Source organism: Azolla caroliniana, unplaced genomic scaffold, assembly GCF_043228905.1.
Source record: "Azolla caroliniana isolate FFs.n. ecotype wild unplaced genomic scaffold, voAzoCaro1.0.p SCAF_13, whole genome shotgun sequence".
NCBI classification, from domain to species: Eukaryota; Viridiplantae; Streptophyta; class Polypodiopsida; order Salviniales; family Salviniaceae; genus Azolla; species Azolla caroliniana.
In genome coordinates this window covers 14,675,627-14,747,230 of record NW_028230448.1, presented here as the reverse complement: position 1 = coordinate 14,747,230, position 71,604 = coordinate 14,675,627, and the positions used below count along the sequence as shown (strand labels likewise).

Here is a 71,604-nt window from a genome sequence, read left to right as displayed (position 1 = left end):
AAGTGATAACTCAAGTTTGTTCGACGTTCCTGCCTGCATACACACACAGAAAAGGAAAAAATTAAAATACTAGAAGCTATTGTTTACGTTGATCGAGACATGTGTTTTGCATACTTCAAAATGATCTTTCAGGTCTTTATCAATGGCATTGTCCTTGCTATGTGATAAGGACACCACAGCCTTGTCCAAGCTTGGAGAATTCGTGTTTATAATGTCCATGACAGCATGCTTCTCAGGGAGCCCCAACTGCATTATAACATATAATCAGGTTGAAGTCCTTAAGATAACCCTCACTTCCAAGATAATTATAGGAAACAGACCATCACGAGTTTTAAAGTTTGGAAGCAATAAAAATGAAGCATTCATCTGGGAAACCTAATATAGAAATTAATGACCATACCATTCGACGCCGCCTCCACATGTGAGTCCATAGGTTCATCACTTCATTCAGACGGAGGGGTTTTACAAGGTAATCAACCGCTCCTAACTGTAAGCATTTAGCTACAACAGCCATTTCATGTTGTGCTGACATAACTGAGGCAAAAATGAACCACATTAAACAGATTTTAAAATGACCATTCTCATCTTTAAATAATCAGATCCAGAAAAGGTTTAAAGAAGTGCTTTATCATCTCTAAATACTATCACAAACCGGTCATAAATAATGAATGCTTATCCATCACATACCTACAACTGCAATATGATTGAGCTCATCTCTACGCATCACATGTTTGAGCATTTTGAAGCCTTTCTCCCCAGGTAACTCAACATCAAACAAGATAATATCCACATCCGATTTAGGACATTCCAAAGCCTCTATCACTTTACGTCCACTTTTGACAGCAGTAACTGCATGCCATATTAAAAGGAAAAGGCATTTAGCAGAGAGGAAAGAAAAAAAAGGCATATAAGCATAAAATGAGTTGTCATTTGGAAGAAAAAGTATTTCATTCTCATGACAGAAATGAAAATATTTTAACTGGAATCTGTCAAGTAGATCTCATGACAAATACGATAAATTGTGTACTTAGCTGGACACTGAATCCTTGAGAAAAGCAATATTATTCATTGATGATCCCTCAGTAAACATCTTCTTCATTGCATGTCAGCTTTCCTACTTTACATTCTCTAATCAAAAAGTTGGCTAAAAGACTTTATACTTTACACGCCTAGTTTCTACAAGTAAATGTTGCCTTTGCTGGCTGGAGGTCCAAAGATCGGAATAAAAAGTATATTCATCAATCAAATTTTAGTATGCATTCTCTTAGTTTTTATCATATTTCTTTTTTCATACCTTAGATTATGAATATGCATTGTCTTAGTCTCAGTCATATTTTAGCATTTATACCATAGATTCTCTATTCATGTGATTGGCAAAAACATATCCAAACAATATGTGCCTAGTTTCTGCAAGTGAGAGGACCCTTTATCTGGATACATGTTCACTTGTGGAATCAAGAAAGTGTTTGACGGAAATCTCACCTTTGTAAGCGCATTTCTGTAGAAGAAACAGTGTTTCTGACGCTGACTTGGGATCCTGATCACAAAAAAGGATATGCACGTCCTTGCAATCCATCGGAGGCAAGGTTTCTATATGGAGTTATAGGTTCGCACTTTCTTGGCTATGCAGGCATCTGAGCTACTGAGAAGTCCTAAGATATCATACTATAGTAGCTTAACCATTTTAAAGAGCGAAAATAAACCTCTAATAATACCTGTGAAACATGAAAATCATAAGTCAAGCAGGACATCCCCTCGTCTATGTATACAATGGAAACACAAATATGTGGCTTAAGGAAACACAAATCTCAACATACCTTAGACGAAATCCCAAAAGAACAGATACCAAAAAGAAAACTTGAATAACTCAAAAGAACTGATAAGAATTATATCAGAGCGCACTGATTTCCAAGAGAAGAAGGGAGAGACCTCCCATTAGTTCTCTGCAAAACGCAGATTCATATATTTCAAGCAGGAAACCAAGTAAAAACGTCTATTAAATGAATAGCATCTGACAAATTTCATGCCTTTTGCATGAAGGAAAAAACGGTGGCGTACCTGAGAAGAAATATAGAGAGCAGAATCGAAAGCGCTGTTAGAAAGAGGAGACTTTCACTTGAATTTCTGGCAAGCACGGATTTGTGTGCTGAAGCAGGAAATTCTGGAAATCGTTCGTGTCGTGGCCAAAAATCTGGTGGAATCGAAGGTTTAAATAAAAATATCGTGAAAATTAAGAGACCAGGAGAGCGCAGAGATGAGGCGAGCGAGATGGTGGTGGGGAGAGTATAAACGTTATTGCAGTTTCAGGGAGGAATGGGATAGGCAAGTGAGAGCGAAGGAAAGAAAAGAAGGAAAAGAGTGTGGTTATAACGAAAAGAGTCGGAATACCGAGGTATAGAGAGAGAGAGAGAGAAATTAGGGTTAGGGTTTCCAGGAGAAAGCCTTCTTTGGAGCTATGGCAGAGAAGCATATGATATTTCGGAAGAGGAAGGGAGAAAAAAAAGGAGCAGGCAAAAGGAAGATCGCTTATTTATTTCCAAAAATTATTTTATTTCTCACTAAATATTTTTTTAATCTATTATGTATTTCCACGAAAATATCTGGTGGGGAGACGCGGCGATGATTTCTGGCGCGGCCACGTCGGCATGGGACACGTCGGCACAAAGGCCACGTCGACGGAAGTCAGTGCCACGTCGGCGGTGAACCGCCCACGTGGCGAGGCGCGGCACCAAAAGAAAATATCAGGCCGCGAGATCTTCTTCTTCTTCTTCTTTTTCTTTTCCGCTTTTCTTTTTTCTCCTGTTTATTTTTCAAAAAAATCCATTTCCCTTTTTTGTTTCTTTTTACTTAATTCCTTTTTTTAGTTTTTTTCTTTTTTTCATAAATTGTTTTTCGCCCCTGATTTATTTGGGGTGGGGACAATTCAAATTTTAAGAGAGAGAGAGAAAGAGAGAGAAGAGAAGATATTTTCATTTTCTTTCTTTCTTTATATTTTTTTTTGTGCGGGATATTTTTGTTAGTTGTCGACGTGTACGACAGGAATTTTGCATTATTTGGGTCGCTCTTTTCTTATCCACTCACTGCTCTTCTCCGCCCCCCACCCTTCTGTCTCTTTTCTACATACATACACACATACATACCATACGTATATGCATGCATGCATACATACATATGGCCCCATCACTTTTATTTTCTTTTTGGTTTCCCAACCAAATCTGGTGTCTCCCTCCAATTTTGTACATATGCTTCGTGTGCGTGTGTGTATGCATCTATACACACTCGGACATGTTTGCATACCCCTCTTTGCGCATGTGTGTGTGTATCGAGTGTCTCAATTACTCAATTATGGATGTATTCCTGTAAAGATTCGACATTCTGTATGAGGAGAACAATTGGTAAGATCATGGCAAGATGCACTATTGTTTTTTGAGTGGGCACCATCAAGTGATCGAGATTTTTTTAATTTGTTACAAAATGAATTGCTCGTTTCTTCTCGAGTGTTGCATTGGCATGGAAAAGAGAAGTTGAGATCTCAATTCAACCGTTAATTTCGATTGGGGGTTGTACATTTGGGAGATGTGGTTGATAATGAATCTCAAAGGTTGTCGAAATTTGAAGATGTTAAACGATGGTTATGTATTCCCCCAAATTAGGGATTTATTTGGGAGAAATTACAAGATATACTATTGTTGCATGTATCTTTGCCATTGAAAACAAATGTTGCACCTCGGGTGTATTGGCAGTTACATGATGTTACACGCTTGTTACATGTCACTACAAATATATTGTATCATGATGCAATGGCATCATTATCTTGGCTATCTCCTAAAGTAGAAAAGGTTTGGAATGCATGTAAGTCGAATGCAAGGTGGTCGCAAATATTACAACATGGTTGGCATTCCCATTTGCAATTTCGTGCAAAGGTATTCATATGGAGAGTCATGATTGGTGGGCTCCCATTAGGTTCAACCTTAAAGAGACGAGGACTAGGGCCAGGAACTTGTTTCTTTTGCACCATTCTATTGGAGGATAGTAGACAACGGTTCATTAAATGTCCTATAGCGTGTATAATTTGGAAGTACTTATCGAACATTTGCAAGTTTTAACCCGTTGTTATTTGAGACCTCATCAATGGGTTTTTTCTCAGTATATTATTTGAGGAAATTCCTTGGTCTTCCGCAATTATTTGTTGTGATTCGACAATAGAGAGGTGAGAAAATTGGGATTCAAACCTAAAACATAGTGCTTGTAGTGTAACAAGTTACAACTTAGCAATAGCGTAAACTAATTACGTCATGAGAGAGAGAGAGAGAGCCCAGATGGATGTAGCTCAATGGAGACTAGGTGGTCATGGGTTCAACCCTTACATTCCACATTGGCATCTAATGAAATAAGAGATATCTATGGAGTAATAGAGAGGTGAGAAAATTGGGTTTCGATAATGGCTCGACTCAAGCCTAAACCGGTTTAAACCAGCTTAGCGGTTTGGCTTGGCTTGAGCCTTCCCAAACCAGTTAAGCCATTTATGTGATTTAATAGTTAAATTAGACAGTTAAAAACTTGAGAGAAAGAAAACTGACTCACTGAAAGGAAGCCATTGCCATATGCAACGACTCTTGAATAAGAGACTAGTGTGTCAACTCACGAGTCTCCACATAGAAGAGAGAGAGAGAATTAGAATTAGAATTAGAATTGTTATCGTCCATAAAGAGGCCAATTTTGACCTATGGGACCAGGGTATACATGTGTTCTTGATATATGTCTCCTTCCTAAGAAGGGATATTCATGCGTTGAAGCACAACGTCTCTATGTGTTAGTAAAGCATACACATATGAGCTCAACCTTCTAGGTGGTGTCTTAAGTATGGCACTTAAGTTATCACTCCCTCTTAGTATGTCAGCATATCTTGAACGAATTGCACTATATGTCGAGCATGTGAAGAGCAAGTGACATTCATCCTCTACCATGCCTTCATTGCATACTTTACATGTCTTCAAATTCGTTACATTTTGATACCATAATGCAACTTCAATACCTAACTTGTGAGATCGAGTGCGAAGTAGTGTAAGGGCTCTATGAGCATTACTACTCATATTGGTAATGAGATAAGGTTGGATACGATCAATAGACATTATTGCTTTATATTGAGACCAACATTCAGGGTTGACATTTGCAATGTAGTATTCTAGCTTTGTCCTCTTAGCATCCTCCCACTTCATCCTTAATGATTCCACCAACCTTTCCTCAATCATTACATATTGCATAGCATTGCCCGAAAGCTCTAAAAGATCATCCACGCCCCATCTTCTAAACCATTTCCTTATGTCAACAACCCAACTAGATGAGAGAATCTTACTTTTATGATTCTTTTGTAGCTTACATCCAACATTCCAAGCAAGATGTGGTAATCAATGATTCGGCATATTCTTGACTTTTGTAATGTATTTATATACTCTTTGGAGTGCCAATAGTTCTATGGGTCGAACACCCATTTCCAAGAGCATAACCTAGTAAGAGGTAGTGCATTTAACTCCTAATTGCCTCCTTAAAAACATCTTTTGAATTTTCTCAATCTCGTTCTATGCATTAAGAGAGATGGTCCCACCCCATACTTCTACTCCATAAAGCAATACTTGAGTTACCATGGCATTGAACAACATTAGTTTTACTTCCCATCCACAAGTATCACTATGGTTGCATTGGTTCTCCAAAAGGTAATATGATTTCCAACCGGCTTGGAGTCTAGAATTAAAGCATGCACTCCATTTATTTGTGGCGGGTACATCAACACCAAGATATGTAAAACTTTGAACAAATTGTATATGTTCACCTTTATATGTGAGCATAGGGTAATGATGAGGTTGGGTGGTTTGCACTACCATCATTTTTGTTTTCTCCACATTCACTGCTAGTCCACTACTATGGCAAAATTCTTCTAATACCCCAAGTAAATGTTGCATACTATCAACATCATACAAGAAGAGTACCACATCATTTGCATATAGAAGCAATAAGATAACATGTTGCATCAAATTGGGGCCATTCAATCCTTCTTCTCTTGCAACCTTATTCACCACTTCTTCTAATTTATCAATACATAGGCCAAAGAGTGTGAGTGATAGTGGACATCCTTGTTGTTGGGGACAAGGTCATCAATGCGGAAGTGCAAGCAACATTCGTGATGAAGAAGAACATTGCGCATATGCAAGATAGACACAAAGAGAGAAGGAGAGAGAGGGAGAGATAGGCACAAAAGAATCGTTCTATTCCAATAGCAAGAGTTACAAAGAATGACAGCCAACCTTTTCTAAAGGTTACAAAGTCACTTTATGTAGTCACTGTCCTAGGGCAACTACCCTTTATGCTATTTACAGAAATAGCCCAAACTTGGGCTGTCCAAAGGGATTGTGTGAATATGGCCATTATACACTCGTATTCGACACTTGCTTGACCCCCATGTTACTTAACAAGTGCTTTGAGAATCCACTATCCATTTTTAGTTGGCATTTAACTTGTTCATCTAGGCGTGCAACCGCAACTCAGTACGTTAATGGCATGTCAATGTCCACCATTCTATTCCAAAGCTCACTTCGTGGTACGTTATCAAAAGCTTTCTTGAAATCAACAAAACAACAATAAAGTGTTTTTCCTTGTAGTCGACTCTCTTCCATGGTTACTCTTAATGTGACCAAATGATCCACGATGGAGTGTTTTGGTCTAAATCCGGCTTGCCCAAGTGCTCTTTTGCTTGTACTCTCAACCCATGTGCTTATCTTTTGCTCCATAGCAGTGCTATATAATTTAGCAATAGTTGAGCTCACCATTATTGTACGATAATTTGATACTTGATTCCTATCTCTGGCTTTAAATATTGGTTTAATCCAATTCATAAGCCAATCATTTGGAAATCCTTGCTTTATAGCTTGCTCTAAAATTGTCATTATCCAATGACGAGTGTGTGGCATTGTCCATTTTAAAAGTTCACTTGAGCCATAGGTTGAATCTACTGCTTTCCCACTTGCCATCTTCTTTATTCCCTTATTGACATCATCAATATCGATATATGTAGTGCATGGAGTTTCAATTTTCCCAACCATAGGAGCCACACCTTCATGCATATATAACCTTTGTACATAGTCTAGCATCTCTTCATTTGTAAAGTGACCTTTCACATCTTCTTTCTTACCCTTGAGTTGTCCCCATGCTAATTTTGGTTTGAGCTTAAACAAGTTTTTCTTTTTCATCTCTTGCATTTGGAAATATCTTCTTTTCTTTCTCCTCACTACTTTCTTGTATATGTGTCATGCAACAATCTTTTCATTCCCTCCTTCTATGGACATAAACCATTTGAAATACATCTTACATTCATCGTCGAACCAAGAATTACATGGAAAACTACACACCTTATGCCCACCCACATGTCTCGTAAAGCATTGATATCCAACCTTAAGGATTATATCCTTCAAATGTTGCTAATTTTCTTTAACATCGTTGCTTAGAGAAAAATTTAACAAATGGTTCTCCACCTCTTTTGCATACATCTTAGCTTTTTCGTAGCAAGGTCGGATGATACATCTCTTTTTGTCTTTCACTCCACGACATCTAGTGGAATGTGGAATTGCAAGCTCTAATTACAATGGCTTGTGATCTGAGTCCGGAGATAGAGAACCAACTTTAAACACATTCACCAATGATATATCACATACCAACATTAATGCATAATCAACCACACTTCCTCCACCCGAGGATGGTAAACATGTGAGCACATTTGTCAATGGGAATGCCTTTATACCACTTAGGATAATCAAGTTTGTGCAATTTAGCATATGTATCAAAAGTTTTCCATAATCTGACATGACACAATCCTCTAAGTCACGCACTAGACAATGTTCTACTACATTTTCTTCAAATGTCTCCACATTTTGGAAATTTCCAACTCTTGCATTGAAGTCTCCCATAATTAAAACTTTACCAAGCTTCTCAAATGAAAGTATATCATGGCATAATTCTGTAAAAGGATCATCACAATCTAACCCAAACCTACTATAGTAGTTTGAGTCTTTGTGAGGAATGTAACATGCAACTATATACAACTTCTCTTTCCCCAAATTAACCTCTATCCATATGTATCTCTTATAGTCATCATATTTGCATACTTTGATAGAATTATCTAAGCTCTCATGGTAGATACATGCTATCCCGGCACGCCCAATATTCCCTTTGGAGTGAGGCCATATCAATTTTATGAGGTAACCGTCTATTTTAGGTATATGTTTTGCCTCATGCTCCCATGTTTCAGCCAAAAATATAATATCCATACCTTGAGCTACATCATTGAGTCCTAAACCCTTATTCCATGGATATCCTCTACAATTCCAAAACATTACTTTCAATAAGGAAGCACTTATGGTCCCATAGGTCATTGCTTGTTATGCATTTTGATTTACTTTCCGAGATGCATATGCTTGCCTTCTACGTTCTTGCTCTTGTGGAATTCTATCCTCCGTTACAAAAAAACTTGTCCCTTTTAAGTACACCTTACTACTATCTAGAATCATTGTTCGTCTACGTTCATCGAGGATTGTACAAACAATAGCTCGAGATGTCTTTCCCTCTAGTTGCTTTTTGCCAACCCTATGTGTGGCATATACAATAACATCTCGCATAGCAAAGTGATCTTCAAAGAAATTCGTAATATTTTGTCCAAGAGATAATGCATTCTCTTGCATACCTCTAATGACAATATTATTCTTTCTTCTTTCGATTTCATATTGCTCCTTTGCATCTAACACATCCATGGTATTAGAATGTCTTTGCGTGACTTTTAGTGTTTCTTTCAAGAGAAAATCTTTCCACCTTGTCATGATCACATCTTCCTTCCCTTCAATTGTAGATTTTATTTCGGCATTTGCCTTCACTACAATCTCTTTTTCTGCTTCAAGACTCAACATTTTTCTTTCTATTTCAAACATCCTATTATATTGCATTTGAATAGTCATGTTCTTCATTGCATGTAGTTCTTCACGCAAAGCTTTAATCTCTAACTTTTGCATTTCCACTGTATGTTGAAGAGTTAATTCCCTCTCCTTACAAGCATACATTTTGCTTTGCATATGCATCATTGTCTCTTGCAATGAGATATACATAGTTGCGATCTTTTCCATTGACAAAGTATGCATTTGATTGTTTGGGCTTTCATCATTGGCTTTTACTCCTTTTGGCATATTTATGAGAGAGAGAGGGAGAGGGAGGGAGCATGCATACTACATAGTGGACAACGAGAGAGAGAGAGAGAGAGAGAGAGAGAGAGAGAGAGAGCCTACAACCTACACACCTTCTGACTCATGGCTTCATGGAATCAGTGACATGTTTTAATCACTAAATCGTTGATCCTCTTCCCTACTCCCACCCTTTAAGTTCTTTGATGACGTCAGTTGATCTCTTTCCATGATGATCTTCTTCAATAGTAGCCACTGATGTTTTCCCCCAATTTATCCAGCAATTTATCCCACCCAAATTGCTTCTAAAAGAAAACACTTCTTGAGAGCCAAGAATGTGAAAGATTTATACTTTCCTCTTCTCTAATTATATAATGCAATTGTTGCTTCTTGGGTTGAATCATTGGAGGTTTTTGTATACAATTATTATCAATCGAGAGAACCCCGGAGAACAAGTCATCATATGAGCATAGCATACTCTCTTTTTCTTCTTCTTCTTTAATATAATCATTTTCCTTACTTTTTATGGTTTCCCTTTTTTTATCCGCTACAATGGATTCATTTTCCTTACCTAACATATTAGATTGATTTGTGGGAGGAGGGGAGGAGGGAGGAAAAGAGAGGTTCATAGAGACGAGGCCGAGTGAAGAAAGCTCGGATTAAGGTGGCTATGGTGGCAAGGCCAAGGGCAATCCATGTCCATGTGCTAGCAAGCAAAGTTTCTTGTAGAAGCAGGAAATTTGGCATGTATGTCTCCATAGCCATGATCATATATTTGTATCGGAGATAGTGATGGTGGTCGTGGTGTTGATAATGTTGTTGTTGAGGTTGAGGGAAAGAAGAATAATGGTGAGGTCCACATACCAATTTAGGTCAAACCGATTTAGGAATCGGTTTGGTTCAAGTTGAAGAACCCCAAAACGGTTTAGGCTTAATCGGATTGTCTTGGATAAGGCCAAACTAATTAACCCTAAACCAAACCGTTGTTGATCCCTAGCTAATAGTATAAACGGCTTACCACAGGGTAAGCTAGTTAAGAGAGAGAGAGAGAGAGAGAGAGAGAGAGAGAGAGAGAGAGAGAGAGAGAGACTCAATCTATGTCTAAACATTCAATCATGGATGATCCTGGGCAACTTTCTTGGGATTCATTGGCTATGGAGGTTCTGAAGTTGGGAATGATCCAGGTTTTACTTTCCAATCTGCTCAACATAAACAAACATGGAGTCAGTTAGATAGAATGTATGTGATGCACGATGATTCTTTTTTACTAACATCACTTCGTATGACAGTTCTACAGGATGTAGGAACTTCATATCACTCTCCTATTTGTTGGAGGTTTGGAGTCATGCAATTGACATGTATAAATCCTTACTTGGAAATCCTCCATTACGCTTTAACTCTTCTCTTTTGCTTCAACCTCACTTTGATTCTCTCATGGAGAAAATTTTGGTAAATTTTTCACAAGAAGTGAATCTTAAAGGAGTTAAAGCATGGGATATCACGTTACGAAACATTATGATCATTCATCATATGTATAGAGTAACTAATGCAACAAAGAAGAGGTTTTCTTCAACAATTCTCACAAGATCTCTGCAAGTGTAATGCATTATTGATACATGCACCATTAGATGAGGAGCTTTTGGATATCCAACATCAACTGCAGGTTATTATTTCTCAAATGCAATGCCAAAGTTATCGTCATGCAAAGATGCGTCAACTGAGGGATGGGCTCATAGATAATCAATGTCAATCTCATTTGTTTTTCCAAACGTTACATCCTACTTATGCACGATCTAGTGTGGTACATGTGAAGCAAGGGGATGAATTGATATTGGATCCTACTAAAATAATTGACATATGGGGATGAATTGGTTCAGGTTTAAGACCCACAATTGTTAATGACGAATGAGGTGAGTAGAGCACATCATGAGTTTTATGATGTGCTTGGATGTATTGTGCATGACCTCATTAGTCAAGAATTGGATTTCACTAAGGACGAGGATTTCACGGTTTTAAGGCATCTTCCTAGTGGTAAGAGCCCTGGTTGGATTGGCTTGACAAATGAAATTTTTAAGCAATATTCAAACATTTTAAAGGGGCCCTTAACTTTGATGTTTCAACATTCTTGGGATTCTGGTTGTATGCCTCAAGCTTGGAAGGTTGGTCTAATTAAATTAGTTCCAACGATGGCATCTCCCGAGTCATTTCATCAATGGAGACCTATTTCTTTGATGGGGGGGTTGTATAAGATATCTACAAAGATCTTGGAAAATAGATTACAAAAGTATTTTTCAAAGTTGATACATCCTGCCCAATATGGTTTTATTATATGCATGTAGGAATATATTGCATAATGTGTTGAAAGTTCAAATGGCCATAGATTATGCTCGAAACACTCATCAAGAATTTATTATGGTGCAATTAGATTTGGAGAAAGGTTATGATCATGTTAATTGGTCCTTTGTTTCTGGGTTAATGCATACAATGGGCTTTGGGCCTCGTATGTCTCGCCTCATATTTTTATTAGGACAAGATGCGGTGTCTCGAGTAATGCTTAATGGGGGAGTTACATCAAATATTGCCCTCACAAGATCCATTCGTCAAGGATGCCATCTTAGCCCATTGTTGTTTGCTATTGTTACTTATCCCTTGTTAGTGATGCTATCAAGGCTTGCAACAAATGGTGACATTGTGGGTCTATGTCACATCTAGACTCAAACCTCTAACCTATAACACACCCAATACTTAGTATTAGATAAACCATTTGGAAACCCTTAAGTTACATGTAAATTGTATATGGTTTAATATTGTATAGTCTAGCATATAGTACCTTCAGAATATTCTAGTCTTTAGTATATTCTAGAAATATTCTATGGTATATTCTAGACGGGTATATTTTAGAGATATTCAATCTCAGAACTTGTATAAATATGTGTGTTCACCTAGATTACAATCAAGGTGAACAACACTAGTTACAGATTCTTTCAATTAATCAACTCGTCCCTTTGATTATCTTCTACTCTCTTGTGCATATTTCCTATACCTAACAGTTTGTTCACCTCCTATCCTCATAGCTCTCCCTCTCATTAGCCCTAGCTATGTCCGACCCAACTAGTGACTTAAGCTAGATAATGATAGCCTTACAACAACTCCAACTTGAAAATGAAGCTCTTTGGAATTCTTTACAAGAACTTCAAGTCGGCACCTCCTTATCCTCCCAACCCGCAGAGCCTAGTCTCCCATCGCAACCTAGCCAGAGCCCAATCTTCTACCAACATATGGCCTAGCTTCTTCTCATTTTCTTGAGCTTAAGGTTAGCCTCCCAGAAAAATTTGATGGGATGAGGTCACATTTCCAGGGATTCATCAACCAAATTTGTCTTATCATTCGGCTACAACCTCAACGTTATGCAAATGGTCTTCGACAAGTCGGCCTTGTTGGCACCCTCCTCTCCGATCCGGCCCAAGTTTGGTTTGCACCATTGGTAGAAACTTCTTCACCTCTATTGGAGGACTTTCCCGCCTTCCTCACCGAGTTAGAGGCCACATTTGGAGAGAGGGACCGGCAACGTACAACCCTCACCAAGCTTTATGCACTCGAACAAGGTTCGCGTGTAGCTTCTGTCTATGCTTCAAAATTCCGACAACTAGCATGCGACGTCAACTAGGATGATCAAGCTTTAGTTTATCACTTTCAGCGGGGCCTTCGGAGCAATGTCAAGAATCTTCCATTGAACTTTCCCGAGCCGACCTCGTTTTCACAAGCATTCCATTGTGACAATCGCCTTTTCGAATTGTGTGGGACTTGGGGTTCACCTCATTCACTTCCACGACACGCCCCAGTCGTACAACCCCAGATATCACTCCCGCCGATTGTGTCAGGCTCCCCCACTTTTGCAAATGCTCCAGTCCCAATGGAAATTGATCAAGCCCAATTTCGGCCATTGACTGATGTCGAACGACAATTTCGGCGATGTCACGTTGTTACGCGCGTGCATGGAGAAAGGCGGGACCACGGGGGTCTTGGACTAGGGAGCGACGGAGCGTAGGAAGTCGCACTTCACCGTTTCTGGGGCACCCCTGAAACTCACCGGAAGCCGCCGAGGGGAGAGAGGGAGTGAGAGAGCGTGCTTGACACCGACTCACGCGCGCGCACACACACGCACCCACACACACACACGCACGCACGCACGCACACTCGCCCTCTTGTACAGGAAACGTAGGGAAGGAGGGGAGCACCCAACACCTACAAGACGCCAATATACACAGACAGAGGAAAACGTATATGTATATATATATAAGTAGAATACACTCCCGGCTTCGAGCTAGACCAAGATAGTTTACAACAGTCGTCTGCTGTCAAGCCGCCGTCGGGGAGCTCTCGGGCTCGTCGCGCCGAGCGGGGTCTTGCACAGGAGATAAGCTGCAGCCAACCCTAAACGAACACGAAGGGGAAGAAGAAGAAGCAGAAGAAACCTAACCCTAAACCTACCGGTATACCCTCTAATCCAAAATGGGCAACCCTTTCACAAAGGGCGTTCCCTTCCTTTTATAGAACAAGAAAAGGGATGCGTTACAATGTGGGACAATCCCGCCTTACAAGGGATCGTCTGCCCTGACTTGACTACTCTTCGGCGCCATAAAGGCGCCCTCGATATTCACACTAAATGTACATGGGTGCGTACACACGCTGCACCCCACCGATATAGCCAATGTTTCCCGGTTTTCGCCTATGGCCGAAATTCTTCACGACATCCGCCCCCACCTAACTGTACGTCCACCGGTACGTGCCAATCTAGTTGAAGGGTGAGAGATTTCGGCCGATGAGAAACCGGTCTCCTGTGATCCGCATCTTGGCTCACTGCCGGTTTAATCCGGCGGCTTCAAGTCTTCCTTCGCGCTCGCCTCCCCGTAGGCTCGTTCGACCCGTCGATGGGTCCTCTGCCGCGACCTTCGTAGCACGCGTTCGTCCGTTGGCCCTTGTTCGGCCGTATGGACACCCCGCTTCCCGCCGTGTGCCCGATGTCCTCCACTAGAGGAATGCCCGTGGCAGCCCGCTTGGCCTCCGTTGTCGAATCGTGATGTCCCGATGGTGTTTTGCGTCGCCTTCGTCCTCCCGCCGCCACCTTCGTTCTCCATTGTCTTACATCGCCGCGTCGGCTCGAACCGCCATGGTCTCCGGAACGGTGTGGAAGATCCCTTTCCGGCCTTCTCCGCTCCGGCACCTCCGTGTGCCACCTACCCTCGTCTGTTGTTTGGTACTGCTCGTGTCACACTCCTCGTCGGCCCCTTTCCGGCCTAATCGTGCATCATTGTTCACCCGCATACCGGTGTCCTTTGCATCCGAGGAACACCCCGTAGTAGCCCGCTTGACCCTTCCCGTCTCCATGCTGCTGCAACAGGTCCTGGGTCTTTCGCTTGCCGTCGTCCCCTCGCCCCTACCAGCTTGTCACCCCGGCTTGCCGTGTCAGTCTTTGTTACTTCGACGGAGTTACCGAGATCTACGAAGCGAGTGTGGAGGATCCTCCTCCGGCCTCTCTTGCCGTCCTGGTTCCGACCCTGTGCAGTCCACTAGGCACTTGTCACTTCGTTCTCGGCACCTCCCTTGTGCCGTCTTCCGCTTCCTTCGTTCAGCCCACCCGCGCCGAACCACCGTCCCGTAGTCATGCTTCGATCCGGCCCGTGATGGCCACTTGCGAGACTCCTGTTCCGCCCTAGGTGTGCCTTTCCGGCCTGATACACCTCCCCGCGTTTGCCCCTACCGGCTCCTTCCGAACCTCGTGTCGTCGGGTCCCGTTCCCTGCCGCCACCGTCCTTCTCCCCCGGTCTCACGTTGCCATGTTGGCCGGACTGCCGAAGCCTACGGATCGGTGTGAGGGTCCCATAGGATCGGACTCCGTTTCTATGCTTGCCAAAATTCGGGTGTCTTTTGTTTGAGTCCCTCCCGGACTCTCCTCGTGTCTTCCGCGTAGCCGGGTCTTGTTTCCCACCACCGCCTTCCTTCTCCCTCGGTCTTACGTTGCCACGATGGCAGAACTGCCGGAGTCTTTGGTTAAGCGTGGGGATCTCGTAGGACCGGACTTCCTTATGCCCATTGTCTTCGTCACCTTGCCGCCACCGTCAATATCTTGGTCTTACGTCGACCGCGTTGCCGACTGCCGAAGTCTCTAGATCCGGTGTGAAGGATCCTCCGTAGACCGCCCTTCCGTAGCCCTTGCCTTCGTCACCTCGCCGCCACCGTCAGTATCTTGGTCTTACGTCAACCGCGTTGTCGACTGCCGAAGTCTCTAGAACCGGTGTGAAGGATCCTCCTTAGACCGCCCTTCTGTAGCCCTTGCCTTCGTCACCTCGCCGCCACCGTCAGTATCTTGGTCTTACGTCGACCGCGTTGCCGACTACCGAAGTCTCTAGAACCGGTGTGAAGGATCCTCCGTAGACCGCCCTTCCGTAGCCCTTGCCTTCATCACCTCGCCGCCACCGTCAGTATCTTGGTCTTACGTCGACCGCGTTGCCAACTGCCGAAGTCTCTAGAACCGGTGTGAAGGATCCTCCGTAGACCGCCCTTCCGTAGCCCTTGCCTTCGTCACCTCGCCGCCACCGTCAGTATCTTGGTCTTACGTCGGCCGCGTTGCCGACCGCCGAAGTCTCTAGAACCGGTGTGAAGGATCCTCCGTTGGCCTCCGATTTGTCTTCCCGACCCTGTCCCGGGTCGTCCTTTTCCTCAAGCCGAGAGGGCGGTTTACTCCGCACCCTCTCCCGTGGTATCGGCCTCTTCGTAGGCTGGCTCTTTCCCTCCCTCCCGGAATGGTTATCTGGGAGTCCGCTCCGCCCGGTTCTCGTCCGGGTCCGTTAGTCCTTCTCCAGATTGCCGAGTCCCGTTCTCCCGTCGCCACCGTCCCTCTTATAGGACTCACGCCGGCACTCGGGCCTGCAGCCGGATCGGTGTAAGGAATCCCATAAGACCGGCTTTCATTCTCTTCCCAAATCTCGACCTTCGCGTGGTCGGTCTTTCTCCCCATGTAAAAGAGGGCGGCTCATCCCGCACCCCCTTCCGTATCGGCACTTTCATGCCGAATCCGGCCCCGATCGAACGATCCACGACCGGATTCTTCTCCATACGAATCGGAATGCCGATCTTCTCGGGCTGCTTCCGTCCTCAGCCTCCTCGCAGGCCGTTTCCCATCCCTCTTCGCTGGCATCGTGCCAGGACTCCTCGGTACCGCCATCCATCTCCTCAGTCTAACATGGGCATATGGACCCGAATGCCGAGTTCTCCGGAATCGGGTTCGTGGGCTTTCGTCCGCTCCTTCCCCGTATCGTCTCGCCGGTGATTTTTGGCCTTTCGTCGCCGCCTTCCTCCGCTTGGGACTCATGTGGGCACTCGGGCCCGACTGCCATCGTCTCTGGAGCAAGCGTGGGAAGACACAAAGAATCACCCGTCCGTTTTACGCCCTTGTCTGTAGCCACCGACTCTTCGTGGTCGGCGGTCGTCTTCTTACCGATCGCGCAAGCCCTGTCTGGGCTTGCCTCTCCAATGACCGGGATCTCGGGCTGACACGCCCGAAACCGCTGGTCCCAACGTTCTGGTTCCGCGATCGGTATCTCGGCCTCGTCCTTGGCCGTTCTATCTCCGCAAGTCGAGAGGGTGGCTCGTCCCGCACCCCCTCCCGTGGTACCGTGGTACCGATCTTCCGCCATCGCGTGGGGCAAGTCCATCTCCTCGGTCTCAGCTTCTGGCCTCGATACGCCTTCTTCCTCGAGCATCGCTTTGAGCGCTGCGTATGCCTCCACAATCCTGGCCCCAACGCCGACCCTTGCCGACTCTCTTTGTCGTTCGGCCTCTTCCCGCTGTGATGGCACGTCGTCGCGTACCTTCCTCTTAGTCTTCTCCGCTCGCTCGTTGTCTAGCCTTTGGCACACCCTTCCGACCTTCGACCAGTCCTTCATAAGCCCATTCGCTCCATCATCGTCCTCGAGCTCAATCCTGATGGCTTCCCATTCCGCTCGGTCGATCAACCTGACGAACAAAAGGACTTTGTCCGCCCCCACCAAACCTTGTTCCCACTCTGGGAGCCGAGCAAGTCATCGCTCGAACTCCCGGAACGCCTTCGTCGCACCCCGGTGGTTCTTTGCCGATGCTACCCACTAGTCGAAGTGGTGCCATCCCCAGCTCTTCCGCCGTCCTCCGTATGCCTTCACGAGCGCCTCTTCGAAGGCCTCCCACAAACCATGAGCCTCACGGAGCTCCATTACTTCCGCATGCATCCGGACAGCTACGACCCGGGAGAAGAACTCCAGCCTCAACGCCTCGTCTACGCCACGCTCTTCCATTTCCGCGTTGTAGGCTTCCAAGTAAGATGGGACTTTGTCCCCGTTGAAACGGCCGACTCTTTCGACCACTCGCCCAACCACTTCTTGCACTGCTTCTCGCCTCATCACCACTCGTGCCGACTCCAACACCACTTCGGCCACCATCTCCGCAAGGTCGTCGTCTTCCGACTCCATCCTCCCTTGCCGCCTTTCACGTCGGGTTCACCAAAGATGTCGCATTGTTACACGCGTGCGTGGAGAAAGGCGGGACCACGGGGGTCTTGGACTAGGGAGCGACGGAGCGTAGGAAGTCGCACTTCACCGTTTCTGGGGCACCCCTGAAACGCACCGGAAGCCGCCGAGGGGAGAGAGGGAGTGAGAGAGCGTGCTTGACACCGACTCACGCGCGCGCACACACACGCACCCACACACATGCACACACACTCGCCCTCTTGTACAAGAAACACAGGGAAGGAGGGGAGCACCCCTGCAAGACGCCAATATACACAGACAGACGCAAACGTATATGTATATATATATAAGTAGAATACACTCCCGGCTTCGAGCTAGACCAAGATAGTTTACAACAGTCGTCTGTTGTCAAGCCGCCGTCGGGGAGCTCTCGGGCTCGTCGCGCCGAGCGGGGTCTTGCACAGGAGATAAGTTGCAGTCAACCCTAAACAAACACGAAGGGGAAGAAGAAGAAGCAGAAGAAACCTAACCCTAAACCTACCGGTATACCCTCTAATCCAAAATGGGCAACCCTTTCACAAAGGGCGTTCCCTTCCTTTTATAGAACAAGAAAAGGGATGCGTTACAATGTGGGACAATCCCGCCTTACAAGGGATCATCTGCCCCGACTTGACTACTCTTCAGCGCCATAAAGGCACCCTCGATATTCACACTAAATGTACATGGGTGCGTACACACGCTGCACCCCGCCAATGTAGCCAATGTTTCCCGATTTTCGCCTATGGCCGAAATTCTTCACGACAGCGGGCTAATGGCTTGTGCTTGTATTGTGGTGGCTCTGGTAATCTCCTTCGCTATTGTCCTAGGAGTAATCACCCACAATTCCATCGAGCCAACGGACCCCAACATCCGGAAAACGACATCGTCTGGTTACAATAGGAGCCATGCAGTTGGACATCTCCTGTCACCCACACACATTCTCGTGGTTCCATTGCCGGAACATCAGGCACTTTCACATTGGAGGTATGTCTTTCGTTTAATTCCAATTCCATTCAATCTGTCGCTTTACTTGATTCTGGAGCGTCTTCTTGGTTCATCGATGTTGCATTCACTCAAGCACATGGGGTACACGTCGTTTGCCTCTCAAAACCCATTCTCGTTGAAGCCATTGACGGGCGTGTCCTCTCGTCAGGAGCAATTACCCAGACTACAATCCCATTAGGGCTTCGTGTGGGCTCCCACCACGAGGAGTTCCCCTTTTACCCCATCGCATCTCCTCGACATTCGATCATGTTAGGACTATCATGGTTGGAGGCGTACAATCCAGTGGTGGATTGGTGCAATCGCTCAATCACATTTAGCGAGCTAGGATGCTCACGCTCAACTATAAAGGTCAATTCAGTTTCACATCCTCCAGGGAAGGCCAATTCTGACTCGGCCATCCCACCCTACATCCAAGATAGGGTCGTTTCCACCATAGTTCATCAGCCGCTCGCCGTTTGTGGAGCTGCTTCTAACACACTCCACTTTATTCCCCACAAGTATAAAGACTTCTCCAATGTATTTGAGAAACGTAATGCAGATCATTTGCCCAAACACTACTAGCTCTATGACTGTCTGATCGATCTTCAAGAAGGTGCGTGTCCCCCCTTTGGTCCTCTATATGCGTTGTCTGTACCAGAGCTAAAGGCCCTTCAAGTGTATCTCGATGAGAACCTCGCGAAAGGCTTTATTCAACCTTCTAAGTCACTGGCAACGGCCCCCATGTTATTCATGAAGAAGAAAGATAGCTCTCTATGCTTATGTGTAGACTATCGGGGTCTCAAAAAACTCACTGTGCACAACCACTATCCACTCCCTCTAATTCTTGAACTCCTCGATTGGCTCCACGTTGCGCATGTCTTCTCCAAAGTTGATCTGCGTGACGTGTACAATCTGGTACACATCAAGCCCGGTGATGAATGGAAACCGCATTCCGAACACGGTATGGGCATTTCGAATACAAGGTAATGCCTTTCGGCCTTACTAACGCCCCAACTTTTTTTCAACATATGATGAACGATATATTCCAGGAATATCTCGATCATTTCATGGTCATCTACCTTGATGATATTCTCATTTTTTCGCCAACCTTGGCAAAGCACACCCGTCAAGTCCGATTAGTTCTTGCTAAAGTTCGGGAGCATGACCTTTATGACAAATGTGAGAAATGTGAGTCAATCGTACCTCGATTGAATTCCTAGGCTACATCATCCCATTCACTGGCATCACGATGGATACGAAGAAGGTTTCACTCCTTCGGGAGTGGGCGACTCCAAGTTGACTTAAAGATGTGCAATCCTTCCTCGACTTCACAAATTTTTACCGTCACTTCATCAAGGGGTTTTCCACCCTAGCCCAACCTCTTATCACCCTCACCCACAGAGGCAATCCCTTTTTATGGACCTCGGCGGCACAAAATGTGTTCGACTCACTCAAACACGCATTCATCATTGCCCTCGTGCTTCTACATGCTGACCCCACAAGACCCTTCCAAATCAAAACCAATGCCTTTGTCTTCGCAATTGGCGACGTCTTATCCCAGGCCAACAACACCAACATAATGCACCCAGTGGCTTACTACTACTGCAAATTCACAACATCTGAAATCAATTATCCAATATACGACAAGGAGCTTGCTGCTATCATTGTTGCCTTTGAAGAATGGTGCCCCTACTTGGCCGACGCACAACACTGTGTCCAGGTAGTAACTAATCATAAGAATTTAGTTTATTTTTCCACCACTCGTACTTTAAATCTAAGCTGGGCCTGTTGGTCGACATTTCTCGTTGACTATGATTTTGAGATCGTATTTCGACCTGGTGACCAACATGGGAAGGCTGATGCCCTTTCTCGTCGAGCCGAACTTACAATCCACCTCAGGGATGCCGCTCATGCTCAACAATCTCATTGTTTGTTGAAACCCAACCAATTGCATCTTTTTGCCACTTGTATGTTGTAGGATTATTCGTTGCTCCAATAGATCACTGATGCATCCACGATCGATGCGTTCGCCAACGAGATTCAAGATAGTCTGCAAAACCCCTCCACGACACCCAAACAGACAGACCTTGACCATTTCACCATACAATATGGTTTGCTATTCTGAGATCATCTCTTATACGTCTAGGAGGGCCCATGTCACACCCGAGTGTTGCAGGAATGCCACGATGACCCTCTTGTGGGTCATTTCGGGGTTGCAAAAACCCTTGAACTAATCTCTCTGGGGTACTAGTGGCCACAACCATGGAAGTTGGTCAAAGAATACATCAATAGTTGTGAGTTTTGCACTCGCTCCAAAGCTGCTCATCATCGGCCATACGACTTACTCCAGCCGCTTCCATGCCCTAGTCGTCCCTAAGCCTCTATCTCTATGGACCTGATCATCGATCTACCATTGGTCAATAGCTACGACTCGGTGTTGGTCGTTGTTGATTGGTTTACAAAGATGGCTCACTTCACTCCATGTTCAAAAACCATTTACGAAGAAGGAATGGCGAATCCACTCCTCAACAATGTGGTCCGTTTGCATGGACTCCCCGACGATGTCATCTCCAATCACGGACCCCAGTTTGTCTCTCACTTCTGGCCGTGCCTACTGCACACTTTAGGCATCTCCCTCAAGTTGTCCTCCTCCTATCACCCCCAAACTGACAGTCAGACGAAGCGCGTCAACCAAATCCTTAAGCAGTATCTTCGGTGCTCGGTTAGTTACCGGCAAGATGATTGGGTCAACTTACTTTCACTAGCAATATTTACCTCCAATAATTCTCTCCATGCATCGACTTGCATCACTCCCTTCTTTGCAAACTATGGTTTACATCCTCGGTTCAATATTTCTCTCCCTACCACTTCTGTGAACCCTTCGGCGGAGGGTCGAGCCCGCGTTTTAGAAGAGCTACATCACAACTTATCCTAAGAGCTTAGTCTCCTGGCGAACGATACAAGAAGCACATGGATTACCATTGATCTACCACTCCACCCTTTGTCGTCGGCGACATGGTATAGTTGTTACAACGGCACATCTCTACCACCCGTCCATGTGCGAAACTTGATTACAAGAAGTTGGGAACATTCCGTAAAGTTGAGCGCATCAATCCCGTCGCCTTCCGCCTAACCCTTCCATCCCACTTCCAGATTCATGATGTTTTTCATTTCTCCCTCCTCGAACCCAATTATGCTTGGCAACTCCCAGGATGCCACCCCCCCACCACCACCACCACTTGTGCAATTGACGACAGGGGAGGAATACGTGGTCGACCAAATACTTGACTCACATTTGCACCGTCGACACCAGCAATGCTTCTTCTTGTGCAAGGGTTACCTCCTGATGCCACATGGGAACCAGCGAAGAATTTACAAAATGCCCCAGAGGTGGTCCAGGACTTTCATCTTCGATATGCCCACAAATTGGCGTAGGAGTGGGGATAATGTCACATCTAGACTCAAACCTCTAAGTCCCTATAACACACCCAATACTTAGTATTAGATAAACTATTTGGAAACCCTTAAGGTACATGTAAATTGTATATGGTTTAATATTGTATAGTCTAGCATATAGTAGATTCAGAATATTCTAGTCTTTAGTATATTCTAGAAATATTCTATGGTATATTCTAGACGGGTATATTCTAGAGATATTTCTTAGGTATATTCTAGAGATATTCAATCTCAAAACTTGTATAAATATGTGTGTTCACCTAGATTACAATCAAGGTGAACAACACCAGTTACAGATTCTTTCAATTAATCAACTCATCCCTTTGATTATCGTCTACTCTCTTGTGCATATTTTCTATCTGTGACAGTCTACACCTTCCGTCTGGAGGGCAACTAGTAGCACAAGCTTTGGTTGATGATTCTTTCATGTTTCTACAAGCCTCATGAGAGAATATTGAGAAGGGGATGCTTGTATGGGACCAATTTGCATTGGCTTCCGGGGAAGTCTAGTATGATATCATGTACTGAAAGGGATTTGGAATGTTTAGGATGGAAAGGATCCGTGGTGAAGAAAGGCTCTATTTTTTTACACTTGTCCTATCCATTAGGAATGAATGTTACAAATGGTCAATTGATTGAATGGATGTCTAGTAAGTTGAGGGATAAGTTCATGTATTGGAAGTCACAATCTTGGCCATTTCATGTACGCTTGAAGGTTGTACAATGTATTATGAAACATGATATTATATTACTTGCCATTGTTGCCATGGACGAAGAAGGCTTTGTATTCTGTTTTGCAACCTCTTGGATATTTGTTGTGGAAGAAGAGGGATAAGATGGGAATCACTTGGGTTGCGTGGAATCATCTAGCAACCCCTAAGCGCTTGGGGGGAGTTGGAATATTGAACTTATCTATGCATATGATGGCTCGTAGTGTCAAGATTCGAACTCTTGACATGACCATGTTCTAATCGAGTATTATGTGTTAACCACACATCTAGCATATAATCATGTATATACTTCCTCATTGTAGGTTTTAGCAAGCATCATGTGCATAATTTCTCCCTCGTATTATTTACACTTGGCACATGCATGCGTACCTACTACCTACATGCTCTATTGTATCACATGTGTGCAACAAGTATGCATGCCACTTAGTATAAATAGTTGAGTTCACCTTGAAGGAATTCAAGGTGAACAACGCCAGTCATGGACATATCAATCTAGTATTCTCGTTTCGCCCATCTTCTCTCTATCTTTATGCTCTTGTGTCATTCCGTCATCGCTCCGCCGTAGCCTCATCATCCGTGCTCTGTCTGAGTCCGCACTTGGTGTGTCCATGACACGTAGATTTTCATTATTACAAGACATGTGTTCAAACTCACAACCATGGATATCTATTGTTCCATATTTCATTGAGAACAAGGGTTTAACACATGGGAGAACAACAATTAAGGCTTCATGGTGGCAATTACTAAATGGATGTATTTCACTTAGGATTCAGGGCTCTTCATTTGTTCAACACTTGGTTACCTCATGGCAAGAAGCACTCTTATTATGTGTATGGAAACCATTATCTAGTAGAGAGCATTGTAATTCTTTGCAAAAAGAGTTACTTGTGTCTTCTCGGTTATTATGTTGGCCAAGAAAGGAGAGATTGCGCTCTAGATTTAATCGTTTGTTTCGTTTGGGGGTCAAAGAGGTGGGAGATATAGTTGAGGCTCCATCTCAAAGAATTTTGGAGTTTGTTGAAGCATGACAATTATTACGCATCCCGCCTAATTATGGGTTTATTTGGCAACAACTACAAAATATTGCATTGATGTAAGGTCTCGTACCTCTACAAACAGGAGAATAACCGTGGATTGATCGGTGTTTATGGAGTCAAATGACATTGTTACAAGTGACTACTAATCTTTTGTATCGTTGCTATGTTGAATCTCTTGGATGGTTATCATCTAAGGCTAAAGAAGAATGGAAAATACACAAATCTGATCATGGGTGGTAGCAGATCTTACAATGTAGTTGGCATTCTAAATTGTCACTTGTAGCAAAGGTCTTCATTTGGAGAGTTTTGATTGAAGGATGGCCTTTGGGATTAGTGTTGAGAATGAAGCTCAACCTAGTCCAGTGTGTGAACACGCCCTTTGAGATCTATGATCACTCAAATGTCAAAAGTCGCACCACTACTCTCTACATATTAACTATGTGTCATAGAACCATATTCTATGACATATAACTTATGACTTTCCACATTCCCCATTCCCCATGAGCTTTGGTAGTTAATGAAGAGAGAGGGTGACTATATAAAGCACGCTCCTCCTATTTTGTAATCAGCCGATTAAATCTCCTTTGTAATATACATCTTCTTGAGTATTCGATTTTCATCTATCTTGTGTCTTTCTCTCCTCTTCTCTCCTTCTTTCACACACACACATAACACACATCTCTAACCTATCCCGTTGCACAGAATCACCACAATTCTTTACATTGTATCAGAGCGATTTGGTAGGTCGATCGAGCTCATCCACGTGTCTTGTGTCTACGCCGACGATTCAAAGAAATCTTGCTCATTGCTATCGTAGTGCCGCTACATAGCTCGTATTCAAGAGAGAAGAAGAAGGAAGAAATCTACATCAACCTAATGAATACTCAAATGGGGAGCACTCTCCCTAGTGAGAAGTTGGATAGAAACAATTTTACATCTTGGGAGTACAAGATGCACCAATACCTTGTCGGCCAAGGCTATTGGAGCTACATCAAAGGACCACAAGAAAATCGACCCGACCGACTCCCAAATACTCAACATGGGAGCAAGTTGCAAGTCGAGTAGTGTATTTCTTGGTGACATGTGTTCATGACCACATGCTCGGCTACATTCGAGAAGTCGAGAAGTCGAGACGCCGAAGGAAGCGTAGGAGAATCTTAGGAAGATTTTCGCGGCCAACACAACCACAAGAACGCTTCCACTCCGCCAAGAGTTGAATAATATACAACGAAGGGATATGTCAATCACAAGCTACACCTTGAAGACCAAGGAGCTTTGTGATTCACTCGGCTCAATAAGCGTCAATGTGGAGCATGATGAGATGTCGGTACTATGTCACCTTCATCGACGACTTCTCTAGATTTTCCCATGAGGATGAAGAGCGAAGTCTTTACACACTTCCAAAAATTCAAAAGTGAAGTCGAAAAGACAATTGGCAACCATGTACGATGTCTTTGGTTGGATGGAGGAAAGGAATACTCTCTGATGCATCCACGGCATACCTTTGACAAGAAGCTAAACGAGAAGCATATGCCCAAGTCATATTGGGCAAAAGCTGCAAATATTGCCTTCTACCTCATGAATCGGTGCACAACATCCGAAGTGCACGAGGTGACAAGAATACACGTTCCCGATGAACAACGCTCGGCCACAACCGAGGCTAGAATCAAACACAGAAAACGGGTAATGGACGCACAACACAGTAAAGAGAAGAGTACACGGGATGTTAACGTGGAAAAACCCAAACTAGGGAAAAAACCACGGCAGCCCACAGACTGCAAACTATCACTATATCACAATGTACAGTAGTAAAGCACCAAGGCAACGACCTCGAGCTTGTTTTCTTCGCCACAGGCGGTGGTTACAACAGAGGCAACGACCTCTTCCTCTCTCTCACTCTCTTTGTACACAGTTGCGTGCTCTAATCTTGCACCAACAAGAATGACTCACAACATCGTACACTAAGTTTGCCCTAAGTCATATTTATACTAAAATGAATTTTCGGCTATTTACAAATATAGTCCCGATGGACTCTCAGAAACATATTTACTAATATGTCCCTTCATCCGGTGAGCACTCCTCACCGGGCCTGCATCATCTGGCGCTTGTCGGGCACTCGTCATCCGGTTCTCACTGGGTCTTCCGTTTCCGGGTACTCTTCATCCAATTCTCACCGGGTCTTCCATTTCCGGGTACTCTTCCGTTTGCTCATCAGCACTGTTCTTCTCACTTCCCATCCGGAGGGACCTGTCTCCCAACAAACTCCCCCTTCACTCTGGCATGGGGTGTCTTACTAGTCCAATCCGCTTCCGACATGCATCCAGCTTGTCAGATATCAGTACTTTGGTCAACATATCTGACCCGTTCTCGGCCGTGTGGATCTTCGTCAGCGCGAACTCCTGGTCATCTACTCTTTCCCGGATCCAGTGATACCTTCGTTGGATATGCTTCGTCCGGGAATGGTAGGCTGCATTCTTAGCAAGGTGGATGGCACTTTGACTGTTGCAATGGAGCCGGTATTCATCTTGTCGGATATCGAGCTCTCCGATGAAGTCCTTCATCCATAATATTTCCTTGCCGACTTCCACAACCGCCATGTACTCCGCCTCCGTGGTTGACAACGCAACCGTCTTCTGCAGCCTCGACTGCCACGAAACAGCTCCCCCTGCATATGTCATTACATACCCGGATGTAGACCGGCTGGTATCCACATCAGCCGCCATGTCCGAATCGGTAAAACCGTCAAGTTGAGGTTTTCCGGAGCCGAATCGGAGACACATATTTGAAGTGCCCTTCAAGTACCAGAGTATCCATTTGACCGCGTTCCAGTGCTCCTTGCCGGGATTGCTCATAAACCGGCTCACCACTCCGACTGTGTATCCTATATCCGGTCGAGTACACACCATTGCGTACATTAAGCTCCCGACAACAGAGGCATATGGAACCTTCATCATATCAGCCTTCTCTGCTTTCGTCTTCGGGCTTTGCTTACCAGATAATCTACAGTTTGCCGGGAGTGTCAATCTGACCGGTTTCGCTTCTAACATGTTGAACCGTTGAAGCACCTTTGTCACGTATTTCTCCTGTGACAGCCACAATTGCTTTGTTGGCCGGTTCCGGATGATATGCATCCCCAACATCTGTCTTGCCGGATCCAAGTCTTTCATTGCGAAAGTTCGGTTGAGAGCCTTCTTCAACATCCGTATTTTGGCTTGGTCCCGTCCGACGATCAACATGTCCTCCACGTACAGAAGGAGTATCAGGAAGTCGCCTCCTTCAAACTTCTTCACAAACACGTAGTGATCGGCCTGCGTCTTGTGGTACCCTTGATCGGTCATGAAAGAGCCAAACTTCCGGTACCATTGTCAGGGAGCCTACTTCAGTCCATACAAGCTCTTCTTCAACTGGCATACCAAGTGCTCCTTCCCTTTCTCCACGAATCCTTCCGGTTGCAGCATGTAGATCTCCTCTTCAAGGTCACCGTGAAGGAATGTTGTCTTCACGTCTAGCTGCTCTACCTCGAGGTCCATGCTAGCCGTTATACTCAGCACCGTCCAGATGGAGGTCATCTTTACTACCGGGGCAAATATCTCGTCGAAGTCCACGCCCTTCTTCTGCTGGAACCCCTTCACCACGATCCTGGCTTTGTATCTCGGGGGGTTGTCGGCATCTCCCGATTTCAACTTGTACACCCACTTGTTTCAGAGTGCCCGCTTTCCTTTTGGCAACTCCACCAATTCGTACGTATGGTTCTCATGCAGGGAATCCATCTCATCCTGCATGGCACTTAACCATTTGCGGTTGTGGGTGTCATCCTTCGCTTCTTCGAAGCTTTCTGGCTCCCCCTCATCGGTTAGCAGCACATGCTCTACATCCGGAAATCTCCGGGAGGCCCTTCTCTCTCTGAGAGAATATCTCCGTCTTTGGGCTTTGGTAACTGGCTCCTCCATTTGCTCTTCATCCGAATCCGATTCGGGGTCTTGGCCGGTTCCGATTTCAGCTTCATCTACTTCTTCTTCTGTCGGTTCGGTATCCTCACCACAACCGGCTGGTTCCTCGAGTGCTAACCGGTCTCTTGCCGGTTGGGTCTGCTCATCGTAGAATTGATCATTACCGGTCAACTCGGAGTTCATTATCTTCTTCTCCGACTCCCAGTCGGCGAGCGTCTTGTCCTCCATGAAGATAATATCTCGACTTCGGAATACCTTCTTGTCGATCGGGTCCCACACTCAGTAGCCGAACTCATTGTCTCCGTAACCGAGCAATATGCATGGCCGGGTCTTAGGATCTAACTTTCCTCTCCGGTCCTTAGCAACATGCACGTACACGAGACACCCGAACACCTTCAGATGTTGGTAGGACACTTCCTTATCGGTCCACACCTTCTGCGGCGTGTCTCCATCCAAGGGCACTGAGGGTGATTTGTTTATCACATATGTCGTTGTCGACAGCGCCTCAGCCCAAAACGTCTTGGGTAATTTTGCATGTGCCAACATACTCCGGACCCTCTCCATTATGGTCCGGTTCATCCTCTCGGCCAGCCCGTTTAGTTCCGGCATCTTCGGCACGGTAAATTCGAGCCGGATTCCCTTCAAGCGGCAGTACTCCTCGAACTGCCCCCGGTATTCTCCTCCGTTATCTGCTCGAACCGCCTTCAGCTTCCGGCCGGTTTCTCTTTCCACTCTCACGTGGAGCTCTTTGAAGACGGATAGCACCTCACCCTTCGTCTTCAACGGTGTGGCCCACAGCTTCCGACTGTGGTCATCTATGAATGTCACGAAGTACTGCGATCCTGCATGTGACTTCGTGTCCACTTGACACACATCAATATGCACCAACTCCAGTGGTGCATTACGTCTCATCAGTGGCCTTGGTCGGAAGGAGGTCTGGTTTTGCTTACCAGCTAGACAATCAATGCACTTCTCCAAGTGCACGTTCTTCACTGGAATGAGGTTGTCGTCTGCAAGCCTCTTCATCCCCTTCTCGCTCATGTGACACAACCTCTTGTGCCACAGCTCACTGGCAATGTCGAATGCCATGTTCACTTCTTCTGGGCATAATGGGGCATTCATTAGGTACATCGTGTTGACCTTCCGGGCCTGAGCCACAATCAGGCTCCCTTTGCTTAACTTCATAACATCATTCCGAAGTCCAGGGTAAGGTGGAACGACGCTCCAGAGTCGACCACCCAGGTCATCTCGTTGCCGGCAAGGTTTAGCTCACTCTCCTCGGTGATGAGCATCAACTCTTCTTCACTTGCCGCAATTGCCGTCGTTCCCTTCCGGTTCGGCACCCTCCGGTCTTTACCGTTCCGGTCCGGTGTCCGCTTCAAATCGGTACCGTCGGTTTCCTTCTCTTTTCGGAAATGCCGACACTTCTTCTGGAAGTGTCTCGGCTTGCCGCAATAGAAGCAAGTAGGCCTCCCCCTTGACTTTGACCATGTCCCCGACTTTTCCCGGTTCTGGGGGCTACGGTTCCTTTGTCTTCTACGTTCCGATTCGGTAAGGAGTGCTTTGGAGTCGGAGCTTGTATCCTTATCTTTCCGACGCGCCTCCTCATCTAGCAAGCTCGACTTCACTCTTGCTAGGGATAACCGTTTCCCTTCTGGCCTGGCGTTGCCCAAAGTGACAACCAACGTCTCCCAGCTATCCGGGAGGGAACCGAGCAGGAGTAGCGCTAGTACCTCATCGACGAGAGGTACTTCCAATGATGTTGCCTGGTGAATCAGCCCCTGGAAGGCATTCATGTGCTCCACCATGCTGGAGCCATCTTGGTACCGGAGTCTTACTAGCTTCCGGAATACCGAAACCTGGTTAACAACATTTTTGTTCTGAAACATAATGTTGATCTTCTCCCAAAGCTCATGAGCCTTGGTCTCTTCATTGAAGTTGTTGTATAGGCTCATGTCGATGAAGCACCGTATGTACGTCGTTGTCTTCATGTGCATGACCTCCCATATCGTGGCATCGATTTTGTCCAGTCTCTTGTCCCCGAACTGAACCGGCAACCAAAGATCTTTGACCACGAGCATGTCCCTCATCTTCGACTTCCATACTGAATAGTTGGAGTCGGTGAGCTTGAACATGCCGCCCAACGAATCGTCCATTGTCTGTGTCGTCTCGCTCTGATACCACTTTGACAAGAACACACGTTCCCGATGAACAACGCTCGGCCACAACCGAGGCTAGAATCAAACACAGAAAACGGGTAATGGACGCACAACACAGTAAAGAGAAGAGTACACGGGATGTTAACGTGGAAAAACCCAAACTAGGGAAAAAACCATAGCAACCCACAAACTGCAAACTATCACTATATCACAATGTACAGTAGTAAAGCATCGAGGCAACAACCTCGAGCTTGCTTTCTTCGCCACAGGCGGCAGTTACAACAGAGGCAACGACCTCTTCCTCTCTCTCACTCTCTCTGTACACAGTTGCGTTCTCTAATCTTGCACTAACAAGAATGACTCACAACATCGTACACTAAGTTTGCCCTAAGTCATATTTATACTAAAATGACTTTTCGGCTATTTACAAATATAGTCCCGATGGACTCTCAGAAACATATTTACTAATATGTCCCTTCATCCGGTGAGCACTCCTCACCGGGCCTGCATCATCCGGCGCTTGCCAGGCACTCGTCATCCGGTTCTCACTGGGTCTTCCGTTTCCAGGTACTCTTCATCCGGTTTCGGCCTCGGCCGAGTTTGCTCATCAGCACTGTTCTTCTCACTTCCTATCCGGAGGGACCTGTCTCCCAACACGAGGTAACCCCACACGAGAAGTACCATGGAAGGAAACCAGATCTATTCCATGTAAGGATATTCGGTTCAATTGCACACGTGCACATTCCCGATGAGAAATGATAGAAGCTTGACCCAAAATTGGAGAAGTGCATGCTCGTGGGGTACTCGCTAGAGAAAAAGGGGTACAAGTGTTATAATCCATCTACCTAAAAAGTTTGAGTGAGTTCGGGACGTCGTTTTCGGTGAGTCAACATCCTGGTACAAACTAGAGATGACTCCGACTCCAACCCCAATCAACCCGAACTTGGCCAACCAAGAGATAGAAGACAAAGATCAATTGAGGCATATGTTCGAAGAAAGTCCGATCACGACTAGGCTCAGTGGGCCACAAGAACCGTCGGGCGACAAGAACACATCTCGACCAAGTCCGAAGATGGACAAAGGCAAGGCCAAAATGCCGGAATATGAAGATGATCAATTCAATGGCAATGAATCGACTCTCTCACTCGACGGTGAGTTCGGTGGCTTCGATGTACGCATCATGAGGACGCCTGGTGTAAAGAAAGCCATTGCCACAACAAATGAGAAACTCCATTGCTCCACGAGAGAGAAGAATCTGGTTAGCCGATTCGACTACGACTATATGGCATACCACTATACCTTTATGATGAAGGTGGTAGCAGATCGTGAACCGGAGAGCTTTGCCTAAGCCGCGATGGGTCAAAGCGATGAACGAGTAGATGCAAGCTCTTAGCAAGAACGAGGCATGAGATCTCATCCCTCACTCACGTTACAGGAAGGCAATCGGCTGCAAATGGATATACAAAGTGAAGTATAATGCCGTCAGCTCTGTCAATCGCTACAAAGCCTGACTCGTAGCGAAAGGATATGCACAAACACACGATGTCGACTATGAAGAGACCTTTGACCCCGTGGCAAAGATGACGACTATGTGAACCATGATTGCACTTGTAACGGCGAAAGAGTGGCACTCCATCAAATGGACGTCATGAAGGCCTTTCTTCAAGGCGAATTAGAAGAGGAGTTGTACATGGTACAACCATTTGAAAGCAATTTGCAGACTCAAGAAGCCACTCTATGGCCTTACACAAGCACCACGTGCTTGGCATTCGAAGATAACACAATATCTTCATCGAATCAGCTTTAGAATGTCAAATTTTGACAACTCCCTCTACATAAGAAGTGATTCTAGAAGCTTGATTGTCATCATCCTATATGTGGATGATCTTGTCATTGGAGGTGAAAGTCTAATCGACATCAACAAGGTCAAGTCCCTCCTCTCCGGCAAATTCAAGATGACGGACATGAAGGAGCTCCATTACTTCCTTGGCATCGAGGTAATTCAGACTCCAGTCGGGTTTATGATCTCCTGATGGCACTACATCCTCAACTTATTATACAAGTTCGAGATGACTGAGTGCAAATCTATGGCAACCCCTCTCGATCGAAACCTCAAATTGGATGCCGGCTCCAGCACCACAGAGTGTGAGCCAACACATTATCGACAACTGGTTGGTAGTCTTATCTACCTCACGATCACTCGACCCGACCTCAACTATTCGGTTGGTCTCCTTAGCCAATTCATGCAAACTCCACGAGGTATCCATTTGGATTGTGCTAAGCGAGTGATACGATACGTGAGTGGAATGATGGACTACGACATTCTCTATAAATCGGCCACGCCAATTCAACTCAAAGGGTACACAAATCCTAACTGGGTTGCCTATAGAGCCGACTAACGATCGACCTTCGGATTTGTCTTCTCCCTCGGAAGTGGATCCATCTCCTAGAGTAGCAAGAAGCAGCCAATCGTCGCTCTTTCGAGAAGAGAGGTCGAATACAAGGGTGTGGTTGTGGCTGCATATGAAGTTGTATGGCTCAAGAGGATTTTGAATGATCTAGGTGTCCCCATCAAGGATTGACTCCCTTTTACTTCGACAACATGAGTAGTATTTGTCTGGCTTGGAACCTAGTTTTCCAAATGCGCACGAAGCATATCAAGGTGCACTATCACTTCATTCGAGAGCGCGTTCAGGCTGGAGATGTCGACCTTCAAGACGTCAACACGAATCTACATACGGCCGACATCTTCACCAAAGCCCTAGGAGCCGACAAGCTTAGGCAATTCATGTCAAACCTTGGACTAACAATCCCTGACTTGCCTAGCTTGAGGGGGAGTACACACCAGACATTGTCTGAACTGGATATCAGCCGAAGCAGACATCAATCGAAAGGAGCAGATCTAAGTTGAGCTTGACGGGGCGTGTTGAGAATCAAGCTCAACCTAGTCCAGTGTGTGAGCACACCCTTTGAGATCTATGATCACTCAAAGGTCAAAAGTCACACCATTACTCTCTACGCATTAATTATGTGTCATAGAATCATATTATATGAAACATAACTAATGAGTTTCCACATTCCCCATGACCCATGAGCTTTGATAGTTAATGAAGAGAGAGGGTGACTATATAAAGCACCCTCCTCCTACTTTGTAATTGGCCGGTTAAATCTCCTTCATAATATACAGCTTCTTGAGTATTCGATTTTCATCTATCTTGTGTCTTTCTCTCCCTTTCTCTCCTTCTTTCACACACACACATAACACACATCTCTAACCTATCATGTTGCACAAAATCACCACGATTCTTTACAATTAGCTCTAAAGCGTCGTGGACTAGCAACGGGTAATTGCTTTTTTTGCACTAATCAAATGGAAGATAGTACTCATCGATTTATACAATGTCTGATTGCTTGTCAGATTTGGAGTTACATTTCTCAAATTTGGCAAGTTTTATCACAGTGTTATTTGACACCTAGACAATGGGTGTTTGCACAATTTACACAGGTTGACCGAAAATCAGAGATGGAGATCGTTTTTTTATTTCTGAGATATTGGGGATCGCGTCATAATTGGAACATACGCAACAGTTTTGTATTCAATGGTAGACATGGAGTGAAAGCATTTCTACGAAAGTTGAAGGAAAGGGAGCACTAATGTGGCAATTTTCTTTATTGGGGCAAGTGGAAATTCTTTCCTCATTGGAGTGTTCATCTTTCAACATGTTCCACTACCCATGTAGTGTAGTTAGTGGGTAACCATACTCTATTGTCACGCCCATTGTAAGTAGTGTTTTCTACACACATTTATTAATATAATTGTGTGTTTTCACCAAGAGAGAGAGAGAGAGAGAGAGAGAGAGAGAGAGAGAGAGAGAGAGAGAGCATGTGGGGATCATTTCCTCAAATGTATATTCAGGTTTTTTAGTAGCATTACAAAACATCCCTCTCCCTACATAGGCATATGATAGGTAGAGGAGACTAAGAAGTGTTGTAACTAAGTGGATTTTACATACAATTAATATAATTGTGTGCTTTTACCGAGCGAGAAAGAGAGAGAGAGATAGAGAGAGAGAGAAACCAAGACCTATTATAAGGATTATAACTTCGAAGGACAGAGATGGAAAAAGGTAAGAGATTACAAACTAGATATTGGAATTAACATATAGACTTGTACATATATTCTTTGATGAACTCACACTCAAATAAGTGGCTTCCTCCCAGGTAGCTATGAAGGTAGAAACATCTTCGGATAATGCTTGCTTGCTTGTCATCTATGTGTAGTAGAATTTCCAAGCCTACCATTTTATCTCGAGCCTTCCATGTTTTCCATTCTTCTGATGTTTTATCTATTTGTTCTTCCCAAGTGCCATCTACAACCTCAAGAAGCCCTTCAATATCTAGTACCAATTCTATCTTCGACTTCCAAATTTTGAAGCTTTTCTCCGTAGCTTATCTAAGACGTATTTCCTGCTTGATGTAGCCATATTAATTGTGGATAACTTTGAGTGTGCAGGGATTATGACTAGTGGTTTAGAGATATATGGCTCAAGAGGATAACACCCAGGTTTTTTATCAAAACTCTGCTCTAATACCATGTAAGGAATATAACTTCGAAGGACAGAGATGAAAAAAGGTAAGAGATTACAAACTAGATACTGGAATAAACATATAGATTTGTACATATATTCTTTGATGAACTCACACTCAAATAAGTGGTATTGTTGTGATTTAAATACATCTAAAATGTGATTGTTGCAGTTGTAACAGTCACTCCTATTTTTAGATAATGCTACCTAACTAATTAGTTTCTATTAAAATTAGAGTTATTTTCAACACCAACTAAACATGATAATTTAATTGTCCTAGAGAAAAAAAAATAGAATGATCAATTTACCTGAGGAATAGTTACGCTTCCTTAGTATGTGTTCCACAATGAGGGATAACCTCTGAGATAGAGGAAGATAGGTTGTGTACGATGAATGTGTCTATTGTTGTGTGATTATATATGTTGTTTAAGCTTCCATTGCCCCTCATTTCATGGCTTGTTCTGCCAGCTCAACATCTAAACTAGATCTTGGGCTAACAAGTCTTTGACAATTGAGGTTGAGGCATGAAATGTTTTTTGCTTAGTATTATCATCCAATTTGTCTCTTACACTAAAGCTACATGACAAAGATCAGGTGACAAGTTTTTCGTTCAAGGGGGTTGAGGGTAGATAAAACATTAGACAAAAGCTCTCCTACGAAGCATTGGCATGTGTCATGTCAATTGTTTAGTACTTTATTTCTATGTTATGATTTGAATCAACAATAGGCCCTCTAGCCCTCATTGATTGCATAAAAGTTTTTTTTCTGAATATGCTTACCTTATCTCTTAGAGTCTAGTGTACCTTTTACATACACAAAGGTATACAAAATATCAAGCGACCTCAAAAGTCAAGTGGAATCATTGTCATTGTTCTAGGGCTACAATTCCATGGTATCAGCGACCATTGTTGTTGTACGTGAAATGTCAACTTGGTCACACATATGTATGTATACTTTCATGTAAGCATAGGGTTTAAGTGTGTGTTAGTTTGCAAATGTTTTATATGGTGAGGCCTTTGATGGTTTTCTATGTATCTAGAATTCTATGGATGTACATGGAAAAAGGGCCTACCTTATCTTGATCCTAACCCTTAGCTCCCTTGTTTATGGAAATAAAAGCATAAATACACCTATTGTAGTAGAGGCTCACATAATAGGTACTATGTGGCAAGCTTTTCCTCTAGCTTGAGGAATAGGTGTTCATTGATTTCTTGATTCTAAAGTAAATCAAAGCATGATTCATAGCTCATGATTAGCATAATCTTTTGCATCCTTCATCTACATTACACGCTTAAGATTAATCATTTTCTTAGATTTGGTAGATTTCAAACTTGGCCTTTTTGTTTTGTGGAATATGTCTCCTCTATCATGCTACCAATAGAAGGAAAACATGTGTTAAGCCTATTCATCATAAGTTAGAGAGCTTGTAAATGTTCATCACTGATGATGAATTCTAGATCTTTGCAACCTTATAGGAATCCATCAAATATGTTTAATAATTTTCTCCCAATGATCCCATACCTTGATGTTGCTTCATGCACTAGTGAAATTGCATCAACCTTGCTTTTGACAAGTGTCGATATGGATGTAAAGATATTCATGTTGTTCATAAGGTGTGAAATCCATATGGGAAAGATACCCTAGGTTCGAAGAACTACTTCCATGCATAAGATTTGAGAGCAAATATTATGAGTTTTGGTAAGCTTGACTTTGTAGGGTTATGGGTTAATTATTGCCCATTGTGTTAACTTGTTGAATTAATTAAAATATGGAATATTTCAGTGGTTCCATTAAAATTGAGGGTTATTTTGGTAGTTTTAACAAAGATCGGGTGAAACCTTGATTGTAATTGGTTGTAAGGCGATATGTTGAGACATGTTGCAAAACATATTTTTAGAATAATGTTAGCTTCATTGTTCTTAAGATATAGTGCTCTAGTGACATATGAAATATATGATTGTGAATGCACTTGTATTGCACAGTACATTCATGGAACTGGAAGGCTGCCTATGCAACTATAACAACCAAAATAAATATTATGTGGTTTTTCAGAGTTGGAGATGAGTGTGTCTTCTTCATCAAGTTATGCTGGCTTGTTCCAACCCTTGCTCTAATACAAATACACGTTTAATCTATTTCCAATGCAAATAAATAAATTGCACAATTGAAAAATTTGTATTGAAGGAACACTAATTTACAAAATATTACCTACAAATTCAGACAAATATGTATGTGAAATCATCGATCTCTCAAAAAAGGAGCCTTAGTCATGTAAGTTCAAATTGAAATCACCACATTCTGTAGGAGTTATATGGCCAAAATCATTAGAGGTTCTTATGATTGATTTTAGCTATTCATCTCAAGGAAGAAACAAACACTGATGGTCAGAAATTATCAATTAAGCATTAAGGTCTATCTATATATAGATTTTGTAATACAATCTTTTGTATGGAACCAAGTGGCAATCAAATCAAGAACAAAGATATATACGTTTAGAACTAGCTACCAAAAAAGAGACCTACCAAGCATTCCAAAATTTCTTTTAGAAGCTCCACAAGTTTATGTCGTCTTTTCTTCATTTGGTGATGAAGCTCCTTGATATGGAAAATCTTGATTTAAGTGACATGAAATACAGAATGAATTTCCACATCATATTTAACAGGTAGACTTTATCAAACAATTGCACCATATCTTAAGAAAACTGTCCAGCAACGTTAAATACCAGAAGACATGGTCGAGTTTCTTAAATCTCAGCTTCTTAAATCTGACATACAATCTTTTAAACTTAAATGAACTATTCGTTTACAGCCTAGAAAAACAGAACTACAATACTAAATGTTACCAGATGGGACCATGGGTTACTACTCTCCCCATCAGTCCAAATGAATATCCATTCATCCAAACTCACATCATATAATCATACCATAGATATATAGCTTAAGCTATTAAATTGATGAATCAATCAAAAAGCCCAGTTAATTTTGATACTGGGTAGGTAGTGTCCCATTCGCAGCATCTGAAAACAAGACAGTTAATTTGGTTACAAAATTTTGGGGGCTGTCCTGTGATGGAGAATAGGGGCAGTTAACGATGATCTAGATTAAATACCCGTGTTAACATTTTCCTTCGTCGTGCCAACCAATAGCATCCACCATTAATCAAAGTGAGGAAATGCAATAATCTGGTTAAGACACCAAACGGGCTACATTATACATGAGCAAAAGAAAATCTTGAGCAGAAAACCAAGGACGAAAGTGCATGGGAGCACTGCAAGATCAGAGCTCAAACAATTCATCATTCCCCATAAGGATATCGATAAGGCTATGGATGAAGACCCATGAAGTCTTAATGGATGGATGGCATCATATGGCATGGCATGATATATGGATAATGGTATGGTATGTACTTTTTTAGTATGTATGGTGTGGGCATGGTATGGTATAGTATTGTATGGTACTGTAGTAAACGCTCTACATATTTATTTGCATACACATTATTTTCACGTTGAATTCACAGCCTCAGCTGACTGAACAATTGGGACGTAGATGATGAGGATGTCTCTAGCAGCATATCAGGAGTACTCTGATGGCAAACTCGGTCATTGCCTTCACTGTTGGTTATAGAGGTTGTCATTATGTCAGTGCGTCGTGGTGGAGCTGAACACACAGCAACCATATGGCGGACCCTGACAGGTGGGGCCAACGAGGAAGCTGAATGCATGCCAAATGGTTGCGCGGTCACTGGCAGCCTACACATCATCGATTGCGGAGGAGAATGAGTCCACGCAAAAGTGCCTTCATCCTTACTCGCAACATTATTGATGTCATTAGTATTTGGATAACCTCTGAATGCAGAATTGCCATCCTCATTCTGGTAGAAAACCCCCTGGGAAGCATCAAGCGTAAAACCAGCCGGGTTATACCCATTATTGTTGCTGTGAGAGCCTCGTTCAGGTGTGACATTCAAAGATGAGTATGTTGGAGAACGGAGGTTCGGTGCTTCACGAGAACCTGAAATGTACGAGCCCTTTTGGCCAAATTCTTCGCCACTAGCATAATTAATAATAGCATTTCCATCCTTGTAGGCACCACTACCATAAGCGATGCAGTCATTGTTAGTGTTATTGGTATAACCAGATGAATGAGTCAACCCCCTATTCCCACCATAATACATGTAAGACCCCATTTCTCGATCTCGATGAATGGATGATGAGCTTGCTCTTTCAAACATCGGCATTGGTTGCGCTGTCACCTCTCCTCTCCGCCACCAATCCTCTTCCTCTCTATGGTAAAGCTCATCAAGTAAGCTCGGTTTGAGCTCGAACCTTTCGCTTTGAGACTGGAAAAGTGATCGTCGATGGTCTAAGCGGGTATTCATTCTCGATAACGAGGGTGGTTGTTGCAAGGTGTCAGTTGCACTGAGCCATTCTTCATCCCCTTCTATTTGGAATGATTGAATCTCCTCTAGAAGAGATCTCCTCAATTCCAACCTATCACTGCACGACTGAAGGGACAATCGGCTTGGTACTTCTTGTTGATGAGGCAAGGCTCGATGATTCATCGAAGTTCCCAAGGGCTCATGTGTTCCCACCCTTCTAGAATCCATGCCAAACAAAGAAGAATGGTTCCTCGGATGCATCATCTCAGATCTGAAATGTTCAGCATTAGGTTGGCCAGGCGAAATCCCACGACCAGTTTCATAACAAGCATTCCTTTCTCTGACATTCACCACTCTAACCCTTGGCCGGCCCCCATGATTCCTTGAGGCAGCATGTGATGAAGGCTTGTGAGCTGATCTATCACCTCCTCTATACAATGTGAGAGCATTGGAATGACCATTAAGGCTCTGATCTCGCTCATCACTGGCTGCCTTCGAATCTGTAATCATAAGGGGTTGTGTCCCTGCAAGTACTGTGAGCACAAACAAATGGACATCACAAATAAGTTGTCTAAACACACAAACATAAGTACATATATTTATACACCTATGCATGCATTAATAATTCTCGCATACATATTATAAACACAAATGTGTACATTTTTACGCATGTATATAATTCCTAAAAAATATAATATAACATATGCATATATATACACAGATACACACATTGTTACATTGCCGTATCTATCTATGCATGCATGTAAGCCATGCAATGCAAATGCACAAGCACTAATGGAATACCCACAAGTATGTGCAAATACATATGCATTCTCTTTTTGTTAATGATCTCATTTAAACATACAGTTTATTTTCCTTGTCGGTCGGCACATCACAGTAAGGTTTCCTCGAGTACTATAATGCAAAGCTAAAAATTATATGTACATAAATATGTGTAGGTTCAAAATAAATCCACATACACCCAGAAAAACAAGCTGTAAGGAAAAAGGGAAGGGGAATTATTCACTTACATTGCTTGATAGCAGACAAGGCCACCATAGCTGCATTCTTCTCTGCTTGCTTCTTTGTTTTTGCAGGCTCTCCAGCAAACACCCTTTCAGCTACCTTCACTATACACTTGAAAACAGGAAGATGCCCCGGCCCTGCTCTGATGGTAGTATATACAGGAAGCGAGAGACCAGCTCTCTGCGCAGTTTCCTGCAGAAGGTTCTTGCCGATCCCAGTCTCATCCTGAATCAACATTGTACGCTTTCATTAACATATGGAGGTACATGATAAAATGGAGGGTGATGAGTGAAATCTAGAGAGAAGATGTAGATGCCCCCAAACAAAAGCTCAGTACACAATCATTTCATCAACTTATATGCACAGGAATGATCAAATGGAGAAGAAAGAGAGGCAAGATCTGGTGAAAGGATTCCCAGTTATTACTAAATTCCACATCTTGTCTCTAAGTTACATCTCTATCTTTCTGAATGCCACATCTTGTCTCTCACATTCAAGTGAAGTGAGCAAAATTGAGAGAACAAATAGAGTTGGACTTAAAAAGGAGCGACTGGAGAAGGCAGGAAGAGGAACTTTGAAGAAAACCATGTGCCATTATTGCAACTTAAGAGGGAAGCCATGGACAAAACCTAGAGAGAATATGTGGTTAAATCTAGACAAGATGTGCGAGCACTCAGAGAGAAGATGTGGCATGGAGTGAGAAGCTGCCTTCGAGGGAGGGACAATGTAAACGATGTGGGGAATCTTAGACAGTAACATGGGAGATGCAGAGAGAGGATTCGGGGTGTAAGCTTAGATTAGAGGACTTGCGGAACCAGGAGGGGAGGATTGCTCAGTTAGGGTTGAGACGATGCATCAGAACTTCTGCAGAGGATGTGGTAGAAGCTTGACAGATGAACATGAGAAATTCAGAGAAGGGATATGGAGGAAGGAAGAAAGAGAGAGAGAGAGAGAGAGAGAGAGAGAGAGAGAGAGAGGATATGGTGAAACAGGAACATACCAGGATTTTGGCGGCAAGGGAAGGGGAGGGGCCCCGTGTGGAGAGGGCATTAAGGGCGACCTCCGCAGCAGAATGCTCAGCTTGCCGGAGAGTGGTGCAGTACGACGGGCTCTCAAAGACCTCGCCATTGAAGCTTACAGTAGCTTTGAACCTGGGCGCGTGATCAGGACCTTCGCGTATGCACGTGTAGGCCGGTAGGCTGAAACAGCTCCTTTGAGCTAACTCCTGCAGCTGATTCTTATACATCTCTCTGCCTTCCTCTCTTCCTGTGGAAAATCTGCCCTTCCCCCCCGCCCCAACCCCTCCCCTTCCCCCAAATCTGCAGATCACTCACTGATGATGGTTAGAATATTAGGGTTCGTTGTTTCAGATTTTTGTTTTTGTTTTTTTCTTTTTTAAACCCTAATCTTCGAGATCGTGGGAGAACGTGAAGAATCTGGCAAGATTGATATGGGCAAACAAAACCTAAGCTTCAGTGTGCAGGGGATTGATTGAATGTAAAAAGAGACTCGGCAACGAATCAACGGCAAAAAAAAAAAAAAAACAAACCCTAATCTCTTCAGAACAGGGATGAATGAATGAATGAAGGCAAAGAGACCTGCAAGAGGGTAAGGAGGCGAGGAAAGTGCGGGCGAACAAAAAGCCCAGACCCTTAGGGCAGATGCAAAGGGGGGGGGGGGAGCAGACAAACAAGAAGAAGAAGAAGAAGAAGAAGACCAAAATCCTGAGAACAGAGAAGAGGAAGGAAGGAAGGGGAAGTGCAGAGAAGTGGGCAAAACCTTAACCCTTCAGAACAGAACAGAACAGAGGAGAGAGAGAGAGAGAGAGAGAGAGAGAGAGAGAGAAACTAGTCGCATAGGAGAAGGGGAGGGAGAGGGAGAGCTAGAGAGAGAATCAATGGAAACCCTAAGCCATCATCGTCCATGATTCTCTCTCTCTCTCTGTCTGTGTCTGTCTCTGTCTGTCTCTGTATTTCACCTTTTAGCTCCATTCCATTCCATTACTTCTCTCTCTTCTCTCTCTCTCTCTCTCACTCTCTCTGTCTCTGTCTCTCTCTTCTGTGTGTCTCTCTGTACTACCTACAATGTGTGTGTGTGTGTGTGTGTGTGTGTTATACATTCATTCATTGTGTGGGTTCATCACTCTGCTACTCATATTATTATGTACTAAAGTTACTCTGTTTTAATTCTCTCTCTCTCTCTCTCTCTCTCTCTCATTTTTTTTATCATTATCAATCCCCCTATCAAAACAAAAACTCTTTCTCCCCTTCTGATTTATGTATGTATGTATGTATAATATCTTATGGCTCCAATCCATGTGTGTACATACATACATATATGTACATATCCACCATATACATACATAATCATCCTTCTGACCTATTTCCATGCGCACAAGCACATACATACATGTGTCGACGCATTTCAAGTTCTAGCCGTGCGCGTGTCTATACGTCTGTCTCTTGCCGCCGGCACATATAGCCCATTTACTTACCTCTCTTGCCCCTCCCCCCCCCCCCCACCCCTTATGAGCAAACCAACCGCCCAAGGCTGAGACATCCAACTCGAGCTCGAAGTCCTCTGTGTCAACTCCAAAGACCAAGTAAATAGCGTTTGTTGCATGGTGTTAAGTCGCATTCCCTCCTAATGCTCTCTCTTCCCAGTGTATGTTCCTTGCGCTCTGTAATCTCGTGATTCCTATCCCAACATATGTATTATATAGGTTTGCACTCTCGTGTGCATAGATCACGAGAACATCCATGTACATAACATCCTCATTTGTCATCGAATGATATATAGCATACACTTTGTCTCTCTCTCGTTTGCTCTTGTTTGGAAACAAAAAATTAATCCTATAATTCTAACCCTAAACATTCTCATTGTTTGAAAGAAACAGAAATAGGGTTGCTTAATTTACATTTTCTTCATCCATGTAATGGTGAAACACCTTGTCCTATGTTAGCATTGGTGTTGTCTTTTGTTCTTTTCCATCACTTGGTGTGAAGGAATAAATGCATTTACTCTGAACATTCGACATCCATAGACAAGTGTGTTGCATGTGTATAGAATGTAGACAAGGAAAACATTATCTTGTATGTAGGCAAGGTGACCTTTAGTATAATACATACATACTATTGATATGCAAATGTTTGGCACATTGATTCGATGACCATTCCCACAATTTCCTGTGACAGATATAAGCTCCTTTTGCATCTCTTTTATTGTGATATTTGTGGTACTTGTGAATTATGTTCAAGGACCATGTTGCTTGATCCCCCTTACATGGTGAGAGATCAAGGTAAAAATGGACGCACTCATGCATAACTAAAGTTCCATGTTTGACCTAACCCAAAAAAAATGCAAAGTTTCTTTGAGCGAATACAAATAAATTGTGAGGTGAAAGGCACATGGTAGTTCATTAACTTCGAGACGTCTCTAAAATATAACATGGTAGTACTTTTGAAATGTTCGAGAATATCACATTAGATGGGATCCCAAAGTAGCCAAGGATGGATTTAAGCATGACATGGTATCTTCTCGTTTATGAAATTGAAAACTAAAACTAATTCATACCATCTTCCAAACCAATTTATAAACTACAAAACTTGATTGTGGATTGGGGAACAATCGTGTGGAGGCAAGTTTTGTACCAAAAAATGGCAAGATCTCGATAGGGGGGGGGGGGGGGGAGGGGGCATCAACTAGCTAGATGAAATGGGCAACTCAAGTTCATCCTCATGCGCAAAAAAACACTTCAATAATTCATCATGAGCAAAAAAACATACAAGTATTTTCTTAGATTGGACAATTTAATTATGAGATACGAGTTTCAGTACACTATAACTGCCATAATTTTGAGGAACCTAAATGATTATTCTCTCACTTTGGGACTTGACAAATTAAACTACTTTTGCATGTGTATGTATCATGTTGTAATTTTATTGGCTCCACATTGAGGAATGTTGATGAGTAGTTTCGTCATGCCATCATTAAACCTAGTTTAACCCCTCTCACAATTAATTTGCATCCATACATCCTCATCCCAAACAATGTTAAATCCATGATCTTTCAAAATTGCCATTGTTAATAGTTATGTTTATCTCAAATTACGTATTCACAAACATACAAGTCATTGGTCTCTATCTTTTAAAGATACACTTTGACATTCAGATGACAATGGTTTCTCGTTTCTCACATCGATTACGTTAAATGACATAATAAAACATATGTTGTCTCCATGAAGTTTCTTGTTAGCAATTACAAAATGCGATGAAATGTCGTATGCTTATGGTTCAATTTTGCTGATTAGTTGAGCATTCAATTATATGTTTCCCAATCCCGTAACCAAAATAAATACAAATATGTGAATAATTTTTAGAGTGGAAATAAAAATTCCATGCTGACTAATAATAAATAAACAACATCCACACCCTTAGTATTAAGAATGTTAGGTTGGCCACTTCATCATGAAGTTATTGGTTGTAACTATGATGTTATGTAGTATTTTTGGAGACATGTCATCGAGAGTGAAATCCAATAAATGGTATCGACAAATTGAAGTGAATGTATTAAGTGCAACACGATCTCCTTGTTGTGTACCATGTGAAGATCCGAAGTTCAACAAACAAGTTATTTGCTCATCGATATCTCGTGGCAATATATAATAGTTATCAATTAAACAAGTGAACGTTAATTTTTTAGCATCGAGATAACAATAAACTAGGAGTGGACTTGTCATAAAGGTTATTTACCATCACAAAACATGTTTACAGTAATAAATGTTCAAGATATGGTTTCGTGAAGTCCAAGAAAATGATAGTGAAGGACTCATGAGTCATGACTCATAACGTGATAATTGTCAAAGTGCTATTCACATGAAACAAGTTAGAAAGTAATCAATATTTAATATCCTATTAAGTATTCTTATAAAGTTAATGCCACACATCATCATTCTCAAAAACATTGTCGGTGATGGGATCATCAACAAGATTGGCAAGTTGAACCAAAAACCTAATATTGACGATATCAAACGTTATTGGGGATATTGCTAAATGAATATGTATCATCATCTTTGTTGTATAAAAACCTCAATAACGAATGCAACACATTACATCTTTGGAAATCAAAAAGTCTAAGGAAACTTGTTATGGTCCATATGGGCTTTGTTTATTCTTAAATTTATTATAGTTTTCTATATTTGATACATATGTTTGTCAAACATCGCCTTCCAAATACAAATGCAACATCATGTCTCCCATAGCTATGTGTGTGTACATGTATTGGGTGCTTGTCTATTTGTATGTACATGTCGGGGATGGGTACATTTGAATATTCATTTTATATCTTCTTAGTGATGGCCCATTCTCTCAAACAATAATCGTGATTATTTCAAGATTTGAGCAATATGAGGTTATTGGCTAGCATTTTGCCAATTTTGGTATGCCAATTATGCAAAGTTTATTAGCTTCCAAATTGTGCTCATTATTTATGGGTGATGAAGTCATATAGGTGAACTTTGATGTTTCAAAGCAATGTTGATCTCAAAACTAAATTACTCCCCAAGAGCACCTAGATAAGGTGTTCGTGTCAAGTCTAAAAGGACATTCAAACCCTTCATTGTGACATGTGGGCATCATCAAGAGCAACAATCATCGTTATGATAAGAAACATATACATTCTCTATTGATCACATGGTATTGAATCCCATTGTTGCAATACTGATCATAAACTATATAGGATGTTTATTCATATGATTGATTTTGCATGTTAATGTGTTGAATTAGCAACCACGATGAGGCATTTTCTTGCTTCAACACTTACAGGCAAAGGGATGCGTATGCGTTTGTGTCCGCTCAAATTGTGTATAGAATGTCTTTTGTTTATGGAAACACACATCCATTTTGTATAGAGTGCATGTCATTGCTTTGTGACTACACATTGTCTTTTTTGTTACTTTTGAACATCCCAACTAAATCACATCATGTCACTAGTGCCCACAATCATGACCCACAACTAAATATAAACATGTGGAAGTCAAATATCACCTATTAGCCCACAATATATTAAGAGTAACTAGGAAATCACGTCATTTTTTTTATTGTTTTTCATCTCACCATTGATGATTTATTACACAAATATTGGCCAAATGTAGATATCTTTTAGATACTTTCACCCTCAATCCATTGAAATTGAATGGAACTTCAAGCTAGAGGGGGTCAAGCTCATGAAGCACACAAACCAATATAGCGATTAAACATGTTTGTCGAAGCAGGATTCACATGCACGAATAGAGAATGAGATACATGTATGATGTAATTCAACGAGACATTCAAGAAAGAAGCCAAGAGAGCAAAACATTTAATGCTAGGTATGTCCTTCAATGAGTGAAGCAAAAGTTGATACATGAGGGAATCGAAACGATTTGGAAATAAATGACCATTGTTTTTTTTAAAAAGGACTTGGGTATGAAATGAAACTCGATGTGACAAATTAATTACAAGATTAGAATCTAGGGAGCCGAACAACAAATTTAGAGTATCACCAAAAACATTTGTCGATAAAGTCAAACTCTACCAAAATTCACTGGTTATTTTCAGACGTTTCCAATTTTAACACGATGACGTTCTTTTTTTACTCAACGAATATATCGTTGTCTGCTATTGCAATAAAGCTAATGATATCATTCTCTACATGGAATTAGAATCTCTCCCTCCCTCCCTCTCTCTCTCTCTCTATTTACAAATACATTCTTCGTAGATCTCATGTTGTGAAGGATCAAAGAGTACATTCTATAGAATTTCAAAGAGTGGTGTAAGGGTGATGAGAGAGAGAGGGAGATCATGTTATGGAGCAATTGTGGATTTTGTGTGCCATCCACCTCGAAGGATATGCTACCTAACTCTATTTTCTTTCGATATTACCAAATGTACTAATTACGGTAAGAGAGAGAGAGAGAAAGAATGAAAGAGAGATATTTGGCAAGTTTGTCATGTTGTCATCTACCACTAAGGCATTGGAATGTTTGCGCAATTTACATAACATGACCTACATCAAAGATGGAGGTTGTTTTTCTTGTTTTGCGGTATTTGAGATTGTATCATTATTTAGACATTAGTGCATACATGTGGAAGTTGGAGGAAATCGTGTTTCTTGGAGCAAGTTGCAATTCTTTCATCAAGGACGTATTGTTTTTGCATATATTATGCTTTAGTGTATCCCATTACCAATGCAACATTGACACTAAATTAGTAATACTACCATTGTAGTGTTTTTGTCATATGCAATTAATATAGTTGTGTGCTTTCACTAGAGAGAGAGAGAGAGAGAGAGAGTTTCATTCTTTAAGACACACGAACATAGTCTCGAGGAAGGCTATGTTCATGGGAACACAACCTTGAGCAAGACATTAATTGTCATATGGATACACTTACATTTCTCCGTCCAATTATAGTTTAAGCTATAAGTAAATCATGGAGACATTATTGTGATAAAGCTTAACGTTGTGTTGAGGTATAAAGAAAACACTTATATTATTTTGAATATAAAGAGCGTTTACATTTTGACTTTGAGATAGTTAGGTAGAGATTCCCATGAAATGACTTTAGAATTCCATTTTCCATGAGTAGCCCCACCTTGCAAAAATCAATGTTTGCGATAAAGTTTTGTGTGAATATTGGTGTGTTTGCAAAAAACTTTTAAAGAAAAGAAAGAAATTGAAAGATCATAGGCTTTACCAACGAACATTGAAAAATCAATTATACATAATTTATCTCATAGAAAAAACATTTTTCCTAAACATGCATCGTAGCATATCGATAGTCATATTTGAAATAACTAACTTTGTTCTCGTCTATTGGTCCAAACATCTATATAACGTAGATGGAAAAGAGAAGCATTGACAAAATCAACAAAATGGAACTAGATCCATTATCTCCACAATTGTTGTAACTCGCATGAATAGTTATTTTCGTTCTCAATGAAAGGAGGACTATTTTAAATAACATGTTATTGGTTTTTATAAAATCATTTGTTTCAAACACTATTGAATGGTCACAATCATATTAATGAATGTGAACTATCAAGGAGTAGTCGATTGCACTACTATTCCATCAAATTATTCACTTTGTAAAAGAAAGTTATACAATGATTGTATTGGAAAATAAAAGAAGGCGTTATGCGATATGTTATCATAAATTGCATATGATGTTAAACCACATTAGTGCCTTAACAACATCTACCAAGACTATAGTCACGTTATTATAGAAGACATTGGCAATACCATATAATGTGAGTTGGAGATTGATAGAACCTTAATGTTGTTGCTTATCATGTGCTAATGTTAGATTATATGATTCATCTTGTCAAAATTTCCAATGTTCACAATCGACATCTACAACTTACAATAAGTGAGGCCAATCTCTGGCTTCTCGTGAGTTGAGGATCGATAGTTGTTATTTAGGACATAAGGTCTCCCTCTTGTCAAATTATATCCCTTAAATACCACCATGAGCACCGTGAATCTCCTACATGGTTCCGTTCTTCGATCACTCATTCTATGTCAACAAAGTTGTAGCTAAGCATGTCACACGAAAGTGCTCATTGCATGATAAAGTCCCATCATGGAGCCCAACTTCAACAACATGCTCTATGTATACAACAATAATATAACATCATAAATATTCGCGATATTACCAATACAATCACCTACACTAAAAGAAAGAAAGAAAATACAGTATCCATACTTCAATATTAATAGTACATGATGTTTTATAAGTTCAACATCGTGAACAAATGAACTATACAAACGATACACTATTGATTGTCATGTATTTAATGCAAACACATAAATACAACGACACATAATAACATTTATAGTTTTGATCCCATGCCAACTCACTTGCTCATTTTCATTGAAAGGTTCCAATAATAAGGAGCATATTCCTATTGCGAATTAAAATCAATTACATTGTATCGTTACAAACAAAGGCATTGAAATTTTGATGTTGCACATGCTCTTGAATTTGTGACCACGATCTTCTCGTTTGCGCCCTATGATGTGCATCTTCTCCAAAGTTATTACTTACTTCCTTTTACTAATAAATGGATTCAAACAAAGCTTGATTAAGATTGCACAAAGCAGTGGTTGGTAGTGTGGGTGGCGGTGTTGGAAGGTAAGAAGTGGCAAGCAAACCTGGACCCCGAGAAGCTGGAAACTGATTGTAAACTTTGGATATTTGACAACACGCCCTTATGTGATTTGGAGTGGGATCCACTAGAGGTATGGTGGCAGAAACCGGGAACGAACAGACTAGAAAGGTTTTTTGAGTACAATACTAAGCTAGGAAGGCAAATCAATGGGCGCTGCTCAAACTCGCAATAGTTGGAGGGATAAAGGCATATTCGATGACTTGTTGAAGTTGTTTTGGAGGAGACAATGGGCGTTCGATATGCCAGAAAAATATAAAGCTTTGGTTGTGGCTTCTTAGCCATAAGGCGGTACATGTGGGGGAGTGGCTAAGGTGCCGTGGTGGGGAGGTTGGTTGCAAGATATGTGGACACTATTTGGAATCGATCCCTCACTGTTTTTGGAATTGTGCAGAGGCGATTAACATTTGGGGTAGAAGTCTCAGGATCGTGGCAACATGCGGTGTGAATGGGAGAGTTGTATGGGGGTACAAGAGAAGGTTGGGCGGAACAATTAAACCCCCATGGCCATGGATTTATAGTGCATGGTGGCAATGTGTTTTAATGTGTTGGAGTTCGACCTGGCACAAACTCTGCATTTTTTGAGGAGATATGGACGATGGTGGCTTGCTTATCGGTCTGACACATTTGGATCAAGCATTGTAAGTTTGTTTTTCAATAACAAAAGCTCCCAAGTGGTGAGGTGTTGTTAAACATATGGTTCGAGTTGGTATCTTGGCTGCGGGGACGGTACGACTCAATTAAAGGGGAATCAGATGAAGCAAAAAGAGCTCGGTCAAAGTTTCTGTTGAAATGGGGCAGTTCTCCTATGGTGGTCAAATCATCATCAAGGGAGGGCTAAATTGAACTACCAAGCACCCATATGGTTGTTTCCGCAAATGGCTTCCATTAATGACGAGGATATGTAAATATGTATAATTGTGTTACAAGTTAATTACCATGTAAAAAGAGTTGATGGGATAGGTTTTTTGTAATTGAGGGGGTGGGGACTATGATCACTTTGGTGAGAAGTCCAAAGTGAGTTTTGCTGAAATTTGATGGTCTTTGATGTACTTTGTTTGCTAACTAATGCGAAGTAAAGTTTTTTTTGGATAAAAAAAGGAAAAGAAAAGAAGAAGAAGATTGCACAAAGCATAATTATTAACTCTATATTGAAATCACTTGAATGGAGAAACTTGAGGTATCACTAATTCAATCATAAAATATTATTCCGCACCTCGTAATGGATGGTTCTCTCAACACACTCAATCAATCCAACATGGAATGATATTTTCATGTAATACAATGTCTTAAAAGAAGGCCAATAGATTTTACCAACCACTTTGATCGCCCCATTATTAGAATTAGAATTTTTATCGTCCATAAAGAGGCCAAATTTGACCTATGGGACCAGAGTATACATGTGTTCTTGATATACGTCTCCTTCCTAAGAAGGGGTATTCATATGTTGAAGCACAAAGTCTCTATGTGTTAGTAAAGCATACACATATGAGCTCAACCTTCTAGGTGGTGTCTTAAGTATGGCACTTAAGTTATCACTCCCTCTTAGTATGTCAGCATATCTTGAACGAATTGCACTATATGTCGAGCATGCGAAGATGGTTAAATCCCTTAAGGAGAAAAAATGGAATGCAACACTATAATGTCTTAGTTTTGCTTTCACTCTGTCAATTGTTTGATTATACTAAATGTTGTAAGAGTTAAGTCTCACATACTTTCTTTTATCACCAAGATATTGGTATGCTTACAAACAATGAGGGGTTGATGTGATGCGACAAACTGATTTGATCTACTCACTACGGCGTAGTTGGAGAAGCTTCAACAACTTTCCGTGAACTTCAACTCAAGTAGTTCCATTAAGAGCACAATCAACTTCACAGGGGACGAGAGAGGTTTACCCAACAACATAGTAATTGTTCCTTTTCCTAGTGGCAAGTTAGCCCTTGATCTCATGAGTCACATGTAAGCCCTTCTCAACCTGTAGTTTGGGTGGAGAGCCCCTAACCCATCCCTCAACGATGGCAAATAAACAAAGATAGCCCTAGAGCATGCGAGTACACACATAAGCTCCCTTGGTCCCCTAGTTCGGGTGGTGAGCCCTTGCTCCATCCATCAACAATAGCACATAAAGCAAACGCCACATTCGATTGGCATTGCCGTACAAAGGTTAATGGCTCGGGGGGTTGAGAATGCATTGTGATTTCCCGCTTATGTATAAAAATAGTCAGCCAAAGCAACATTCGTGCCTCCTTTATGATCTTAGGAACAATGCGCACCATTATGATGTGCATCGTCAATCTCCGACCAGACAGAAGACTGTTACGATCCCACGTGGGATCGACACACACGTCACACTATGATATTTGACCCAATTTTCGGTTTTTTCTCGTGGAGAGGTTTATCCATGAGATGGTCGGTCCTATGTAACCGAGAGGCTTTCCTATAGGAAATGTTCATGTTTTGGTGATGTTCATAGTATATCTGCTTTTATATGCTATGGAATTGTTTTTCTTCTTTGTATGAAGAATTCAAAGTTTAAAGAAGAAGAAGAAGAAGAAGAAGAAACGCAAAAAGAAGAAGAAAACAATAGAGTCAAACTCGAGGAGTCGAGAGTTCGAAACCCGCGAGAGTCAGAAGAGAGAGAGAGAGAGAGAGAGAGAGAGAGAGGTCTCTGTTATGGGCTATGGAGTTCCTTCTCATTTTCCTCTTGATCTCTCCCGTCTGCCTTCAATCCATTTCTGCATACGACAGCGATGATGGTAAGCGACGTGGTCCATTCTTCTCTATCTCTCTCGTGATTTCTCAAGCGTACTTTCTTTTGGATTCATTTCCATGCTTTTAAATGCATACATTCGTCCACTAGGCAGAGCCTTGATCTCTGCGAAGCAGAAATGGAATCTCAATACGTCTCTCTCAACTTGGAATGGAAACGATCCTTGCCATGGCTGGGAAGGAGTTGTTTGCAATGAAGACCTTCGAGTTATCGCTCTGTGAGTCATTCTAACTCAGTTTTTTTGCCAATTTTCTCTTTTTGTTGAGTTTTCATGTGATTCTACCATAGACCGTGATTTACTTGTATATACTGTAATATATTATATAATTCCTTGTACGTCACCCAAGCTCAGGTTTTTGGTTTTGCTTTTTTGATGGCTAAATTAATGGACTGGATGCACACACACACATATTTTAGTCTTACACCACGAAAAATTCCAGTATCATACCTTCTCGATTGTCTTCCTTCTCAAAATTTGCGATTTTTCTTAATGTCTGCGTTCCATTACCCAACAACTAGTCGTTTATGCATTGGCTTATTTTTACCAAATCCCCACTTGCATTTTGGTGGGATCACTTTGTGATTTCCTTGATTATATTTAGCTTGGTTTCTATAGGGCAGTTTCCCATGAAGGGCATTTTCATAGCTGAGGTTTATGCATGTACTGTGGCTTAACGGAACCAAACAGTGTTGGGGTGTAAGAAGTATAAAATTCAATTTTTGTGACTCTTTGAAGTTTCTTCATCATTCTTTACACTTAGACTAGATTTTGCTTTGTTGAATTCTCGAGCTTAATCTTGTATTATTGCATGACTAATTAATCGGAATTGGGACTCTTTTTCCTACTTAAGATTTGCTTATTCTTTAACCAATCAAAGAGTGTCTAGTGAGTTTTGTGGTTGAGTAAGTATGTCTTAATTAGTTAAGCTTTGTGTCAGTTTAGAGAAGATTCACTTGAGGCTAAATCTCAGAGAATATTGACAACCTTCTCGACCCACCTTCCCAATAAAAGGGTAAACAGTTGCATGATCTTGAAGGATGACTTTGCCTGGGAAATATGAATCGCAACTGAGTAATGACATTGCTGGGAGCGACCTTCTCGAGTGACACAATCTCTTTGGGGCCAATGCTGGGATGAAGTCAACTGCACAAAGCCACAATCAAGCTATTCGTAAGGTCCTGAGGTTGGGGCCACTATTTAGGTGAAGGAGGAAAAAGTGAAATAGGGTAAAATGGGATTGACTAGTTAGGTTGACTAGAAGAATATTCCCTGTTGGCAACGTTAAGACGTACTTAGTCATGAAGTATGTGTCATTGATTTTATGATAAGTACTATCTAGGTGTATATCTAGAGAGCTAGGGTCATATTAAATGACAAGTTGGTTTACAGAAAAGGAATATTCCCACTACTATCAACTGACTTGCACATTTAATGTGACAATAAGGCCAAACACAGAATATAAATATCCACCTTCTTTCTCTTATACAGCTGCTGTGACTATTATCTGTGTCAGCTAACTATATTAGTCCAGATCCCATCTAAACTCTAAGGTGTGAGTGCATGGGAGGACATTGTGAGCTACTCTTATATGTAATAGAAGTTTGTGTTGACACATGTACATCTCTGTGAGTGTAACTCTATATGCCTATCTAATGGATTCTCAATATGCTGGGAAATAAAAATCTGAATCAAACATTTCACCATATGGCTGCTAGAACAACATCCAAACTATTAAGAAATGCAAACAGCAGTACATCCTTGCAAGGAAACACGAATACCAACCCAGCAAAGGCGTTACTCAGAGAGACCTCGAGTGACAGATCATTCAGGTTCTCAAATTCCCATGAAAATGTCTTCATCCAAATTCCCAGTATATTATCATTTTTGTCATCAATTCATGGCAACTGAAATTAAGATGATCTCAACTTGAGTTTTTTCTATATGTTGTATTTATCATGGTTCTTTCTTGATCTTTATAAGGTTAACGATACTTTTTGTTGTTAAATGCCTGTACTACATTCATTTGTTCAAGTTTTACACCGATTTGTGCCTAGCTTCAAGTTCTCGTGCATAGTAGGGTAGAGATCATTGCTCATTGCCAGCAAAGCTTTTATGTGTTGAAACTTGATCTTCACGTTAACCTCATTGTTTAAAACAAGATTACAGTTTTTGTATCCAGCTTTTGATTTCAGCAGTGTCTTGCATGTTTGTACCATACTTTTGATACATATTTTTGAGATTAATCCTGAATATTTCCTGAAGAAACCTGAGCAATCAAGGTATTGAGGGACCTATACCTGAAGAAATAGGCCACCTGGATGCTCTTATTTCTTTGGATTTGAGCAATTCGAAGTCAAGTTCTGGACCTTGGAACAATATAACGGGGAATTTGGCATCCATTCAGCACTTGGAAAAACTTCAGATATTGTATGATGTATCTCATTGACAATCTTTGGAATTGTAAAACACTTTTTCGTAAAATCTAGTTATATTATGTTAAACATCTGATGCAATTTTTACAGGAATATGAGCTTCAACTATCTAAACACCGAATTTCCCGAATCTATTCTCAGATTGACAAACCTGATCTATCTGTATGTTTTTGGGATTGTAGTTCTCACCCTCTTTTCTACTGAAATTTGTTTTGGAATCTGAAATAACTTCATAGTTCTTCTTCTCTCGCAGTAAGCTGGATAATGCAGGGGTCAGAGGATTGTTTCCAATTGGTTTAACAAGACTCACTAAGCTACAACTCCTGTAAGTGGTTAAGAATGTAATAAAATGTATCTACCAAAAATGGAACATATATATTTAGATGTTATTTTCCTTGATTAATAATCAATGATTATTCCTATTATGCTGATGTAGTTTGTGAACAACCATATTTTTGTTTTATGGTTTCATATGCATACCTTAAATTCTTTGCAATTTGTTTCCTCAGACCACTTCCTATTACATAAGTGGTCATGCTTATCTTGATAAAGTATGTTCGAAGTATTTTCCTATACACAGACTAAAGCATAATTCACTTCCATCTCCATTTGATACCATAGTGTGCTAAAACATGTGGAATTCTTAGAAATACCATAATAGGCAGTGAAGCTTCCATGCAATATATAATTTATGGAGATGACTTACAAATGTTTGATTTGTATCTTATACTAGAATAATTTTTAAGAAAAGTATAGTGGACAAAGTAGGGGGTGATTATTTTCATATTTAAAGCTTGGCGTTTTACAATGCTAGTTTTTTAGGGAACAACACACTTCAAGGACCATTGCCTCAAGGGCTGGGTAATTTGATAAGCTTGGCTGAGTTGTAAGTTATAGTTTAATCAGCAATCATTTTTGCTTTTCAGTATTTTCCTCTTAGGCGTTTTTTTTGTAATTTTTTTTTCTTGTTTCATATGCTTCATTCCAGGAGTTTGTGGGACAATGATATCAACACCTCCATACCTATAGAAATCTCTACACTTAAAAACTTAACTTATCTGTGAGTACATATAGATAATGATTTCTTTTGTAAGTCAGCATTATACCTCATTCCAAGTGTAAACACCAACATCTAACATGAATTCCCATTCCTCTGATGAGTAATTTTTTTCTTCGAAGTTGTTCTAAATGTGCTGGTTAATTTGTGCAATCTCTCAACTGTTCGAGGAATATGCATGGCTGTGATCTGTGGGGTGGCCTCCCGCCGGAGTTTGGAAACTTGTTAAATATGAGGATGTTGTAAGCTTCCCTTCTAACTTTATTCATCTTCTATGATATATGACTGCTATTTTAAAGAATGAGTTCTATTTATGCCCTTTCCTTTTTGGGTTGTTTTCTTCGTTGACATTCTCCTTTAATTATGCCACTATGTCAATAAACTCGCAAAAGTTTTTCCATTGAAAGGAGGGCGGATTGATCCCACACTCAACACATATATTTTTTCTAGTACAAAGGTTTGATGGATTAAGCATCTCAAATTCATTCCATTTGGCTGAATGTGCATTCTATACGGCACAATTCACACCACTAAAACTACAGTAGTGTTGCAAGTTTTTGTAAGGAATCATTATAAATCATAATGCTAAAATATCAACAATTATTCTAAGCTATAATTTCTGTGAGATGTAATTTGCCTCATTATGATGTATTAGAATAGACGCCTCAGATTTATTTGGTGATATACATTGTCATTTTTACTGATGCTCTTACTTGTTAAGGCACTGGTGTGGTAATTTCATTTTCCATTGATCACCTGCCTGGATGATTAGTTCTCCAATTTTTGGATTCTCTTGAAGCAATTAGAATTCTTGGATCCCTGTATCCCATAACGCAAAAAATTGAATTACATACCGCCCATATGTGGTGAAGAAACAACTTCTTCAAATTGGATTTATGTTCTGCCAAAGGTTTTCATGTGTAAGCAAAGTCCATTACCACCCATACTATACACTTGTGACTGCCGAGGTTTTTGTTGTCTTTGCGAGGCACACCAGGCAATATGAATCATTTGAAATTCCATCCAACTAAAGAAACCTATGAGAATGTAGTTGTATGCTGGTCTTGCAGGCACCTATATGATAATCAGCTTTCAGGAACAATTCCAGAGGCGTGGAACAATCTTAAAAACTTAAGCAGCCTGTAAAATTTCAAATAGTTTGTTTAGTATCATTATTTTATATCAAGGAAATCTTATCCCAGTTTTGATTTTGTCGATTTGCAGACGGCTGGAATACAACTACCTCACAAAATTCTTTCCTTTCTGGACACAAACACTACCAAGTTTGGAACACTTGTAAGTGATGCGGTTCATGTTTAAACGATATTAATCTCAGTTCATGTGAGGGCACCTTTGAAGGCTGTTTTTTCAAGCATTTAAATTGTTTTTATCACATGGTTGAGTAATAACTACTTCCCAAGCTTTCCGTGAGAATTTATCATTATGCTTAGGTTCATCGATGGTTTGTTTCAAAAAAACATCATATGCCATATCCATGAACTATCTTTGTTTGGCATACCATAGAAAAATAAGGAGAAATACACGATCCCTGAGCTTTTTCCTCAAAATAAAGATGATCATGGTGTTTTCATTATACCATTAATTTCTGCCCTTGTTCGTGTTTACGAATTCCTTTCAAAAGTGGCAGAATACTTGTTGCATTTTCAATTATTTTTGGATGGATCCTTTCTTTGTTCACTAGAGAAAAGCAGGAGATAGACTTTGTGAATTTTCTATGAAGCACATGTTACCTACTTGAGAGTTTGTAAATCAATGGCTTCAAAAGTATGATGAAGTTGATTTTGAGGCAATGAAATATCTTGTTGTAACAGAGATTTGCAGCATAATCTACTCTATGGGAGTGTCGAAAAAGTATTCCTGAAACATGCCAAGCTTGTGTGAGTGTGTGAAAACCATCAAATTTTTGTAATGAATTTGTGAAATGTAGTATTTGCCTCTGTTTAATTCTTTCACTATATGTATCTGTTGGTGTCTTTAATGAAAAGGGACATCAAATGCAATTACTTCTCTGGAAATCGCATGATGAGCTCAAATACAACGTAAGATTTATACTTGTATCCCACCAATGGAAATACTGTGGTATTGTTCCCTAACGGCTAGTTCTATCTTTTTGCACCTCTATATAAAGATTGTTGGAAGATAAAGGCAACTGCTTGACACACACTAACCAAGAAGACAAGAAAAGATGTTCACAAGATTTCTATACTTGTGTAGATTTTTCGAAACACGTAAAATATGGTAATTTTAAAAATGTCTCTTCTCCAAATTGCAGCCTATTGACTGAGTAGTATTAAAAGAATGAAATTTTTGGGATATTTCAGGTGATTGTGCTGGATGCCCCCCCAATCAATACCTTCGGGACACCACCACATGTATTTGTGAACCAGGTCAGAAATGTAATATTGCTAATGTTTCGAGAGAAGCTTTAGAAGCGAACTCACAAATGTTCTCAAATCTATGGTGTCTTAAAACTTTTTTTCCAGGCATGCAAGGTGACAAGCATTCAATTGCAACAGGAAAACTAGTGCTTGTTATATTTATCTTGACATTTTTTGTTGTAATACTAATTATATTCTTGGTGTACAAGTGGAGAAGCAAGGTCTTTTCCTCCACTCTCCATTCAAGTCAAGAAATTCAGATGTTTTTGTATAATCCTCCATCAGAGGAGGATGCCATGTAAATTACATATTTAGTAATCATTCCCATGTAAATAAGGTAAATGTAGCACGAGTGCACAAACGTTTTTGAGATGCAATTGTGTTCCAAACTAGTTGTGGTTGTAAAAATGTTGTAATCACTTTATCGTCTTTGAGAATAAAATAAAGCAATTTTTTGATACTATTTAATTCATGTGTGATGATTCATGTAAAACAAACCTTTGCAAATCAAACTTTTTTCCATGGACTAATCCATTCCCTGTTCTTGTGAGAAAGACTATATAAATGAAAAAATCGTGCAGCAACATTAGTACATGATGGAGCTATGTGGACGTCATCATTGTAAAATCGACAATGATGTGAATTATTTTGTTGATTATGGTCGAAATCGTGTATGACTTTAGGATAATGATATGCATTGACAATGCTCCAATAGGTGTTGACCAATTAGTAAAGACATTTTGGATACACTGATTGGTAACATGTTATGATACTATAAAATGCCCTACTAGTCAACACTAAGGTTAGATTCACCAAGGGAGATTGGAAGGATTGTGGTGTTGACGTGGTGATATGCAACTATACTAAGGTTGAGTTCACTAGGGTAGATTGGAAGGATTATGGTGTAGACATGGTGATATGTAATTATACAAGTAGTGGAAGCCATTTGTGGAGTGAAATGTTATCAATTAAGTTTGAAGTGAATTGGGCATATGTAAACTAATATTCTTGGATTGTAGTGATTTGCATAGATGAATATTCCTTGTTTTTTTGGTAGATAAACAAGTGTTTTGTTTAAAAGCTTTTAAGGAGTAGCAAAACAAGTGTTTTAATAAAGAGTGAAACGTTATTAGCTAAGATTGAAGTGAGAACACTAAGAAGAGCATCCAACCATGTCTTCACCATCCCATATCTATGACTTTTGATTGACACTTCTTTGTGAACAAGGACTAGCTTTTTGTCTCCTTTTGTTGTTTGCCTTTAAGAACCTATAAATATTAGAGTGAGCTTAATAGATAACCAAAACACAAGGCATCATAAAATCTTGATGATGATGCCAAGAAATGTTGACAAGTGTTATGACGTCATGCTATGACACTATGACACCATGAAATATATTAGTGTAAGATCAACTTATGACACTATGACACCATGAAATGATGGACTAGGTGTTATAACATCTTGTGATGACACAATGCACCATAAAAATGTTGTAGCAAGTGTTACAACATCTTGTCATGACACATGACAATGCTTGACTAGGTGTGATACCATCCTTGTTATGACACAAGGAAAATGCTCGATCAGGTGTCATAAATATCCGTGTTATTAGAACAAACAATGCTCGACTATGTATGTGTCATAACATCCGTGTTAGGAGAACAAACGATACTTGACTAGGTGCCATAAACATATGTGTTATGAGAATAGTCAATGCTTGACTAGGGGTCATAAACATTCGCGTTACGAGAAAGAGTCGACAAGGCAGACACGGAGTGGGGCGCGGGCATGTACATATTGTTATGGCACCTAGACAATGCTTGACCAGGTGTCATAATAAACATATGTGTTATGAGAGCAGACAATGGTTAGACTCGGTGCCATAAACATTTGTGTTACGAGAACATACACGCACGCACACGTAGACACAACGAGAGAAAACCATGGACAAGAGGCACATTGGTTATCATAAAAACCAGCTCACAGAGAAGACGCACACCCCTGGTTTGTGGAAACTTCTAGAATCTCGTTAACTCATATGTACATATATACATATATCTATGTATGTATTATGTTAAATGTATATATATATATATTTATATTCGTGTATCGATGGTTTTCCATATTTACATAAGTAGCCGGAAAGCAGAGTAAGTCTTCGGGAATGTTCTGTGATCGATCATCTCTGTCGCCCGTCTTTCTTTCGTCTCCATCGCCATCGCCATCGCCATCGCCATCGCCGCCGATTCCGAGCTTCGCTTCCTTCTGCTTCTGAGTCTGTTCCTTGCCTCCCGTCTTTGTTTCCAGGTACGCCCCCCCCCCAAACCTTTGTACTCTTGCCTTCTGTTTTCACAATCTTTCTCCCTTTTTGCTTTGCTCTTGGATTCCCATGCGACGAAACGGCCGTTATCTCCATACGAAATTCTTCCCGAAGAGACGTTTCTTCTTCTTCTTCTTCTTTCGTGTTTCATGCTTCCAGAAGGTTTCGGAAGCTATTGCTTTCGACACTTGTGCTCGAAATGCTTGTGCTTGTCTTTAATAAATTAGGGTTTCCAAGTCCTTAATGGTTGTAATGTACGAATAGTGCACTCAATCGATCATCTGCTAAGATACGAATTCTAGACATTTTGTGGTGTCCAACGATTCCAAATGTATTTTGGTTTCCCCGGTTCATTTTGACATTTCAGGGTTTCAATATGTTTAATAATGCAGGATTTTGTTCATATCTGGATCACGTTGCTGTTCAGGCTGTATCTGAAGCTTCTGGGAACTGAGGATTCAGTCTTTGCTTTGAATGCTTCTTTTAATTTATTGTTTATTTTGGTTGATCAGAGTTTTCTTGTCCTTCCTTAAGTGTTTCAGGAATGTACTGGATGATGACATAGCCATCTGGCTGATCATCTGTTAATGTATAATATGAGACGTTTCTGCAATTTATTGCATTGAAGCCTTCCGATCTTAATGATTCTGATTTTTTGGGGAGAGATTGTTCATTTTCATCATATATTTGAGAAAATTTAGGGTTTTGATTTCTAGTGGAGAATTGCTTGTTTTTTTATTTCTTTATCAAAAGTTAAAAATTTTCTTCCTGTGTACGTTTTTAACTCTAATCTCGGATGCTAAAAACTAATATTTAGTTTCTTGTCAGATTTTGATTTTCAGGAAAACTTGATGAAAATTTCAGCCAGCAGATGTTGTGCTAAAATGAGTAATAGATCCACTTGATGAGACTCAGTATTGAACAAGATTTCAATGCATTAGATAAAATCCGTGTTAAACAGGAAGCCTCTTGGATATGCATCCTGTGAAGAAAAAACCACGAGTCAGTAGCTTCAGTCGCTTATGCTCTGTTTTGGATCGACCCTCATCTTCCACAACTGAGCAAAAAAATGGCTCTAGTAACACAGATCTTCAGAATGACTTTAAATCCAAGATTGCATCAAATGACCCTATTCAGTTCAATGATTCTGTGGAGGCAAACGTAGTGCTCTTCTTGCATCCACATCAATCAGAGTCCGGTAATAATTCAGAAACAACTGATTTGAACCTAAACAGTACAAAAGTATTCTTGCATTCTCAGGTTCTGGATCAGTGCCCATACTTTGCTACTGTTCTATCTGAACGATGGAAAGAAACCAGACAGTTTTCTGAGGGTCCGAATAATAAAATGAGAATGCATATCAATGTTACTGTCCCTGCCTCCCGGAGCATCAATCCATATCTTCAAGTGTTAGAACTACTTTATCACAAGGATTTCCAACAAGTTATAAAAGATGTTCCCTCAGCATTGTCGTGCTTGCCAGTAGCTGCTGAGTGGTTGTATGATGAATGTATAACAGCTTGTGTTCAGTATCTTGAAGCTGTGCCATGGACAAAAGAGGAAGAGAAAAAGGTTTTAGAATTGGTCACTACGCTTCAACTCAAAGAATCAGCGCAATTGCTTGCTAGGGTTGTTCCTGTCAATACAACTGTAGTAGAAGATATGCTCGGTGGGTTAGTCTATGCAGCCACACATAGCCATCCTAATGGTGCAACTGTAAAGTCATTTGTAGCTAGGATTCTCAATGATCATGGCTCTCGAACTACAGTAAAACTTGTGCTCGATGGTGCTTTTGCAAATAGTTTGAAAATAGTGAAAGATTCAGTTGAAGAATATTCAAGTCCCAATGTGCGTGGGCGGCATGATGAGATAGAAGCTCTTCAAAGGATGAGTTTACATACAGCATCAGTGAATGGGAAGCATTTGCTTTGGTTAGTTGAGAGAATGATTGAATTGAAAGTAGCTGACAACGCTGTGACAGAGTGGAGTGAACAAAGTGTTTTTACTGCGAATCTTCAAAGGGCTTTCAATGATGATGCTTGGCGTAGCATTGCTCCTGGTTTACTTACGCTTGTTCTTCGGTGCACTTGGCGACTTGCCCTTGCTGTTTCTACTGGAACAATTATTGCATCTTGTCAGGTTTGTCAACTTTCCATGAAAATTCATTGACACATTATATCCTTAATGCTATTGTCATCTTCATTGATCTTTTCTAGCATCTACTAGTGGCATTTGGGAAAATAATTCATTGATGCATGTGGCTATTTCAGAGTTTTACCTTGCAAATAATTCCTTTTTTTATGTATCAAAACAAAAGACATTTGAGAATTTATTGCTGTAAAATAATTGAAATGTGCTTGGCAATTCTTTGCTTCTCCCAATGGCTATTGTCATATGCTTAAAACCATTCGTGTATCCATACATATGACACTTTCATACAGCCTACTGTTCTGGAATCCTTTTAAATAAAAAAACTATTAAAAAAAAATAGCCAGAATGCATAAAAACAAATATTTTAATCTTTCATCTCTTCGAGTCCTTTTATTCAATTATGCAATGGAAATTCCATTTCTTGAATTCTTTTTTTCTATATGGGAGTCTTTTGCAGGTTAGGTTAAACCTTGTGAAGTGCTGGTTGCCAGTGGTGCTTGTGTCTCGAGATAACCCATCGTCTGCTACCTCTTCTCCAAAGCTTTTGCAGGAGTTGGAAGATGTATTTCTACGCATTATTTCAACCCTACCACTCAAGGATGCTCAAGAATTATTGACAAAATGCCTTGGTTTTGCGACACGAAGTGTGGATGACTGCCCTCATCTTGTGGCAGCTTTTGACACGTGGTTCCGCCGTGCTGGGACAGAGCGGGAAGAGATCAAAATAGCTCATGACGAAGATGGCTGTCAGAATAGCTCATGAAGACAGCTAAGATGTACCAGAACAGCATATTTCAGAAAAGATCAGAATAGCTCACGAAGATGTGGTTATTGAGAGAATCCTAAGTATGTTTCAAATTGGACGCATGCATCTGAAAGAACTTAACCAAATCAAATGCGCTTATTTCATGTAGCATAGTGTCATGTGTGGACATTGCTGAATGTTAGAAAATAGTTTCTGTAGTATAATGTTAGAAAACGTGTATGCGTTTCATGCTACGGTGGAATGTAGAATGTAAATATTTGTTTATATACTTGATGTAGAATCTGTCTGCACATGCTTTTGAGTTTTCCACAATATAATGAAATCTCAATTGCAATGGTGCATTTAGTTTTGCCGAATTGGAAGCTCAAGGAGTTGTGCAGTGTGTATACTTCCATTTCTTTACGGTTATAACTCCTCACCTTTTTCTATATTGAGTTTTATTGCTTGTACTCAAATGTTGGTAGTCATTAATTGTGGTGCATCAGGTTCCAGCACAAGATTGTGTTTGTATTAGTGTGGTGGGTTTCCAGATTAGATTTGAATTCTATTGCCAAAAACGTCTATCTATATATAAATACTCTGTACACTGCAGTACGTATATTTGAATTCTATTTCGTGGGTTTTTTTATATAGTATTTTTCATTTTGTATTAAACCACAATTTGTGCATATGGACCATCAATGACATATATAACCCTCTCTAAATAGGAACAGTTCTCCATTGTGTAAGTTAAAAGTGAGAAAATAAAGAGAAACGTAAAGTAAGCTCTATGTATGTGAATTACATCATGAATATTCAAAATGAATAAGTGTCCTAATGAAATTGGGGTGTCACACATTTCCAACTCTTATTTTACATGACACAATTCTCAAATTCAACTTGTCTCAATGCTTGTAGATGAAGTGGCAGTAGTAATTACAATCAAAACTTTAGTCTACAACTTTTAAATGGTCCCTTTATCAACTTTACTTGCAAGAGTGACTAATCATCATAGGAATTCCTTGCTAACCTATGGAACAACTTTGTCTTGGATGTGTGAATAAAGCTATGATCCACAATAAGAGGGATAAATCTCCCATCCTTTGAAGTTCTAGCACAATCTAACATATGCTAGGTGCTAGGTTGATATGCTCAAACTAGTTCACTAAGGCTTTGATATATGAAGCTCAATCTTGATCACCATCAATGTGGACTACTCCATTAGTTGATCGCCAGTTAGTATGTGATGGATGTTGACATGGTAAATGAATAATCTATGCTTTGTTAATGTTAGAAGGGTCAAGCCATGCACTTCCAAATGTATGATAATACCAACAAGCTATCTGACATGTCTTATAGCCCTTCTTGACTTTTTTAACTTGATAGGACATGTTTGTGGGCATCACCTGTAATCATTCAAGCTACGCCTCTCGGAGAGGGTGGTTAATCTTCCACATTAGTACTAACTTTGATGGAAGGCTCTAGAATGTCTATCCCACAAACAACAAAGGTTCAAGGAAGGTTTAAGAATATTCAAATATAACATGTAAGAAAGATCAAAGTCTAAATAAATGTTTTTTCACTAATACTACATACTACAATACTAATCACTTTTATAATTAGGTATTTAATTATTTACAAATATTAATATATTTGAAGCTTTGCACTACTTTTAGCATGTAAAAGTAGAATAATGTCTTGGTTGTATTGTCTTTATTGCCATTATTTTTGTCTGTCCACATTAACAATTATCTCTTGATTTGATAAAATGCATCCAATACGTCAAGCGTTCCATATCATCCAAAGTATGTGAGAATAAAAACATCATGAGCATATACACGTAGAAGAGTAAGTTCATGCATGATTTGGCCATTCAATAATTCTTCTTTCACAATCTTGTTTATTACTTCTTCAAGTTTATCAATGCAGAGCCCAAAAGAGTGGGGGGAGAGAGTGGACACCCTTGCTTGAACCCCGTGTTGCTCAAAAAGTAGTTCATGAAACCACCATCCATTTTCAGTTGGTTCCTAACTTGCTTATATAATTGTGCTATAATTGCTCTCTACTTTAAATTTGGCATCCTGATCTATATCAATCTTTTCCAGAACTCACTTCTTGGTACAATGTCAAGGGATATCTTTTCTCCTCTATATTATTAGGTCAATCCGATTGATGCATCAATCTTCTAGAACCTTGCTTGATAGGTTCATCCATGACATTTGTTATACATTGACGAGTTTGAGTCTTGTACATTTGCTGAACTTCGACAAAGTGTTGATGTGCTTTGACAAACCATTGATTTAAATGTCAACAAAGCATTGATTGGGTTGTTGGCAAAAGATCTCTTTTAATTTTGATAGGTTATCAATTTTATCGTTCACAAGTCAATCATCACACTCTTGAGGTATGGATAAACAAGCGAGTCACATGATTGTTTCTAACCTAGAAGTGTTCCAACCATATTGATACTTCCAGACTAAATCATTCGAGAAATGGGTAAAAACATATGAGAACAAAATCAGATTGATGCCAATGCTGGAACATATACTAAATCAAATGTATTGCTAAAATTTTGGGGATCTGTTGATGTCTCGTGACAATGGGTAAAGTGGAGGCCAAGTTAAATTTAGATGGTAAAATTTTGTGGTGAATTGACCAATGATGTGTAGTAGGTGTGACTAAACACTATGGGTAGTTACAGCAAGTTTGTGAGCATCATGAGTGGTGCAACTTCAACAATCATAGGACAGGGTACGTCAGGATGTCCAACTATCATGGATATGCAGATGATCTGTGTCTAGTGATTACTTGGAAGATTATATAAGGAGCCAATACTCGGTGCCACAATTGTGGAAAGCTGCTACACAACTATAATGTGCAAGAAGGAACATAACATTTTCTCATTCTGGACATATTTTCAAAGACTTTCAACTGCTTCACTGAATGAAAAACTTTCATGTCTACTATAATCATAATGATTGGAATGTTTCAACATCAACATGGGTTTCTGTCATGATCATATTCTAGAAATATTTTGTGAATCATTTCCCTTATAAATCTTAAACAAACTTTTAATACTTTAGTTAAAAATAAAGGATTGGGTCAAGCATTAGATATAATCATCCACAAAAATAGAGTTTAGCTTTGATTTATTAATTTTCATTCGAATTCTTTTAAAATGATCAAAATTGATTACACAAGAGTCATGGTCAAAATCGAAGGTAATTATCCAACTACATAGTTTTGTAAAGTATCAAAAAGTAAGGAGCAAATAAATCAAAGGTGATATTTCATGCAATACTAGCCCGGCTGTGTAGTGGTAATAATCCTCCATAGAAATGTCCTAGTTTCATAAAGTATTCATAAGTTAAGAGCGCATAAATCCAAAGAGATTTTCAGATCAAAAGAGAGGTTGATATTTCAATGCAATACTAGCATTACTGTGGAATGGTAGTAATACTGCATGGTACTGATGTATGGTTCCAAGCAAAAGCATATTATGGCTACTGTAGCGAAAGAGCTTTCCGAGCCATGTCAAGGACACCATCATATGTCTTGTTTCCTCCGATGAATCCACTAATGTGTACAAAAACACAACCATCTATGCCACTCTCTTTTGAAAGCTCTTCATCCCTTAATCCACGCCATGCTGCAGGGAGTGCTTTTCGGGACTCAAACCGTCCAGGTCCCAAGGCCATGGCCTGGACCCGCCATTGATTGCTCCGATCATCCTAGAACACATTTCAAGGCAAAGGCATCACATTAACTTTTGGCATAAAACAATAGGACTCACCTTCATCTTCTCAATATTAACTGGCTACAGAAATTGAGACATAATTATAAGCAGACAAAACATGACCTTTTTAATAAACCAAAATTTAAATGCCATACCTCATAAAGAACATATTTGATGCTTGGCTCTATCTTTATCTCCTCCTCTAACTCAAACATATGTAACTTCCACTGAATGAAGACAAATAAAAGTCTTCATTTCTTTTCATGCTGCATATTATTGGAAGTTTGAACAAAACCAATGTTTAAATTCACAAGTTTGCATTAAACTCACAGGGCAAAACTGCTTTAAAACCACTATCTCCCCACTGCTATCAATGTCAAATCTTGAAGCTAAAGTGTCAACAACAATTTTTCTTGCAGGCAGCCATGACCTGAATTGATATCGCAGGGCCTATAAACAAACACAAGTTACATACTAACTTCAAAGTGATCAACAATTCAACTCAACCCTCAAATTATAGGAAAAACATCATTGAAGGGAAGCCAATACTTACTTCCAGAAATTCTCCTCCAGCAATTTCCATGGCACGAAAAAATGCATCATTCTCTTTCTCAGCTGTGTGTTCCTCTATCCAGTCCGGATTAAGCCGACCCACACGAGCTGACAAGTTCGTGTTTTCAATATATCTCGGTGGATCTGCCACATCATACTGGTTTATTCCATTGTCAATTGCATCTATTGCCTGAGTTCCCAATCCAGAAGAGGTAGGAAAATGGATTGCATCAATCAATTAGACTCAATCACCACATACTCAGAGAATTAGCAAAGTGTCATTGTCACAAGATAACAACAGCTCTGAGAAAAAACATAGATCAAGGCATCATCAGCTTTTGACAGCTCCAATGAATTTTGTATTACATAGAAGGAACAGTATACCTCAACAAAGTTCTTGTAGAGCGCAAGATAGACACGATCCACATCTGGATGATTAGAATCAACGCTCATTTCCTTGGCAATAATCTCAGGCCCATAATACTACAACTCAGAAATGTAAGCAGTATCACATCTCAACGTAAACAATGGAAATGAAAATTTCGTATGACAATGCAATAAAAAAAGATCGCATATATCAACAGAATACAATAAATCTCATCCTGTTTCGTGAAATGTTATACGGTTTGCTTTAATGTTCTCAATCATACACAGCGATTTCATGCATCATAAGAGATCGGTGACTTGCAGATTCTGGCTTTAAAATACTGTTTTCAACATGGAAGACCCTAAATAGGAGTGTTACCTTATAGACAAGACCTGCACTACTCAATTTTGTATCAAAGCCACGCCCAAACGTTTGATCAAACCCTCTCTGGTGATGGTCAAATCTATCCTTTTCAGAATCAAAGACACCACCAACATCAATCACAGCATCCAGAGTCTCCAAGACCTGTGTTAGCGTTCAAGTTAGAAGGTTCGACAAGGGTTCCATTAAGTATTGCACGGAGACAAATAATGAATAGAATGCACTATCCACTCAAAAACTGGAGAAGGTAGGAGATATTCAGACAGAAAAATGCAGAACGGCACTAATTGAAGTACATGACAAAAAAGAGTGACAAAGACAGGTAAACAACAATGCACTTGTCCTTAATCTCAAGCTTTCCTTCTATTCCATGTAATGACAGCATTCAAGATACTAAAGAATTGGTTAATAATTTCTAGAGCATTTAAAAACCCATACAAGCATCCAAAACCTCGGTATTGCTTGTTAAAGAACCTTTACCTTGGGTTTAACTATTATCACACAGGTTAAAAAAATACTATCTTTGGTTAGACTACATTTTTGAACTGGGTTGAAATTTGAGATTATATGGCTTTATATACCTATTTACATGTCTCTGAAAAACAATCGTGTTATATATGTAATAGGTATAATTTAGGCTTCTCCTGTCCATAGGATCTGATACATTGAAGACAGGATATCAACAGAAACAATCTAGGACAAATTGACTATGACAGAAATTCTACGTATTTAAAAGAAAAGCTTGTTAACTGAGCTTTATCTCATCACACAGGTTAACAGTACTACCGATGGATAGACTAAATTTTTGAACTGGGTTAAGTTTATATAACTATTATATGCCTACTTCCATGTCTCTGCAAAAAATGATCATGTTATATATTAGGTATAAATTTAGGATTCTCCTGTACATAGGCTCTGATACATGGAAGACAGAATATCTACACAAATAATCTGGTACAAATGGCTACGAAAGTATTTCTACGTACTGAAAAACAACAATGAAGCCATATTTGTATCTATATACTCTAGTTAGAAAATTGGGAGATTTCCATTTATCTCCTATAATTTTAATACACAACGAAGCTCGATCATTACTAGGACTTGATGCTGGGTCACCCAGAGCATCACAATACCCTCCCCGTTTATAGCAGAGATTGGCTTTTCGTCAGTACAGGTTTAGGTTATGGTGTTTTTTGGAAGATCCTGACCTAACGAATATTTCTCTGGGACATCATGTGTATTAAAAAAAAGAAACAATGGCAATTAGAGAAAATAGGGTTAGTTTTGCTTCTACGAATGAAAGCGATACATACGGATTGATCTCTGGTGCGAACAACTTGAGCTGCAGAGAACTTGTTGGTGAGGCGGAGAAGGAAGCAGCCAAGAGCTTCATCGCAGTGAAATGTCCCGTTATGAGTGCCCACACGCTTAACGATCTCCTTAGACATCGCCATGGAAGAAGAAGAAGAAGAAGAAGAAGAAGAAGAAGAAGACCTCGCAGTAATGGAGGCAGCACAGGAGGACATAGCGTGTCTCAGAGAAAGCATAGTATGGTATTTATATGCATTCGCATTACACAGAGAAAGACAAGTTCTCTGCGAGAGAGAGAGAGAGAGAGAAAGAGAGATAGATCTTTTTCGGTTTCGGTTCGGCTTCTTTGCCTTGAAACCAAACCAAACCAAACCGGACCCTTTTACAAATTCTTAAAGCCGCCGCTTGAATCAAACCATTTTGAGGAAATGGTGAACCGAACCGTTTAGGGAAAAATGGAAACCAAACCCTAACCATTTAATATTAATACAAAAAATTACGGCTCCCCATTTATTTAAATCAAATAAATTAAAAACTTAAATAAACAAAAAAATTAAATAAGCATTTAAGTTCAGTTAATTAAATCAATAAACATTAATTAAACCATTAAATTAAATAAAAAATTAATTTGCACTAGTAAATTAACCCATACAGAGAGAGTAAATGAGCATTTACGCTCAATTAATTAAATCATTAAACTTGAGACTTAAATTATTAAACAAAAGACCATGAGTTAAACCCATTCAATTAAATTGGACCATTAAGCCATTAGAGGAAACAAAAAAAACAAAGTAAAAAACGAAATAGAACTATACACGGTACACCATTAACCCTGAGAAGCTTAAACAGATAAACCAATTTCATTATCCCTGAACGACGATTCGGAATTTCTAGCGCCCTCTCTGATGCAAGTCGAGAAACTTGTTGTTCCCAGGTTATTAGTAGAAATCGGTGGATTGGACTACTTCTTCAAGTTATGGAAGGACCAACATCTCAAGAAAAGAAATTTCTGATGGGTTCGCTCTCCAGTCATGAACCTTTTATCAGATCATTTGACTGATGAATTCTGAATCTGCTCCCTCTACGCAACCTGCGCCTAGTCTTTTAAACCAAATCGTTTGATGATATTTGAACTAAACCATAGTTTGCTTAATTATATTCTGAACCTATAAACCATTAAAGTCGTGGCTTTAACGGTTCGGTTTGATTCGAACCCCCTTGCCCATAGCTAAAATATGGTGTTGTGAGGGAGAGAATGAGAGTATCGCGATGACGATGGCGAGCTTACTACATCTACACACAAGACTCGACATCCACCTCTTGGCACCTAGTTCACTAATATGAATGGGCTTGTTATCCAAAGGGATTGTTATATTGGTTCGGTTTAACAATTCAGTTTGACTCGAACCCCGGCTCATAGCTAAATATATGGCGTTGAAATGGATGTGTGTGTGAGAGGGAGAGAGAGTTTCGCGATGGTGAGCTCGCCACACTTGCACACACGACTCGCCGGCCACCCCTCGGAACCTAAGTTCACTGAGATGAATGGGCTTGTTATCCAAAGGGATTGATTGTTGCCTTGGAGAGATTTGACATGATGCCCTGGACCACCTCCGAGGTAAAAAGGAAAACACTTTGACAACCAATGCTATTTGGGTAGCATAGAAGGATCCAAATCAAGACCCCAATTGCACAAACGTACATTTTGAGATGGTTCAGCCTTTGGCGTCAAACCACATCGTATAGAGTTCTCCATCTCATATAAGTTGGTGTGTTTATATCTCTCCTTCGTTTTGTAGTTTAGGCCAATGGTGTGCAGGTAAGTTATATCTGAGAACCTAACTCCTTCAGCCAACATTATCACTTCTTACCTCATATCACGACTTATTTTTTGTTAGTTTTCATTTCTCAAACAAGAGAACAAGCTACCCATAATTTGTGTTTACTATCATTGGGTACACTAGCCTCTTCGAAGACTTGAATACGCTTCCTTCTTCTTCTCTCTTTTCACCCACTTCGCCTTGATTATGCCTCCATTTGCTCTATAAAAAACATAATAGGTATGAGGTAGGATTAAAGCCATATGGGTGAAGCATATGACGTGTCACGGG

General features: G+C 40.9%; 5 protein-coding genes across 9 annotated transcripts in view; 2 read left to right on the top strand and 3 right to left on the bottom strand.

Moving 5' to 3' along the window:
* LOC147856275 (two-component response regulator-like PRR1) overlaps positions 1–2,428 on the bottom strand; it is a 3,809-nt gene extending 1,381 nt beyond the window's left edge. The window contains exons 1-7 of the mRNA XM_087329502.1: positions 2,059–2,428; positions 1,818–1,943; positions 1,483–1,715; positions 688–849; positions 401–534; positions 115–246; positions 1–33 (exon numbers count right to left, since the gene is read on the bottom strand). The exon at positions 1–33 is cut by the window's left edge and continues 46 nt beyond it. Of these exons, the coding sequence (XP_087185628.1) occupies positions 1–33; positions 115–246; positions 401–534; positions 688–849; positions 1,483–1,576 (555 nt within the window). The 5' untranslated portion in view covers positions 1,577–1,715; positions 1,818–1,943; positions 2,059–2,428. The remainder of the gene's footprint in view (positions 34–114; positions 247–400; positions 535–687; positions 850–1,482; positions 1,716–1,817; positions 1,944–2,058) is intronic.
* A 35,147-nt stretch (positions 2,429–37,575) lies between these two features.
* LOC147856274 (uncharacterized) lies at positions 37,576–41,339 on the bottom strand. 2 transcript variants are annotated; one of them, XM_087329346.1, is made up of 3 exons: positions 41,065–41,339; positions 40,070–40,289; positions 37,576–39,562 (listed from the first exon to the last, which is right to left on the bottom strand). In XM_087329346.1, exons 1-3 carry the CDS (start codon positions 41,308–41,310, stop codon positions 38,172–38,174), a joined length of 1,857 nt encoding a protein of 618 aa, XP_087185472.1. In that variant the 5' UTR covers positions 41,311–41,339; the 3' UTR covers positions 37,576–38,171. The 2 variants fall into 2 exon arrangements, with proteins under 2 accessions (XP_087185472.1, XP_087185471.1); XM_087329345.1 differs by having other exon boundaries at positions 37,576–39,571; positions 41,065–41,338.
* A 10,545-nt stretch (positions 41,340–51,884) lies between these two features.
* On the top strand, positions 51,885–58,402 carry LOC147856273 (uncharacterized). Its single transcript, XM_087329819.1, has 15 exons — positions 51,885–52,027; positions 52,132–52,258; positions 54,305–54,469; positions 54,565–54,636; positions 54,728–54,799; positions 55,289–55,360; positions 55,463–55,534; positions 55,702–55,773; positions 56,602–56,673; positions 56,756–56,827; positions 57,364–57,429; positions 57,538–57,591; positions 57,681–57,790; positions 57,874–57,939; positions 58,036–58,402. Exons 1-15 carry the CDS (start codon positions 51,952–51,954, stop codon positions 58,230–58,232), a joined length of 1,365 nt encoding a protein of 454 aa, XP_087185945.1. The 5' UTR covers positions 51,885–51,951; the 3' UTR covers positions 58,233–58,402.
* A 1,698-nt stretch (positions 58,403–60,100) lies between these two features.
* On the top strand, positions 60,101–63,431 carry LOC147856272 (BTB/POZ domain-containing protein At3g05675-like). Of its 4 annotated transcripts, none has more exons than XM_087329703.1 (3): positions 60,101–60,229; positions 61,068–62,389; positions 62,849–62,983. In XM_087329703.1, the coding sequence occupies exons 2-3, from the start codon at positions 61,226–61,228 to the stop codon at positions 62,861–62,863; spliced, it is 1,179 nt and encodes a 392-aa protein (XP_087185829.1). In that variant the 5' UTR covers positions 60,101–60,229; positions 61,068–61,225; the 3' UTR covers positions 62,864–62,983. The 4 variants fall into 4 exon arrangements, with proteins under 4 accessions (XP_087185829.1, XP_087185826.1, XP_087185827.1 ...); XM_087329700.1 differs by having other exon boundaries at positions 60,104–60,229; positions 62,859–63,431; XM_087329701.1 differs by having other exon boundaries at positions 60,108–60,237; positions 61,079–62,389; positions 62,859–63,431.
* A 3,038-nt stretch (positions 63,432–66,469) lies between these two features.
* Positions 66,470–69,755, bottom strand: LOC147856271 (uncharacterized). Its single transcript, XM_087329002.1, has 7 exons — positions 69,496–69,755; positions 68,180–68,326; positions 67,819–67,917; positions 67,436–67,624; positions 67,213–67,332; positions 67,038–67,109; positions 66,470–66,877 (listed from the first exon to the last, which is right to left on the bottom strand). Exons 1-7 carry the CDS (start codon positions 69,727–69,729, stop codon positions 66,650–66,652), a joined length of 1,089 nt encoding a protein of 362 aa, XP_087185128.1. The 5' UTR covers positions 69,730–69,755; the 3' UTR covers positions 66,470–66,649.
* Between the last annotated feature and the right edge of the window lie 1,849 nt (positions 69,756–71,604).

Bases quoted from the DNA above. Each gene is read 5' to 3' on its own strand.
- LOC147856274 (XM_087329345.1), bottom strand. From the start codon at position 41,310: ATGTATAAGAATCAGCTGCAGGAGTTAGCTCAAAGGAGCTGTTTCAGC. The intron at 40,290-41,064 runs GTATGTTCCTGT...ATGTTGATTCAG, and splicing joins CCCTTGCCGCCAAAATCCTG to GATGAGACTGGGATCGGCAA. The intron at 39,572-40,069 runs GTAAGTGAATAA...TTGTGCTCACAG, and splicing joins CTTGTCTGCTATCAAGCAAT to TACTTGCAGGGACACAACCC.
- LOC147856273 (XM_087329819.1), top strand. From the start codon at position 51,952: ATGGAGTTCCTTCTCATTTTCCTCTTGATCTCTCCCGTCTGCCTTCAA. The intron at 57,430-57,537 runs GTGAGTGTGTGA...TTTAATGAAAAG, and splicing joins CTGAAACATGCCAAGCTTGT to GGACATCAAATGCAATTACT. The intron at 57,791-57,873 runs GTAATTTTAAAA...GGGATATTTCAG, and splicing joins TTCGAAACACGTAAAATATG to GTGATTGTGCTGGATGCCCC.
- LOC147856272 (XM_087329700.1), top strand. From the start codon at position 61,226: ATGCATCCTGTGAAGAAAAAACCACGAGTCAGTAGCTTCAGTCGCTTA. The intron at 62,390-62,858 runs GTTTGTCAACTT...AGTCTTTTGCAG, and splicing joins CAATTATTGCATCTTGTCAG to GTTAGGTTAAACCTTGTGAA.
- LOC147856271 (XM_087329002.1), bottom strand. From the start codon at position 69,729: ATGCTTTCTCTGAGACACGCTATGTCCTCCTGTGCTGCCTCCATTACT. The intron at 67,918-68,179 runs GTAACACTCCTA...TCTGAGTTGTAG, and splicing joins GTGCAGGTCTTGTCTATAAG to TATTATGGGCCTGAGATTAT. The intron at 66,878-67,037 runs GTATGGCATTTA...AATGTGTTCTAG, and splicing joins TCAAATATGTTCTTTATGAG to GATGATCGGAGCAATCAATG.